Source organism: Apium graveolens, chromosome 8 (assembly GCF_009905375.1).
Source record: "Apium graveolens cultivar Ventura chromosome 8, ASM990537v1, whole genome shotgun sequence".
NCBI classification, from domain to species: Eukaryota; Viridiplantae; Streptophyta; class Magnoliopsida; order Apiales; family Apiaceae; genus Apium; species Apium graveolens.
The window spans coordinates 30,816,734-30,888,822 of NC_133654.1; the positions used below are offsets into that span (position 1 = coordinate 30,816,734).

Genomic DNA, 72,089 nt, shown 5'->3' on the forward strand with positions numbered 1-72,089 from the left:
TATTATGCTAATTTACAAGTTGGGGAGATTGTTAGATATATTTGTGATGTCATGTCTAATAATGATTTGTGTTTAGTTTTCAGATCTTACTTAACAGGACAAATCAGTACTTAACTGGAAATCAGTACTTATACTGAAGTCAGGACTTAAGATATCAGAACTTAAGTTGTCAGAAATTAAGTTATCAGGAGATAATATCAGGACTAAAGGAGACGTTCAGATAAGGAAGGTGGCTGATTGAAAGGAAAGAAGATCAAGACAAGCATAAGAAGAGATATGCATGGAGAAGAATTCTATGAAGAATAGAATACTTGAAAGAAAAGATAACTGATTGATATATATTAGGAATCAGAATTATATTCGATATCAATTAGAAGATTATTTTGTAACTGTGTAGTATATAAATACAGACATAGGGTTTATACTAGATGTATTATCTTATTCGAGGATATTATTCTTTGTAACCCTAGCAGCTCTCGTGATAAATTGTTCATCACTGAGAGAGAACAGTTCTTTGTAACAGAGTTTATTGTGTTGAATAAAATCTGTGTTCTGTTACTTGAGTTCTTATATTCGATTTGATTGTAGTAAACACTGTATTCAACCCCCCTTCTACAGTGTGTGTGACCTAATATTCTATAACTTGTTGTCCTTCATTCTGAACAACTTGAGCAGTGTCAAAGGTTGTTTTAGATTCTTCAATTATTTTTCTTCTTTTCAGAATTTGAACAGTTTCATCTTCAACAAGATTATTATCAGTTACTTGAACCATTTTGCACACTAGTTTCATCAAAACTTGAGGAATTTTCATCTCCAATGACTTGGTTGGTGCATCAACTTTTCCTTTCCCTTTGTTTTTGGGATCGCTTCCAGTCTGTGATCTAGTCTTGAACTTTGAAATTTCAGAATTTGACTTTTCCTTGATCACAATGCCTTTTTCCTTAGGCCTTGGAGGTTTCTTTGCATCAGAAGCTTTAGACTTAAGATTTGTCTTCTCAGTTGCAAATCTAGCTTCTTCCTCCTTGAGAGCTTCTAAATCCATTCCTGGATTGTGTTTCAGGAATAATCTTCTTGCTATCTCTTTATCAAGTGTTTGAATTTTAGGATCTTTGTAATAAACAGTAGTATACTTCCCTTTTAGCTTCAGAGTTTGCATAAACTTCTGAGAGTCTTTTGATCTTGACTGAATCAGAATATCAGAACTTGACATCAGACTTTGTTTATCAGTACTTGACTTCAAACTTTGAGCATTCACAGCATCAGAACTTGACTTGTTCTGTATAGAAGATTTTTCTTGAATTTTTCTTTAACCTCTGCTCTTTTCAGAGTTTCCCTGGTCATCACCTATATCATCCTTCTTCTTCAGTACTTGAGTAGGTGAGCATTTGGACTTAACTACCTTCTCCCCCTTTTTGGCATCATCAGGAAGTAAGAGAGAGAGAGAAGAAGTTCTACTGAAGATTGGATTTCATCCAATTGAGCTTTCTGAGAAGCTTGATTAACCAGAACCTCAGCAATTTGGGCCTGTTGTTCCTCTTGAACCTTCTCAATGGCTTCAATTTTCGCAAGAGTAGGTCTGACATACATATTCTTGTCAAGCTTGAGCTGTAGATCTAGCTTATTAGCTTGTTCCTTGAGTGTATCAACCTTAGCATGAGTAATAGAATGTTGACCATGAAGACTTCTTGTACTCATAGCTGTAACCTTGAGTTGAGTCTTGAAATCAGAATTTGATAATAACTCATCAGCTTTTGATACATGCTCTGTCAGAATTTTGGTTCATGGAATAAAATCTGATTCATTTCACTTCTTGGTCCACTCAACTCCCATGTGAGTTTCTTCCCAAGGTACAGGAGCATCCTGTCTAACAAATTTCTTTACCAAAGCTTCCTTTCCCAGAATAGGAACTGGAGTTTCAACAAACATACTGTCTCTAGAGCTTGAGGAAGTTTCATCATTTTCTGATAATACAAGAGTGTGTGATGCAACTGGAGATTCAAGAATAACATCATCTAAATTCTGATCATCAGAATTTATCTCCAGAGCTGGTCTCTTTGATGTAGATGGTATCTCAGCATCTAAGGTTGGAGATTTGATTGTAGATGGCTGAGCTTCAGTAGTTGGAGCTTTCAGATAAAGAACATGAGGTATATTCAAATTGTGAATATCTATCACAGAATTGTCAGTCTGTTCTTTAACATCATCTGTAGCTTTTATTGGAGAGTCAGGAGGTGTTACCACTGTATCAGTAGCAGTGTCTGTGGCTTGAGCTGAAGAAATCAGAGTTTCAATAATGATTGGTTCTTGTGAGATCAGAGATTCCTGATCCCCTCCCTCTACTTTTTCATTATCTTCTGATGAAGATTTAGCCAAATACCTCCTAGCCTTCATTTTCTTCAATCTCCTTGCCAAAGAAGGAGTTGCTGTTGCAGCATCAGAATTTACAAATTCCCTTGTCAAAGTATCAGAACTTTGAGCTGCTGTTTCTTTCTGAGAAGTAACATTCTTAGCTTCATTTATCACAGGTTCTGATGCAGGAACCTGTGCTTCAATTATTTCATCCTCACAACAACAAAATTTATTATTGACCATAATTGTAATCAAAACATTCATCACAGGATAAAGTTAAAAATAGATGAAGTAAAGATTAAAAAATTACAATTAAACATGCACAGTCACATAATATGAGAAACAGAGACTGAATCTTGCAATTAAAGGAAATTTCATTAATATATCAGATGAGTACATTTCATAAAATTTATCGATTACATGCAAAAATTACAAGATAGTCCTATGCTAAGATTCTTAACATCAACAGCCTTAGTCCTAGTCTAAGAAGCCCTAACGACTAGTTCCTTCTGTTATTGACAAAGAGCACTGCAAGACGGATGATCCCTTCTTGCTGACGGAGAGCTTCTCTCTTTTCTTCTTTCAATCGATCAAGATGGCGATGGTAGTCCATCCAAAAGAACAAGAGGTCTATATGAACCTCTTGTGGAACGGAGTTCCAGAGTTTTTCAGGAATGGCAGTGACATGCCACTCCTGTTGCCAGTCATCACAACTCAACTCGATATTGAAAGTTTCATAGTTCATGAACAAGTTAAAATGAACCATTTTTGTTTATGAAAAAGAAAAATGATGATGAGTTTGTGAGAAAATGGAAGATGATTTGGCTGGGATGAATAGTCGGTTTAAATAACCAATAGAATACCAAGGGAAGCGAGGACTGGTTAAAGATTAAGAGTAAAAATAATGATGCCTCGTCTCCCTAGACCGATGTGTAATAATAACAGTCAGTAAAAAGTTAAAGCAAGAGTTAATGAGCATGTAAAAATAAACAATAATTACTGTGCACATGCAGTTTTTCAAGACCAACACGTTAACCACTAACCCATAATGATTATGACTGTTTTTATTTAACCCAAATATATTCTGATTTAAATATGACTGTTTCAACTTTTACCACAAATAAGTCAAGTAAAGAAAAATGTCACGTAAGCATCAAGAATTTCATCAGGATTTAATATCAGAACTTAACTTATATCAGATTTTACCAGTCATCAGAATTTGGCTTCTGTACTCAAAAAGTGAATATCTTTTTCTCTGATTCTTCATACAAATACTGACTTGTTTTCTTCAGATTTTAATCATCAGAACTTCCATCAGAACTCGTCCTCAGAATTTGTACAAATGACACTTAACTGTTTGTCAAAAATAACTTAATCACCACAGTAATTTTCATCATTCATATGGAGTGAAAGTGTGCATTCAGCAAAATATCATATAAAGATTAAAGTCTGATAAACTTCAGTACATCTTAAAAATAAGGCATAACTAAGAGAAGTGCTTAAAATCTGCCATCAATCATGAAGTCTATTATAGAACAAATTTATGCATGAGTCCACCTCAACTGTTTGTGCTCATTTTATGCATCTTTTGAAATTCCTTTTTACAGTGGCTTCTCAGTGTAAGTGAGTCACGACTGCTTATCAGAATTTATGCTGTTGTCAGAATATTTCTCCAGTAATCAGAGAATGTGAAAAGTCAACAAGAAAATTTATTTGCTTTTTCTAATGCATATTACTTAATACCAGCAATGCACTTGGGTCTTCCCTTCCACATTTTTACTCTAGATCTCAAAGGAGTACCTGACTTTTATTCTTTCATTTTCTTTTTTTTCTTTTCTTTTGATAAGTGAGGCTTATCAGCATGTAGTTCATCCTTAAGATTTACTGACATCAGAATTTGATAGATAAGAAACAAGATTCTAGTTTGTGACTTAGTAATAAGATACACAAAGTAAACTTAACTAAGCTCAATATCAGAATTTGCTTGTGTTAATGAGTTTCCACATGAACAACTAATCCATACATGGGATTTCTAGTATGTTAGAGACTACTAGGTCAGCATCTAGCACAATTATCCTCATTGGATTGAATAGTCACAGAACATTCAAAACACTTATCAGAGTATATAGATCCACATCAGATAACAATCAGCATTTAAAGAATTTTCAAATTAAGCACAGATTACATAGAGATAATACAATCAGTAAATACTGATCATAAAGTCTGATGCATGAGAACAAAAACTAAGCAGATGTTGAGAAAGAACCTGAAACCATTCCAAGTTCATTTACCAATCTTATAAAAGTAGCTTCACATAGTGGTTTTGTGAAGATATCTGCTAGCTGTTGATCTGTTGGAACAAAATGCAATTCCACTGTACCTTCATCCACATGTTCCCTTATGAAACGGTACCTGATGCTGATGTGCTTTGTCATTGAATGTTGAACTGGATTACCTGTCATAGCAATAGCACTTTAATTATCACAATAAATAGGGATTTTAGAAAATTCTAACCCATAATCCAGTAACTAATTCTTCATCCAAAGAATCAGTGCGCAACAGCTTCCTGCAGCAACATATTCTGCTTCTGCAGTTGATGTGGAAATTGACTTATGTTTCTTGCTAAACCAAGAAACCAATCTGCCTCCAAGAAATTGGCAGCTTCCACTAGTGCTTTTCCTGTCTATTTTGCATCCTGTAAAATCTGCATCTGAGTAACCTGTTAGCTTAAAATCTGATTCCCTAGGATACCACAATCCTAAATCAGCTGTACCCTTGAGGTACTTGAAAATTCTATTCACATCTATTAAGTGAGATTCTCTTGGATCAGCCTGAAATCTTGCACAAAGACAGGTAGCATACATGATATCAGGTCTACTTGCAGTTAGATAATGTAAAAAGCCAATCGTACCTCTGTAGTTAGTAATATCTACTGATTTACCAGTATCCTTATCTAACTTGGTTGCAGTGGCCATGGGAGTGGATGTTGTTGAACTATCTTGCATTCCAAACTTCTTCAGTAAATTTCTGGTGTACTTGGATTGACAGATAAAAGTGCCTTCTTCATTTTGCTTGACTTGAAGGCCCATAAAATAGCTGAGTTCTCCCATCATACTCATTTGATATCTTGACTGCATTAGCTTTGCAAACCTCTCACAGAGTTTGGCATTTGTAGAACCAAATATGATATCATCAACATATATCTGTACCAAAAGTAGGTCCTAACCATGGTTGAGGTAGAATAAAGTCTTTTCAATTGTGCCTCTGTGAAATCCACTTTCCAGAAGGAATTGAGCTAAAGTCTCATACCATGCTCTTGGAGCTTGCTTAAGGCCATAAAGTGCTTTATCTAGCCTGTAGACATGATTGGGAAATTTAGTATCTACAAAGCCTGGAGGTTGTTCAACATATACCTCCTCTTCCAATTCTCCATTGAGAAAAGCACTTTTCACATCCATTTGAAAGACTTTGAACTTTTTGTGAGCAGCATAAGCCAAAAAGATCCTTATGGCTTCTAATCTAGCAACTGGTGTAAATGTTTCATCATAATCAATACCCTCCTGTTGAGAGTAGACTTTAGCAACCAGCCTTGCTTTATTCCTTGTAATTATGCCATCACTGTCAGTTTTGTTTCTGAACACCCATTTTGTGCCCACAACACATCTGTTCTTTGGTCTTGACACTAGGGTCCAGACTTTATTTCTTTCAAATTCATTTAACTCTTCCTGCATTGCTTGCACCCAATCAGCATCTTGAAAAGCTTCTTCCACTTTCTTTGGTTCTGTCTGAAATAGAAAGGAATGATAGAGACATTCATTTGAAGTTGCAGTTCTAGTTCTGACACCTGCTTCAGGATCTCCAATGATTAAATCAGGTGTGTGTGCTTTAGTCCACTTCCTTGCAGATGAAAGTTAATCTCTAGAACTGGATCCTCCCCCATGATCCATGCTGTCTCCATCAGCATTTTCTGATGCTCCTCCTGTAGTTATGCTCTCTGATACTTCAGAATTTGAGTTTGATTTTTCAGGAGTTGAAGAATCAAAGCTTCCAAATTTATCAGTACTTGGCTCATCAGAACTAGATGAATCAGAACTTGAAGAGCCAGTGACAGGTTCTGATGCTTCTCGAGAGTCTTGAGATGTGGTAGGATCTTCAGCTTGCTCCCCTTGGACATGCGCATTTTCCTTTGGAGTTGTTACCACAGTTTCAATGAAATCAGAACTTAAACCATCAGAACTTACAGAAACAGGATTTAATTCATCAAAATCAGAATTTAAATCTTCATTCTCAAATCTCAGCTGATCATGATCATTGAAATCTTCAAGTCCAGTAATCTTCTTATCATCAAAAGAGACATTGATAGATTCCATGACAATCCTTGTTCTTAAATTGTAGACTCTGAAGGCTTTTCTGGAAAGTGGATATCCAACAAAAATTCCTTCATAAGCTTTTAGATCAAATTTTGACAGCTACTCAGGATGAGTCTTAAGAACAAAACACTTGCAACCAAATACATGAAAGTATTTCAGATTTCGCTTCTTTTTCTTCACCATCTCATATGGTGTTTTTCCATGCTTGTTTATGAGTGTAACATTCTGTGTAAAACAAGCAGTCTGCACAGCTTCAGCCCAAAAATAGGTTGGCAGCTTTGCTTCATCAAGCATTGTTCGTGCAGCTTTAATAAGAGTCCTGTTCTTTCTTTCTACAACTCCATTTTGCTGTGGAGTTCCAGGTGTAGAAAATTCTTGTTTGATTCCATGCTCTTTGCAGAACTCTTCCATGATTGAATTCTTGAACTCAGTGCCATTATCACTCTTTATTATTTAAACAGAATCTTTGATCAATTTATCCAGCTGTCTGACATGATCAGTTAGAGTAAATGCAGTTTCATTCTTCTTGTGCAAGAAGTACACCCAAGTGTACCTTGTGAACTCATCCACTATAACCATAGCATATTTCTTCTTTGTAATAGACATGACAGTGACTGGACCAAATAGATCAACATGCAGTAAGTGATAAGACTCAAGAATTGATGACTCAGTTTTGCTCTTGAAAGAAGATTTTCTTTGTTTTGCCTTTTTTAACATGAATCACAAAGGCCATCGGGAGCAAAAACTGACTTTGGCAGTCCTCTCACGAGATCTTTCTTTACAAGCTCATTTATATTGTTGAAATTTAAATGAGAGAGTTTTTTGTGCCAATTCCAGCTTTCTTCAATTGATGCTCTTTCAGAACAGACAGATTGCAGAACCATCAGTACTTGTTGAAAGTCTGGCTTCATAAATGTTACCATGCCTGTTACCTTTCAGAACCACTTTGCCTGTAGAATTGCTTATAACTTCACAGTGTTCTTCAAAGAAATCCACATGATAACCTCTGTTATAGATTTGACTTATACTCAACAGATTGTGTTTAAGTCCTGAGACAAGAGCTACTGTTTCAATGATGACATTCCCAAGATTGATCTTGCCATATCCCAGAGTTTTTCCCATGTTGCCATCTCCATAAGATACTCCTGGGCCAGCTTTCTCCACAAAGTCTGATAGCAGGACTTTATTTCCAGTCATATGTCCTGAACATCCAACGTCCAGAACTAGGATGTTCTTCCTGTTGCCCTGCAATCACAAAGACCACTAATGGTTAGTTTTAAGGACCCAGACTTGCTTGGATCATTTGGCCTTTTTAAGTTTGTTAGCATTTGCAGCGGATTTAATATCAAAGTTTATGCTAACATTTTTCTTATCAAATTTTACAGTATCAGACTTTGCATCATACTTTATACTAGAAGGAATTAAAGTAACTTTCTTCAAAGAAGGTTTTATCTGATAATAATCATAGTACAAACTATGATATTCCTTACAAGTATAAATGGAATGCCATATACTACCACAATGAAAACAAGGATTTTATGGCTTAAATCTAACAGAATGACTCTTAACTCCTGATTTAGGAGGTAAAGAGTTTATATTCTTATTCTTCCTGCAAAAAGAAGTAAGATGGTTAGAGTTTCCACAGTTATAACATTTCTTTCTAAGAGCATTAGGAACAAGCATATAATTATTACTTTTATTCACACCTTCCTTTCCATTCCTATTTTTCCTAGCTTCTTTTACCTTGTTCATACTGCTAATCTCTTTCAGCTTATGTTTAAGCTGCTTCTTTATCATTAAGCCTATGTAGACTTCAGCTGGTTTATCCTGTTCTAATTTGTCAGAAGTTGACTTCTCCTTAACTTCTGTCACAGATTCTTTCATCTTTTCAGAATCAGACTTTACAGTTTTAGCTACAAACTTAACAGGATTTACCTTTGGCTTAACAGTTTGTTTAACAACAATTGGCTCAATTTGTTCAGTTCCTTTTTCACTTTTGTCATCTCCATAACCTAAGCCCTCTTTCCAGTTTTAACTACTTAGCAAATTCTGAGTTGTTCTGCCAGAGTTAGTCCAAGTCCTGATAATTTCTCTTTCCTTTTCTAACTCAGTTTTTAGAGATTTATTCATTTTTAGCACTTCATCTCTAACATAAAAGGCATCATCTCTTTCTTTCTGAGTTTGATGGAACATGACTAACTCTTTTTCTAAATAATCATTCCCCTTTCTAAAAGCAATATTTTCAGAAGTTAATCTTTCACATGTTAAAGTTTGATCTCTGTAACTAATAAACATGGTTTTAAGATATGATCTCAACTCAGTAATATTATCAGTATGAAAAGCATAAGTTGTTTGAGGTACCTTTAACTCAGCAGCATCAGAACTGCTATCAGCATTTGCCATCAAGGCATAGTTCACCTCATCTTCAGAATCTGAAGTGTCTGTCCAGCTTTTCTTCTTTGTGACAAGAACCTTGACTTTGTCACTCTTTCCTTTCTTACAATCAGGAGATATGTGGCCTTTCTCACCACAGTTGTAGCATTTGACATTCGAGTAATCTCCTCTGTTAGACTTTCCTACTTTGCCTTCAGATTTTCTGAATCCCTTCTTATCAGAACTTCCACTTTTCCTGGAAAACTTCTTTCCCCTTCTAAATTTCCTGTAGGCAATCTTTGTGACACCCTTCACCATAAGAGCACACAGTTTCATCATCTCTTCATCAGCATCTACTTCAGGTAGACTTTCAGTTTCTGAATCATCATTATCAGTACTTGATGATTCTGAATCAGACTTTATGATGAGAGCCTTTCCTTTGCCTTTCTTTGAGACAGTCACTTTGGATGATTCTTCCTCATCCTTAAGAGCAACCGTCCTTGACTTTCTCCCATGTCTCTTGTTTCTTTGATCCATCTCAAGTTTATGAGTCTTGAGCATACCATAAATTTCATCAAGAGCATAGTTGTCTCTTATAGTAGTTGACTTCAAATCCCAACTTTCAAGAAGAGCTAAAAGTGTAATATCCGGGATATATCGTGAAATTATTTTGCTATTATATAATTATTATGTGTGTTCAATATCTATTCTGTGAGCTAATTGTTAAGTGTTATATGTACTTGAATATTCAAAAATAATATTAATTGAGTATTTTAATTTTTATATATCCAAAATAAAATATAGATAATTGTCATATCTTCCTAATTATTTTTATGTTGGTTTATGGATTTATAAGAATCATATGAAATTTCTAAAATCTTTTTCCGGGTAATTAAAATCTATTTTATAAAAACGGGAACCAATCGACGTCAACCGTTGTTACGTTTTTGGAACCCGAAACTCTTTCGAGAACTCTTTCCTAACCTAATTGTAATATTCCGAGCATATTCCATGTTTCGACTTTTTCGATCCGGCGTACGGTTTGTCCTGCGCGGGTCCCGGCGCAACATTTTCGATACAATATTCGTTTCGGTAACTCAATAAAACCCGTATTTTCGATAAACGGGAGCTTTTTATTAAACTATCACAATTATCACTTCGTAATACGTGTAACCAGGCGCTGAGACCAAGACCGCAGTACAAATTGTACTGATTTGGATAATTATCCCGAAAACCGATACCATTTGGATCAGTTTTTACAAATAAACGTACCATTTTATATCCGGAATGATCCAACGGGATACTAATTTTCCGTAATTATAAATAGCCTTTTACCGTATTTTATTTCATATCAAAATCATTTGCAGATAGTTAATTATATAATTTTCAGAGAAAAACCCAAATTTCCTAAAACTGTTCTAAGAATCAAACAGCAAAACGAAGGCGTTACCGATCTCTGTTTTCAAAGCTTGAGTAACCAAAATGAAGGATTTAAAGTGTTCTATCAGATTCTGAGTTTTGTTTCACTGCAGAAATCAAGGTTATTTTTCTAAAAATTTATTTATTTTCGAATTTATTTTATTAAAAATATGAATTTTTGTTCGGATGATTGTTTGTATGATTTGATGATTGCATGTTGTAGAGCTTGTTTTCTTGATGATTTTCATATGTCATACGTCTGATTTGGAGTTCAATAACATGCTCAAAAGTGGGTTTAATTTTCGAATTTCAAAATTAGGGTTTATAACCCGTATGAATGTTCTTAATTGAAATTTGGGGGTTTCTTATTCTGTGATAGATTGATGTTGTGTTATAGTGGGTTGTGTTCTCTGTGAAATTTGCAATCTAGTCGTATAAGTTTCATGAACCAACGAGGTTTGTAGAGAATGGAGTTGTGTTTTGAAGTTTTCCGATGTTCGCCGGAAACTGGAAAACTTCACGGCCAAATTCCGGCCAACTCAGGGATTGTTAGGATGAATTGATTGCATGTTTGTGTTCCTGGTGTTGTGTAGATGTGATCTGGAGGTGTTGGTGGGGTGAGGACGCCGGGAACGTGTTCTCCGGCGAACCCGACTGTTTTCCGGCGAAGGGCTGGAAAATTACAGTTTAGTACCCCAACTTTTGAAAACGATGCAGTTAGGTCCCTGAAGTTTCCAGACTTTGCAAATTTAGGATTCCTGTTTATAAAATGTTTAAAAATCATATTTCCTATTTATTTTTATTATAAGAATTCATTTTTAAATTCTGAAAATTCTAAAAATTATTATTTTAATTCTGAAAATTATTTTTAATTCACAAATAAATCTAAATTAATTAGTTAATTAATTTCAGTTAATTTATAATTGATTAATTGGTCAATTAATTCAAAAATTAATTGATTAATTGATTTAATTAATTATTAATTGATTTTAATTAATTATTTAATTAGATTTAATTATTTAAAAATGATTTAAAAATTCTGAAAAATAGTTTCGAGCTTTAAAATATTATTCTAAATTATTTCCAAGGCTCGATAATTATTCTAAAATTATTTCGGAGCCAGAATTGGCCAACCGAACCCTGTTTATTAACCCGAAATTGATCCAACGACCCGTTTTAATTCCGAAAAATGTTTTAAAAATCATTTTAAATACCAGAAAGCCTATTTATGACCCGAGACTTCTTTATAAATGATATATCATTGATTACGTGATGTATTATGTGCTATATGTGACTTATTAATTGACTATCGGTCTATATATTCGGTGTTTACTTGATTATTGCATAACTTTCAATCCGTTAATCGGATTTGGGTAAAACGAAGGGTAGATAGAAGTATGTGTTGAATAGAAATCCATGAGTAAATTATTGATAGATGCTTATGATATGTGAGCAGAAGAGGCAAGACGTAAGAAAGGGAAACAGATAGTTGAAGAGTAAGACGGTTGTGATTGGAAACGAGTGCAGTGTAGTAAGCTAATATCAGGCAAGTGTTCTGAACTTTCTCGAGATATTGTAGTACTTGATAATCCTGTGATATTGCAAGTGCTTTGAAGCACAGAAACCTAAATCCTGATTCCAGTTATTGTTCTTGAGCCATAAACCTTATTCTTTCTAGACCATTGATTGTTGTATACCCAAACACGAACCTCAAGTATACGATACTACTCCACAAATACATGCAAACAAAATCCCAAACACTGAACTGAATTACTTGTACATTCAATCATTATATCCTATGCTTTGAAAGCTCAAATCCTTGAAACCTTGAAATGTTGATTCCTTTGTTATCCAATTTTTTTTCATTACCCAGCATCCAAGCTTTTAAATTGCCTTATTGATCCTTACAAGGATTGAAACCCTTTCATTGTTAAACATTTATTGTTGTTAATGATTTCGGTTATTGTTTATTATTGCATATTCTGTTATTATGTTAGAATTGGATTGTTTTTATAAAATTGTGGACCAGATTCGTGGTCAGACCATATAATGGTCAAGTTAGGCCTATGTGTGCCTTGGATCCAGTAGTTAGAGCAATGCTGTGTACCTTGCTCGGGGTTAGTGCGTGACTGATCAGCAGCCTAACCTTGGTTTTTAAATTAAAAGTATAATATCCAATTCTAAATCATAATCCATTGTTCACTTGATATCATAACCATATTCACCTGATGATCATTATTCTCAGTTTTTTCATTGTGACTTGCTGAGGTAGTTAGCTCATTTGTGCGATGTTGTTTATATTCTTTCCAGTTAAAAAGGAACCAGTTGGTAAAGAGGATCCCCAGTCCAGCGCGAGAGCTAGGGGTTCAGGTTGAGAAAGCGGAGCTAGTAGGCTTCTTTTAGAATAATTTAAGTTTGTAAAAGTTTGTAATAATGTTTAATACTCAGTTTGAGTTTGAAATAGTTGGGATTTGAACGGTTTGTAATATATTAGTGTGTTTGGCTTGTGTGCATACTTTAACCTGTTACGGTCCGTGGTGGTTGGTAAGTAGGGTCATTGCATATATTATTATTATCATTATTATTGTTATAAGCAGGTTATAATTAAGGTGTGTGTGTGGACCCCAAATTTCTGACCCGGGTTCGGAGGGCGCCACAAAAAGGAATTTAAGATTTGAATCTTCAAGATCGTATTCCTTATCCACCAGTGACAGATCATTCAAGAGTTTGACAAATCTGTCATATAAACCAGTTAATGACTCATCAGGTTTTGAGTCAAAGTGCTCATACTCTTGAGTGAGTATAGTCCTCCTGTTCTTCTTGATTGCATCAGTTCCCTGGCATCTTGTTTCCAAGGCATCCCATATCTCCTTTGCAGTCTTGCAGTGAATTACCCTGTTTGACATGACATTATCAATGGCACTATGTAGCAAATGCCTTACCTTTGCATCCTTGGCAATAGATGAGATATCTTCAGTTGTATACTCACTTTTCTCCTTTGGTACGGTCTTTGTTGGCTGACCTGCAACTACAACAGAGAGCTTGGTTGGCTTATGTGGTCCTTCATTAATTCTGTCAAGGTATTCTGGATCTGTGGCTTCCAGAAACATAGCCATCTTCACTTTCCATATGGGATACTCAGAAGGTCTCAGTATGGGATCCCTAATAGTCTCATATCGACTGTGGGTTTGAGTCTTTGGAGTTTCTTCAGTTTTGGCGGGCTTGGTTGGATTTTCTGCTTCTTCAGACATGATTGTTTTGGATCTTTTACTGTATGTGTGTTAATAGATAGGCTCTGATACCACTTGTTAGGTCACACAATACTGTAGAAGGGGGTTGAATACAGTGTCGAATACAATCAAATCGATTTAGAGCACAAGTAACAGAAAACAGATGTATTCGATATAATAAACTCTGTTACAATGGAACTGTTCTCTCTCAGTGATGAACAAATATCATGAGAGCTGCTAGGTTAAAATGTATGATCTTCTCGATAATGATAACACATATAGTGTAAACCTATGTCTGTGTTTATATAGTACACAGTTACAAGATAACTTCTAATTGATATGGAATATAATTATCTCTCCTAAAATATATAAATCAGATATCTTATATAATTCTTCTAGTCCTCTAACTCTTTCCTTGCATATCTTCTTATGTATTAGTCTCGATCTTCTTTCCTGTAAATCAGCTTCCTTCCTTAACTGTAAGTCCTCCCATACTTAAGTTCTGATATGACCTTAAGTCCTGATATGACATTAAGTCCTGACTTCCAGTAAGTACTGATTCCAGTAAGAACTGATATTTCTGATTTGTTAAGATAGAAAACTAAACATGAAACATATTAGACATGACATCTCAAATATATCCAACAATACATTTGGACACTTGAATCTCCGGACTTATTTTGCATAGCTTGGTTAAAAATTTCTTATTTCATGAAACAAGCGCTCTTCACTCTTTAGGAACATTAATAATGTAAAGAATACTTTTTTTGCACCAAAAAATCTTCCTTTATCTATCTGAGTTACCCCAACATAAATCCAGCTGACACATTAAGGATCTCTTCTAAAGTTCATTTTATGATGAAGATCATGAAGAACCAACTAAAAACCTTCAACGCAAAAGAATTGAAATATTAGTAATTGATTGATGATCAGATAACTTGGGAGGTGTACGATGTCAGGTCACATAGTGGATACACAGAAAGACCTATAAAGTCACTTGCCCATGTAATATTTTAATATTTTAATTTTTAATTTATTTTCATTTTTGTTTACATAAAAATCTGTATTTGCCCCGTAAACGTTATTAAAAAAAGTGGTAGACGAGATCCCCTTGAGGAAGATCTTGAATCAGAACAAATTACAAATGAAGTTCATTATCGAACAAGTTTATTCAAAACTATGATTGATGCACAAATTGTTGAGTTAAATTTTCTATTCAACGAGGTAAGTACAAAGTTACTTTTATGTATGTCTTGTTTCAGTCCATCGGATTAATTTTCTTCCTTTGATAATAACAAGCTCATTTAATTTTCCAAGTTCCATCTAACTAATTTTTCTCTATTTGATCTCATAATACTAGAAAATCAGCTTCTCAGTTATATTTGAGGTGAATGGTATTAATGGAATTGCTCAGAAAATGGTTGAAACAAAAAAAGATTTAGTATATCCGTTGGTGTTTAATATGGTGAAGTTGGCTTTAACTTTTCCGGTTGCCACCACTATCGTTGAGAGAGTCTTTTCAGCAATGAAGACAGTCAAACAATCATTACGAAACTGAATGGGAGATCGTTGGCTGAATGGTTATTTATTCACTTACAATGAGAAGGAAATATTTGAAGAGGAATTATCAAACAATTTCAAGAAATGAAGATTAGAAGAGTCTCGTTGTGATTATTGTATATTTAAGATACGAACCATATATTTTTCTTACTGAACTAGTACATTTGATTTCAATGTTAACATTTTTGTTCAAATTTTTTGTGCCCCCTAGTACAAAACTTCCTGGGTCCGCCACTTCAAGCATGCATGATAAAGAGTACACTATTAGCTGGAGTATATGGCATCTGCATCTTTCGCCTACTGTTTTGCAAGCCACTGCACTTTAACATCTTTGTGATACATCAAAATAGTTTATTGATGAAGAAAGTTCCTACTTCAAGAATAGAAAATTATACCTTAGGTTGTGGTTTACAATCGAGTAATGAAATATTTTGAAGGCAATCGTTATATGTGATATAAAAAATTTGTTTTATGATCTAAGCGTATCACAATTTCTTCCGAACATTAAGATTATCAAATAGTAAGCAAGGCTCCTGAATTGCTTAGATAGTGGTGTTATATTACGCTTTGTTCCCAACTCTAAGAAAAAACTATTTACTTTTCTTTCCCGATTATCCAAAAAATGGGAAGAAAATTTTGAGAACGAAAATAAAGTAAACTTCTTACCAAATTTTCAGATTCATTTTCATTTCATCATGAAGTTGTTGATGATGAACAACGATGGCTCTCCGTTGACAAGCGGAGTCTTGTGTTCTTGGTGGGGTCCATCTTCAAGTTCCTTGTAGCGTCCATTTTCAAGTTCCTTGAAGTGTCAACATTCAGTTTTGTTGAAGCGACCAGCTTTATGTTTCTTGAAGCATCCATCTTCGTCAAAGATGTAGCTGTTGTCGCGGGAGTTTCCGCCATTATTAGACATCTTTTCCTCCTAAGGTTTGATTTGATTCAAGCCCATCCTTCTAACTCCAATTTGTTAACGGATAAATTTGGTTAAAAAAGATTTGAACTTTGCGGCCGGAATCAAGATTTGTGATGGTGGTTATTTTCTGTAAAAATTGTCGAAGTATGATGGTGCTGATGCATTGGGGGCTGAGATTGCAAGGGTATTTGGTGGTGGCGTATAAAACTCTCGTTTTCAACCCCTTACAATGTGTCTACGTACCTTTTTATATAGAGGATCAATACCTGCGTATAGTTTTTGGAGAATAAGAAATCAATATGGACTTGGTTTCTCATTTCGAGGCCCAATAGGAGCTGTCGAACCAACTTCCTATTATAACTCGAATATATATTTGCTTTAGGAGTGCCCAGCGACGCGGCCTAGTCACAAAGGCCCAGGGCTCGATTATAATTTTGGAACTTCACAGATAAAAATACTCATCGGCCGGTGGATATCCTCTCCGCTATTGCTATTTTCATCAATCGTAATCTCAGGTATAGTCATGACTTACCACAAATGCTCAAGCGCATCTTTCCCCCCAATGAGGATAACCCACCAGACTACAAGATAAGTGATCCCTACCATATAAGTGCAAAATGTGAGATAACCCCAAAATCTCACGATGAGGACAACCCGTCAAATGCAAAGACAAGGTTCACGAAGCATACACTAATTTTTAACCACCATTCGACTACGAGGACAACTCGCAAGACTACATAACGGCGCCTTCAATACGTTTTCCATCATTCCCCTACGAAAAAACTCGCAAGACTACAGAATGACATGTTCTATATATTTTTCGAGAAAACGGGCTCCCGGAGGCCCCTCCGTATCCTCAGGGCATGCCCCGAGAAATTGGAAGCACTTTGGAGGCTCCTCCGGACTTCTATGGCGCGCCCTATGGAGTGTGGAGCTCCTCTTGAGGTTCCTCCTCAAGACTTGTATAATTTTTTCTATTCTCTTTCCATTTTAGTGGTGGGAGCAACCTCTCTAATGACTTCTTATCGTTATTCAATTCGCATTATAGAGCGGCCACCCCTTTGCGGCCATATAGCGTGGGGTATGGCTGTAATTCGGGCCGAGCGAGCCGAGTTTCGAGCCGGACATAATTCGAGCCGAGATTAATCGAGTCGGGTTGAGCCGACTCGTTTAGTTAAACGAGCCTAAACCTCTGCCCGAACTCGACTCGTTTAATTTCACGAGTCGAGTCGAGCCGGCTCGTTTAGCTAAAGGAGCCGGTTTTAACAAGTCGGGCGAGTCGGCTCGTTTAATTTTACACTTAATCGAGTCTAAACCTCTACCCGAACTCGGATCGTTTAATTTCACGAGTCGAGCCGAGCCGGCTAGAGTCGAGTCGAGCTGGCTAGAGTCGAGCCGAGCCGGCTAGAGTCGAGCCGAGCCGGCTCGAGTAATTAAACGAGCCGGAACCTCTGGCCGAACTCGGCTCGTTAAACTAAACGAGCCGAGCCGGGCCCACTTAAAGGAGTTCGAGCCGGGCGAGCTCGCAAACTGCCCGACTCGAATTACAGCCCTAGCGTGGGGCGCGTCCTAGGGGGTCCGGGTATATTATCCCGGAACCCGGATCAGTCCTTGTTCTTTGATAGTTGTACTCACTCTTCCTTAACTTCAGAATATTTTATATGAACTTCTTCTTCAATACTAATTCTTTGTTATTAAATTTCTATCGCAACGACCATCGTAGAATCCTTGATGTAGCGACTGCCGTACACTTTTCTTGTTTCGGTCGTCATAAACCTTCGTTGTAGTGACCGTCGTGAACACTTGCATGAAACCTCCTAAATTTTCGTTGATGTTCGTCGCAAATGGCCATCCCACACGACCAGTATCGTGTAAGGTCCGCCCGGGGCTCTGGTGATGTCGAAGAATATTCAAATATACTCCCTCCGTCCCAATTTATCTGTCTTGTTTGACTTTTGATGGTTAAATTGACTCAACTTTGACCGTAAATAATTTTTTATTATTATTATTTTGAAAAATTGAAAAATACATATTAAAGTAGATTAGACCGCAAAAATATCAAATAAGACGGATAAATTGAGACGGAGAGAGTATTATAATCTCAAAGTTGAATAGATTCGAAATTGATAAGCCGAACCTCCCGAATCCGCATTTTAAAATCGATGTTAGAGAGAATTTTGGTTGACCCCGGTCATGGTTCGTAGAATGTTCTAGAATAGTAATTTAAAAACTTTATCAATTTTCCGCGTTTTCCGTTTGTTCTTTCTACATCTACACACACGCATAACTCCACTCGCAAAGACAGCAGTTATGGAAACTGAAATGGGTGCTGGTAACTTTGGTTTTGCATTCGACAACCCTAAATTTTCCGATCGGGTTTTATCCATCGAAATCGTACCCGACCCAGTTGAACCCCTACCCAATGGCACTCTCGTTATCAAACAACAAAATGGTACCACTGTTCTTGTTTTGTTTATATTTTTTTTTGTTAATATTTTGTTATGTCTAATGTAAATATTGCGATATTTATGTATACTTTGTGTTAGAGATTGTTCCGGGGTTGTCGTTCTTTTATGTAATAAAATTGTCAATTATTACTATGCTGTTAGTTCTTACAAATTTACAATGGATGTTTCCCATGTGGATTATTATGATTTCGGGTCTTTTTTACTCTTATACTGAGTTTGAAAGAGTGCAGGTGTACGCAGTGTGTGTGGCTGTGTATGCTTAATTTTGGAAATTTTTGGCTCCCTAAATATAATAAAAAAATTGTTACTCCAACGGTGGTACCTATATTAGCTATCTGTAATTTAGAAAGTAATATTTATTCAACATTATATAGGTAAGGAGTTGGGGTGGGGGGTAGAGTAGAAATATGTTGTCTTATGGTGAACTGATGATGATGTGGCATTAATGGTATGACTAGTTAAACATTGACAAGGACTTTGAACTCCAACAATGTTGTTCCTTATTTCATATTATATTATTAAAAGTACTTTTCATACACTATATAATAGAGAGAAATAAATTGTTTTAATTTTTATTATTAAATGAAAGTAGCACATGCTAAGAAGAAGGGGGAGGTTAGCTATTTATAAGTAATGCTATTATTAAGTAATGGAAGAAGGATCTTAGTGAAATAAGGAACCATTAGGATTCAGTTGGTGCATATTTTGTAGCAGCCTTATTCCGTAGATTAAATCTTTGGATGACAAATAGCTTATCTCTTGGAGTTGCTCTAAACCCCTTAAAATATGTACGGCTACACAAATATAGGTAATACTTGAGTTGTCTAACCTAATATTTAGAAGATATTACATATATGTACTTAATAAAAACTATTTTTTAGCCCCCACTATAACAAAAATTTTAAATAAATATATTAGCTATAATTTTTTCTTCTATTTTAGTCCCTGTTTCTAAAATTTTCTGGCTCCGTAGCTGGGTGGTGGTAGGCTTGAGCTTAGGTCTTGGTACCGAACTAAGAGTTTATGAAAACCTTTTGGTCAACACTGTCTCCAGATCCATTTGACTCCTTAGCCACCATTTCACATAAAAAATATGAGCCCATCAGGAATTTCATATACTCTACCAACCTCAACTAATTAGCTGCTCACAGCAGGGTTACCTTTGCTTCTAATTCATCTATTCTGGAATTGGTTTGAGATTGATTTTTTCTAGCAGATTCATGGAATTGTTTCACTATACAATGGAGTTGCTCACATTTACCTCCATGGTTATAAAAGTTTTCTTATGTTTCTGAATGATATTCTTGTAAGCTCTGCCAATGTTGTCATGATATATATTTAGAGTTCTAGATCATTGAAACTACTTGTGGTGGAAGAAGGAAGAAAAAAATTTAAAGAAATAAGAGGAGAAAACAAATAATTGTTTTATTCATTTCCATAAGTGACTGTAACTACTGATACATTTAGGATCCTGGCAATCCCAATTGTAACTCAGTGTGGCCTTCATTTCACACTACGACTAATGGAACTGGTAAACTAATATTATAATACTCCCTCTGTTTTTTATTATACGACGCTTGACTTTTTGCACACACTTCAATGTGTTTTGATTGGGTAGTTATTCTCATTATTTTTATTTTTTTTCTTTTTTAAATAGAAGTAAACAAAAAATACTATAATTTGCAAACAGATTTTTTTTGAAATAATATTTCTAACTACTTGGTCAATACACATTGAGATGTGTGCAAAAAGTCAAACGTCATATAATAAAAAATAGAGGGAGTACAACTTATAATTAACGACATCTTTGGACTAACTGGCATCGTTAAAAGAAACTCACAAAACGGCACCACACTCATTATTTTAAAATCCCCCCGCCTAGAAAAGCAAACCCTAATTCTCAATTCCATACAATCGTGACAACATTGACTATTATACTAGTTTGTATATCACTAGAGCTTTATGAAATTTGAGCTTTGTGTTTATGTGTAGGGTGTGTACACTTGTATGGCTTATGTGAAGTTTCATCCACACTTAATGTAGGCATTGTCATAGTTTGATTTTATTTAGGTTTATTTATTACTGATCAGATAATTAATGAGCTCTACCAGGTGACTGCACCAGCATGCTTGGCGAAGAACCAGCTATCAAGTGTAGTACGACGGATGCCAAAGATGGTATAGCTTCTGAAAACCAAGACAAGGACGGCAATTCAATGATTAAGGAATCATTTTCAGGTTGTTTATTAAGGTTTAGGAGTGGTACATATATCACTCTCTAGTAGTAGTACTGGTAACTTTAATATGGGATTTTAGTTTTTAAAAACACAGTGCCCTACCTAAATGGTGTCTAATTAAAAAGGTATTGATCATAGATCAGCTGTGTTCATTCACAGTGCTTGTCAATCGCATCGTTATTAGTACGTTAAGAAATCACTTGCTCTAAATTGTAGTCTCAAGTCTAAAATGTTTTTTGTTTGGAAGTCTTATATCTATTGACACATCTTGATGCCTCTATAGAAGAAGAAGCTACTTGGAGCAAGGACTTTTCTGCTGTCAGTCGAGTGAAGACTATACACATCAGTTCTGCAGTACTGGCAATAAAGAGTCCATATTTCTACAAGGTCAAAGTCGTCAAGCTGTCATATGCTGCTTTGTACTTGAGCTTATTAGTAACTTTTGCATTTGAACTTTTGCATTGCAGTTATTTTCAAATGGGATGAGAGAATCAGAGCGAGTTGCAAAACTGCAGATTCATACCTCTGGTAAAAATGACAGTGACAGCTTTTATTTCATTCCTAGCTGCTATTATACTAAAAGTTATATCATTTCATGGAGCCAGAAACATGTTATAAATTTAATGTGACATGTAAGCTTGATACTTTGCTTCTATTAATTCCAGATTTAGATGTATTGCGTATGGGAAATTATGAAGGACTTGGAAAAAGATAAGAAAAGAGAAAAGTTGCATGGTTGGCATTACCTTTTCCCTGAAGAGAATTAACATATACCCAAAATAAAATCCAATTTGATAGAGCCTCAATAAGGTACACGTATTTCGAGGCTCAGCGAGAAGGATGTCTAGGCTGTCTAATTGATAGTACTAAGGTAATAAAAATACTAATATAGATGTTACAAATAATTAGCATGAATTTGGGAGAACAAATAAATATCTTTTATATTTGGCAAGTACTGAATGTGACAGAATATATTGTCAAGAGAGGAGTTGAGAGAGGCTGGCAGAAATTAGTTTTTAATTAGCTACTTAACCTATAGGGAGAGTACCAGGTCTCTCGAATACCTTGGCATTTATCTTTCTGATTTTGTATTCAATAAAACACACTCAAATCTCTCATATTTTAAGGCCATTGTTAATATTGTTGCTGGCGTATATCACAGTTATTAAATAGAGGTAATTTAACTTGAAGGTAAAATGTATCACATCTCAAGTATTTCAAAGAAAAAAGAAAAAAAGGATCACTTCTAAAGACCTTGACAGGAAGATTTAATCTCTAGATATTAGAAGTGTCCTGTAAAGTTCATCTATGACCAACTTAAAAGTTCCTACTTGATATACATTTTTCAATGTAATGAAGTTTCTATCTAAATTTCTTTCTAATGAATGAGGTTGTTGTCAGCTCACCTTACATATTTATGAGGACATGGGGCTTGACTGCCAAGCACAAAGCGCCCGAACTCTACCGTTCTCTTTCTAAAGAATTAAGACTGTCAGCTGACAATTGACGACGACGGACGGTGGAATTCCCATTAGACATTGTCATGACACACATATATATGTGTATAAGCACACATGTATGCATATGCACATAGACAGACAGATATGATCATATACATATCAGTGCTCATTTATCATCTGCGCCATATAGCGTCAAACCCTCATTGGCTACCTGAACGTCATTTGGTATGCCGCATGAGCTATGCTTGGTGCCACGAAGTCCAGTAAACAACTTGTTTGTCTATTATTGAGAAATAAAATCTGTCAAACTTATTTTTATAAGAATGTCCAATTACTAATCTCTGTGTTATTAATTTTAGTGTCACCGTATTGTTTTTCCTTCTATGGTGTTTCCAGATATACTGATTTATTAAAATATGAGCTTATCCCTTATTTTACTCTATTCTTTTAATTCTTTTAATACAGAGGAAGCTGCCCTTATGGAGCTTCTGAATTTTATGTACAAAAATTCTTTGTCAACGGCAACGCTTTATAGTTTGCTGGATGTACTGATAGCCGCAGACAAATATGATGTTCCATCATGTATGGAGTATTGCAGCCAGCAACTAAGCAAGCTTCCCATGAACTGTGACCTGGCTCTTAGCTATATGGATCTTCCCGCAAGTGTTTTGCAAGCTGTTGCACTTCAGGAGCTTACAGATTCAGCGAAGAAGTATATTGCTGTTCAGTTCAGAGACGTAAAGAAGTGAGAGCTCTAAATTTCAGCTTTGTTATTTTTGTTATTGCGAGTTGGATCTTCGTTGTTTTCAGAGTTTTTCTAGAAAGAATCATGCTTGTTAGGTCAATATTTGCTATAAGTTTTATGCTGCAAACTTGCCAAAAATGGCAGCTGATAAAACTTTGTGCAATATTTTCCAGATTCGAAAACCTGGTGTTAAACTTGTCGTTAGCTGGAATAGAGGCTATCCTATCAAGTGATGATATTCAGGTATGTTCTGAAGATGTTGTTTACGATCTTATACTGAAGTGGGCTGAAGTTCACTACCCACAACTGGAGGAAAGAAGGGGAGTACTGGAGACACGCCTTCGTCACCTCATTCGGTTCCCATACATGACTAGCCAAAAATTAAAAGAAGTTTCAACATGCACCTATTTTAGTCCTGAAGGTGCATCTGAAATTGTTCTTGAGGCTCTGTTTTTTAAGAATGAGACACCACACAGACGGCATCAACTTGCTCTGGGCCCGCATGCTGCAGACCAAAAGATTGATAACCCAGGTCAACGTTTTGTGGGACGGGCGTACACTTGTCGGCCAGTCAGGGCAGTTGTAATTGAGCATCCTCGTGATCATTGTGTTGCATATCTGGACCTAACGCGGGAGGAATGTGTGCGTTTATATCCTGCAGGGGTTACTAGCTCAGAAGATTTTCATCTTGGTGAGCATGGTTTTTACCTTTTGGCTTACTGCAACATGGATGTGCAAAATGTATCAGAGCGCTTTGGCCTCTTCTTGGGAATGCGAGGAAATGGATCTGCCAGTTTGAAGATGGACTATGAACTTGCAGCTTGGTCAAGGAGTCAAGGAGTGTACAGGACTGAGGATAAAGGCAGCGACACATTGACAGAAGGACAATATGTTGGAAGTAGGAATCTGTTCAACACAACGTGGAACGCCTTCATTGCTGACGATAGTCCCTTCTTCATCAATGGCAAATTGCACCTGAGGGTTACAGTTTACCTTGGGATGAATAAAGGTCCAGATTATCACTATTTCAGTTAATAATGCCCAAATTGCCCCTTTAGGGTAGAAAGGCCCAAAATTTCACCTCATAATGTCATATAATGTTCCGTTTTTTAATACATACAAAACGGAACATCATCTTCCGTTTTGCCTCTTATTTTTTTAATAAAGTAGCAACCTGACTTCAAGTCACGTTTTGTATTTCCTTTATTTTATGTTTTGTTTTCTTATTTTAAGCTTGTTTTGATGTATTATTTAGAGTTCCGGAAACATCATTTAATGTTACGTTTTTCAATATTTATATTTATTTAATATTTTTAAAATTTATAAATCATAATTTAACAATTTTTAACATTTAGGATTCACCAATTCCCTTTTGGGTTTTAGAAATATTTAAAAAGAAATTAATAAATGTTACACCGATTTAGGGTTTCCTAAATTCTAGCGCCTAAACCCTAATTTAATATAGGGTTTAGGCTAAATCCTAATTTAATCTAGGGTTTAGGGCCTACCCTAGGAACCATAAATATTAATTTTAAATTAAATAATTATAAAATTAACAGTTTTTTAACATTTAGGGTTCACTAATTCCCTTTTGGGTTTTAGAAACATTTAAAAAAAATTAAAAAATCTTACACCGATCCCTATGAACCATAAATATTAATTTTAAATTAAATAATTATAAAATTTAAGGATGTAACTTAATTTAATAATTTTTAACATTTTAGTGTTCAAAAATTCCCTTTTGGGTTTTAGAAAATAATTTAAAATATTTTTTATTAATTTATGATTTAATAATTTACAAGATATAGTGTTTTGTTTATATTTTTTTTAAAAAAAGGTAAAAACGTTACTTTATGTGTTGCTACAAAACACTGCTTTATCTAACGTTTTGCCCTATAAAAAAATCAAAGTGCTAAAACGGTACACGAAGTTCCGTTTTCCCATATAAAAAAAATTAAAGTGCTAAAACGGCAGACGAAGTTTCGTTTTACCTTTAAATAAAAAAATCAAAACGGAACACGGTGTTCCGTTAAGAAGTGACATATAGGGCCATTTTTTTCGAAATCTTTTTCAAAAATGATAATTTGAACAATGTTCTATGTCAAATTGACATATAAGGCCACCACCCCATGGGATTTAATACATTTAGATTTAAGGTTGTGTGTATCTCCTTAAAAATATAGTTGTATAAATATTACCACTGCATCGTTATTTTCAATTTCCGGACCACTGCATCACTAGGGCTACATTCATTAACAACATAAGCCTGCCAGAGGCATCCTTTGAGCCTGTCGGACCCGTGGATATGTCACTGCTTGTGGCGGTTCACTAATGATGACCAAAAAAGAGGAGTGTTAGGTCTTTCAATATCTTAAGCAACGAGCGTCTCCAAAAAAACTCAACTCGTATCTTAGATTCAACAATAAAGAGTAAGGCTTAAATTAGAGCTCCAGGAAATTATTAGATTTTCTTACAATTTTAAGTATATCTTATTTATGTAAGTCTCATCTGTATGATGAGTTTTCTCTCTGTCTCATCTATTGGTAAGTTTTAAATCTTTTTCTTTTCGCTGTTTTCTTTTCAAATACGGTGTTCTGTGTCAATCTATTATTCATGGCGAGCTCTGGAAATGCTGAAAACTTGGAAGAGGCATATTCAAAGCTCTCGTTGGAAAATGGAGATGAGGATTTTGGCCTGGTGTTGGAGGATGTTCCGAAGAACGGCGTGAAGCAAGATTATAACAGGTGTTTGGTGGGTAGATTCTTAACAAATAGGAAGGTGAATTTTATGGCAATGTAAGATACCTTGGCGTCAATATGGAGACCGGTTCAGGGGGTGTTCATGGAGGAGACGGATCAACCAAATATTTTCCTATTTAAATTCTTTCATGATCTTGATATGCAGAGAGTTCTGAATAATGGTCCTTGGACTTTTAATCAACAAGTCCTTCTTATTAAAAGGTTAAATGTGGATGAACAACTAAAGGACATTAAGCTATCGGAACTCTACATATGGGTCTAAATTTATGATGTCCCGCTTGGTTTCAAGTCAGAATATGTGCTGAAATCCATAGGTAATTATGTGGGGAGATTTCTGGAATCAGATTCTAAGAACTTTGAAAGGATGGGTAGAAATTATTTAAGGATTATGGTGGCTATTGATGTGATGAAACCGTTAAAAAGCAAGATGCGAATTAAAAAAGCTGGAGGCGATTGGATGTGGTTCCAGTTTAAGTATGAGAGATTGCCTTCATTCTGTTTTTTCTGTGGGTTAATAGGACATACTGAGAAGTTTTGTGAGGCGTTGTTTGATAATCCTCAGGGTACAGAAATCAGAAACTACGACGGGTCCTTACGTGCAACAATGCGTAAACAGAGTATAAGTGCAGAAAGTATGTGGTTAAGGGGAGCTGACGGTGCGTTTGTAAATCCGGTGAAGTCAAACGAGAAAGAGGTGGAGGGGGAATCAAGTCAGGCTGTTGGAAAATCCCATGATCGTAGGAGTATGCAGCGAGATGCTAGGGAGAAAGAAACAAGGGTAGTTGCATCTACTATAAATCATGAGAAAATAGTGGAAAATTTAAATGCTAGAGAAGATAATCCCGTTATTGATGGGATAATAGTATCCAAACAGAAAAGACAGCGGGTGGGAGAGGGGAAGGATAGGACGGGCATTATTTCAAATTTTGAAGTTGGGCTCGAAAATGGGCTGGATACTATAATGAGTGAAGATGAACAAGACCAAAAAAACTTGGCATTGGCGGGACCTGTCACCCAGGCCCGCCCGCCACAATGAGTACGTTATTTTGAAACTGTAGAGGCTTGGGCAATCCTCGTACAGTTCAGGTTTTATTGGACCTTGTCCAATTAAAGAAGCCCATGTTTGTTTTCTTAATGGAGACTATGGTGAATCAAGATAGAATTGAAGGTATTCTAGCTAAGATGAGGTATGAGGGTCTGTTTACGGTAGCTGGAACGGGACATGGAGGGGGGCTAGCTCTTCTTTGGAGACATGTAGCTAATATTAAGATAGAGTCATCATCTCAAAATTTTATTGATGCAGAGGTCAAGATAGATGATATTAATAAGTGGAGACTTACTTGTATCTACGGTTTTCCGGAGAGGTCGAGGAGAAGAGATTCGTGGGATTTATTAAAGTCATTAGCAGCAATATCATCTCTGCCATGGGTTATCCTGGGAGATTTTCATGATTTACTTCGTGAGGAAGAGAAGAAGGGGCGCCATAAACATCCAACTTGGCTGTTGAATGTTTTTAGGGAGACTGTGTGTGGAATCTCGGATTTGCCTATGGAAGGGTATCCATATACGTGGGAAAGAAGTCGCGGTACGGAAAGATGGGTGCAAGAAAAACTGGACCGGGTGTTTGTGAATGAGGGATGTAAATCGCTTTTTCCTACAAATAAGGTTTATAATCTGATAGCACCATCTTCTGATCATTCTGCCATTTTTCTTCAAGTAAGTGTTTGGCGACCAGTTGCTAGAAATTACAAATTTCGTTTTGAAAACTGTTGGTTAAGAGAATCAAGATGCAGTGATATTGTTGCTGAAAGTTGGAGGAGAACGGAGGGGTTGAATATGGAGCAGAGAATTGAGGTATGTGGGTTTGAGTTAAAAAAGTGGGGGGATACTTTAGTAAAAGATTTTCAGAAGAGACTTCAGAGAGTGAGAGAGACACTGGAACGGTTTAGAGGCCTTTATGATGCTTACTCGGTGCAATGTTTGAGAGAGGCGGAGACAGAGTATGCCAAAATTCTTGTTCAAAAAGAAGATTTCTGGAAGCAAAGGGTTAAGCAGTTTTGGTTGAAAGAGGGTGATAGCAATTCTAAGTATTTCCATTCGTATGCTTCAGCAAGAAAGAAGAAAAATCACATTAATCAACTGAAGAATAGTGAAGGGAGTTGGGTGAACTGGGCTTCAGGGCTAGGCAATGTTATAGAAGACTATTATAGTGATCTGTTTGCTTCTAGAGGAGTGAGGGCTGACGAGGTGTTGGACTGTATTGGAGAACGAGTTACTGGGCTCAGAATGAGGAGTTAATTCGTGATTTCAATGAGGAGGAGGTAAAACAAGCAATTTTTGCTATGCACCCGGATAAAAGTCCAGGACCGGATGGAATGAATCCCGGGTTTTATCAGAAATTCTGGAGTATAATTGGTAAAGACGTGGCTAAGGAGTGTATCCGAGTGTTAAATGAAGGTATAATTCCGGGGAGTCTTAACGATACAGTAGTGGTTCTAATCCCAAAGAAAGCGAATCCAGAAACGATGGCTGACCTCAGGCCCATCTCGTTGTGTAATGTAATGATGAAAATAATCACGAAGATGTTAGCAAATCGTTTAAAGGTGGTTTTACCAAGCATTATATCTGAAACTCAAAGTGCTTTTGTTCCTGGGCGTTTGATCACGGATAATGTAATTGCAGCTTTTGAGGTGAATCATTGGATGCATAGGAAGACTAAGGGTAAAACAGGATACGCGGCTCTTAAGATTGATATGAGTAAAGCATACGATAGAGTGGAATGGGAGTTTGTTTTGGGTGTAATGGAAAAATTGGATTTTGATGCGAAGTGGAAAAGATGGATTTAGCTTTGTATGTCAACAGTTTCTTATAAATTCACAGTTTCGGGGAATGAGATAGGTCCGGTGACTCCAAGTCGAGGTCTACGACAAGGGGACCCTATATCGCCTTATCTTTTTCTTCTTTGTGCTGAGGGCCTATCTGCGATGATCTGTAGAAAACAAGTGATGGGGGCTATTCATGGATGCAAAATTGCTAATGGGGCGCCTATTATCACTCATTTATTTTTCGCAGATGACTGCTATCTTTTCTTTCGAGCAACTGTGAGTGAAGCGGAGAATATTAGAGAGTGCCTTGTGTTATATGAGAGAGCTTCCGGACAGCAAATTAATTTTCAGAAGTCAGCAATCTCTTTTAGTCGGAACAATGTGGACTCGATTGTATCAGAGGTTTGTCAAGTTTTTCAGGTGCAAGTTCGTAATGATGACATGTATCTTGGGCTCCCAAAAATGGTTTCAAGCAACAGATGGGAAACGTTTAGATATGTGAAAGAGAAGATATGGAATAGACTTCAAAGCTGGAAAGGAACAACTGTTTCTAGAGGAGGGAAGGAAATTATGATTAAGTCAGTAGTGCAATCGATTCCATCGTATGTTGCAAGTGTGTTTCTTCTTCCAAAAAAGTTATGTGAGGACATAGAGATTCTAATGAACAGGTTTTGGGGGTTGTCGAATGTAGAGAAGAATAAGGGGATTAGGTGGATGGCATGGAATAAAATGTGTTATCCAAAGAAATTTGGGGGGATGAGATTTAAACGCATTTAGGAGTTTAATGTGGCTATGCTAGGTAAGCAGGCTTGGAGAATTCTTACGCAACCTCACTCGTTTATTTCAAGACTATTGAAGTCTCGATATTTCCCAAAGTGTAGGTTTGAAGAGGCCATTTTAGGAAATAATCCGAGCTATGTTTGGCGTAGTATAATGGCAGCTCATCATCTTATTTGTGGTGGGAGTGTGAAAAGAATAGGAAGGGGGGAAACAGTAAATATTTGGAAGGATCCGTGGCTACCTAGTTGGAACCAAACAAAGATCACAACTCCGGTCGTTCAAGGGTTGGAGGAAGCCAATGTGAGTGGTCTTTTGAAGCTTGATCAACTGAGTGGGATTTGGAGATTCTTAGAGACTTGTTCAATGAGCAAGATGTGGTTCAAATCCAAAAAATCCCGCTGAATTGTTCCAGGGAGGAAGATTCTTGGATGTGGATTGATGAGGAGAAAGGGAATTACTCAGTTAAGAGTGGCTATCGTAGACTTTGTCAAAATGAGTATGGTCTGCCTAACTCGGAGTTTGAGTTTAACTGGCTTAAAATTTGGAACTTGAATGTTCCTCCGAAGGTGAAAATCTTTGTGTGGAGAATGCTGCAGAACTGTCTTTCAACATTGGAAAATCTCAGGAGTCGTTTTGTTGAAGTTTATCCTATCTGCTCAGTGTGTCATAATCATTTGGAAAGCGCTGAGCATGCTCTGTTTTATTGCTCTTTTGCTCAGAGTTGCTGGAACAGAGTGAAGGTGGATGTTGCTTCAAGTCCAGACCTGTCGGTTAGAAATATAATGAAGGAGTTTTTTAAGACTAAGTCTTCTAAGGAGATGGAAATCATATGTTCAGTAGTATGGCAGATTTGGGATCACAGGAATAATGTAGTATGGAATAAAAAATTCAAAACTCCGTCGATGGTGGTTAATGAAGCAAGTGTGTATCTATTTCAATGACAAAGGGCTCAGAGTAATCAGGTTATTCATAAGAAGTTAAATGACAGGGAAGGGGTTTTAGTGTGGAAGAAGCCAGTGTTGGGTTGGTTTTCGTGCAATATAGATGCTGCAGTGTTTGAAAAGGAAGGCAGGAGCTCATTTGGCTGTGTGTTAAGGAATGATCAAGGACAGTTCATAGCTGCTTATGGAGGTTTCTGGACTGGTATTGTGGACCCGAAGATTGCTGAAGCGTTGGCGTTCAAAGAAGCACTTTCTTGGTTGAAGAGGAGGAGGCTTTCAGACGTGCATATAGAGCTTGATTCATTAGCAGTTGTTCAAGCTTTTGAGAGTAAATTGATGGATTCCTCTTACCTGGGAGCTATTATTGAAGATTGTCATTTTATAGTCAAGGACTTAGGGTCCTATCCAGTGTATTTTGTTAGACGTTCAGCCAATACAGTGGCTCATGTTTTGGCTAGTGGCTCATGTTTTGGCTAGAGAGACTGGTTCTATGTGTGAATGGAAGGAATGGTGTGATGTACCATCCTTTCTCGTAGATGTGTTACATTCTGATTTATTTTAAGCTCGTTTTGTTTGGTTTAAAAAAAAAGTATATCTTATTTATTCTTAATTTTAAGAGCCATTATCTGATTTTAATTTAATATTTAGTAAAACATTCTCCTTTTCTTTTCATTTTATTTCATTATATTTTTATGATCTTAAGATATTTTAATAATATAAAATTGAATTAGTAGCAGATAAAAATAATATTATTGAATATAAAGGTAGAAAATTTACATTATACTGTATTTAAAAGTGATTTAAGAGTCTGTTACCAGTAGAGAATAAAATGTTAGAGGAGTGTCAATGATTCGCGACATTTATGTATCATTTTAAATTTTTACGTTTTCAGTTTATTATCTCCATATGAATGAATATAGAAAGTAGTGATGGATAGTGATATGAGTGGTGGCAACTTTGGTTTTGCATTCGACAACCCCAAGTTTTCGGATCGGGTTTTATCCATCGAAATCATACCCGACCCACTCGAAGCTCAACCCAATGGCGCTCTTGTTATCATACAACAAAATGGTACTACACTCGTATTATTATTAATCAATCCGTGTTATGTCATTTGTTTTATTAATGTTTTCTTGTTAATGTTTTATTATGATTTTTTTTTAAGTTTGTAAAAGTGGAGACGTGTGTAATCATGTGTTGTTGTGTATGCTTATAAAGCATTATGTGATTTTGGTTTGGTACTTCTGAGAAGAGGTTGCAAATGGGACTCATGGTTCGTTCTTGGTTAGGTTAGAATGGGCCAGGGTTTCAAATGTCTACTCTGTCAAGTCACGAATTAAATTTTTAGGCTTTTGGATAATCAAAATACTTGTGTAGAAAGAAATAATTTAAAGAATCAACATTGTGTTCGCGAGTTTTTTGGTGACGAAATAAAAGGGAAAGGAATTGAATTTAGGTTTCTCCATCGATTTCCTATTGTTTGGAGATCTTGGTTTTCCAAAAAAATAAAAAACTGTTCAGCAGGAACTATTGGTTGCATAAAAATACTATTTATCGCTGAAAATTTCTGTTTAGTGTTTATTAGCAGACAGGAAGATCAGAAGAAAAGTGGAGAAGTGTAGGCATGAGTAGAAGGAAAAAATGTAAATTTGTGAGGAAAAAAGAGAGGTTGCTACTGCCTTAACAGAAAATTATGTGTTCATCTCTATGTTATATATTTGAGGCTAAGAGTTTATTTACAATAAAACTCGATTGTTTATGGACCTTAGTCATGTCTTCCCCACATATAATTAGACTTGACTTTTGAAATAATATTCAATTACTGAACTGCGTCTCTTTGTTGGGTCTCTTTGTTGGGTTGCAGCTTGCAATTCATCATAAATCCCCCTTTTGCCGTTTGCGGGGGAATCCATTGGGGAGTGGGTTTATAATGGTCATACATAACTTCCTGTCATTTTCCTTCAACAGTTACGTTCTTTTTAAATTAGTCATGCATTGGCATAGGAACAAAATGAGCCTTTCTTCAAAGCAATGACTCCATATTTCTTTCCTCACGAATATCTTGTAATGGCACTTAAGGCCAATAAACCAGCTCAAAGCCTTTACAGTTGATGGTTGAGTGCATTGGACCATAGCTTCTTTATATCAGCTACATACACTTGTTTGAGATGCCATATGCTCCAATACTTTGCTGATTAAGCGGCATACTCAAACTTATTTCTTATAAAGAGTTTTATGTTTCCATAACACTCAAAGACTAATGCAACATGTTTCTCATGGTCCTTCAAATCTATTATATATATAATAGAGCAAATAGGGGTTAAGTGAGACCATTTATTCCAAATTACTAATTTACCCCTCAATAATAAATACAAATAATTGTCAAATTTAATACCATATATTAATTACACTTAAGTCATTATTACTTCTTATTAATAAATATAAATAATTGCCATATTTAATAACATATATTAATTACACCTAACTTAATAGTATTAATAATTTTATATATGTTACCATTTATAATTGAATATTAACAACCTATAATTAGATATCTAAAATTTAATAGTATTTGCATGTATATATACTAAATTCTTATTTTTTTTGAAGACTCTATATAAAATAAATTTATTTTCAGTCAATTAATTTAACATGTTAGCTAATCTGAAAATGACAATGTTAGTGTATCAAGTATTAAACCCAAGAAATATAATAGATATTCTCTTTGTATATGAATAATAAGTGGGTTATGAGGGAGTTTATAATAAAGTTGAGATTCTTATTATATGGCCAAATCAAATATAAACTAAGACTGGTTTGAAAATTTTGAATATATATAATAAAATATTAAAATATCAAGTTCATTACGGTTACATTAATATTTTACAATGGTAAGGTGAATCATTTTTCTTACATTAATCAATTTAAAGTCTTTTCAGAGGTATAAATAAAAGAGTTATAATATTACTGCAGTGTTATTGCAGTGTTATAGAAAGCGACAATTTCGCCGATAAATTGCTAGAAGGCAACCAAACAATATTATAGAGCAAAATCGGATCATATAACATTTTTGCCATTTTCGATCAAAATCGGCAATTTTCCGGTCAAAATTTGACGAATCAAACACACGATTTGAGGCTATGAAGAGAAGAAAAGGGAAAAAAAATATACTCAGCATCGATTTGGTGAAGAATGACGATTTTAATTTTTAAATGAAGAAATCAGACGGCTGCCGAATAGAAACTGAAAAGATAAGGGAAGAAGAAGAGAGATGTGTAAAGATGATTAAGACTCTTATTATTTTAATAAATAATGCACACAAAATAATGTTATAACTTAGTATGGATGTACAAATGCAATTTTACACATCTCAAATATAATTATTTTACTTATATATTTTAAAAAGAATATAAAAATATGTTCGATAAATTCTCGATTTTTGACGGTAGTTCAACCGATGTAGTCCATTTTTCAATTTCCATAACCATTGATTACTGACCTATCTATTAATATATTTATCATAAAAAAATGATGTATATTGAAAAATGTATTTATATTATTAATTGTACAATATTATATTTAATATTGATGAGCGAGCGGCTCCGTCCGACGGCGTTCCTGGACCTTCTGTGCGTGGGTGAGGTGTAGCTGCTGGTTGGGCGTCTGCAAAACAACACCGGAAGCTCCCACGGCGCCTCCGGTGTAAGAATAAGAACAGGGCTTTGAAGAAGATGAAGATGTGTATATGTAATGTAGAGGCTGCTGCTGTGTGTGTATGGATATGTATATATGATGGCTGCTGTGTGTTTATGAATATATGAGAGAGTGTGAGTGTGCAAGAGTGAATATTTTCCAACCCCTAAACCCTTCAGCCTTGGGGGTATATATAGCCCCAAGGTAGGGTTTAGGGGTAGTTACCTCTAAATCTGGGCCGTTGGATTTTGGGAGCGGAGGACGCCTGGCTTGGGGGGATTGCTTACACGTGTCCAGGGGAGGACCACCTTCAGAGTGTCCTAACGGCCTCTGACACGTGCCGTGCTTGTCTGGTGTGTTGGTTGTTGATAGCCGTCGAAGTCACGTGCCCACATACCCTTGCTTGGCGGGTTGTGGGATGTGCATGTATTTGCTAGGAACCCCCCTCATGGTGGCTTGAGTCCTGATCCGGATCCGGGTAGGCATTAGGTCTGGGTTCTGGGTTGGATCCGGATCCGGGTCATGGGATGGGCCTGGGTCTGGTCTCTCCATTTGATTGTACTGGGAGAGGGGGGTCTCGGTACATCGATTGAGCCTGGTACCCTTTAGATCTAGGTTAAATCCTAGCCGGGTCTCTTATACCCTATCAAATATGTCGGCTTGCATATTCAATCATTACATTTTCTAATATGGAAAGTAAGAATTACCTCATATTCATTGTATTTTGTATCACTAATTGGACCATGTAAACAAATATAGTAACTCTTTAATTAACTTCGCAATATTTCATTCATTGTAATTATTTTCATGAGATATGTGTGCCATCATTTGTATAATATTTTGATCGTATATTTCGATTTCATTGTTGCATATTCAACTCATTTTGAGAAAAAACATGTTAAGTACGACATCGATCTCAATTTCATAAAAAGAGATATTTAGTTAATCGATCTATCATGAAATTACATGAATATATCGTCGATAATTACAATCAAAATAATATCAATTCACGCATTAGAGAACATGCTCATGCATTGCACGGACTATAGAGCTAGTTAGTAGTGTATATGAGGATGTCATTAGAAAAAACAAGTACAAACTTTCTCATAGAATTACCAAACACATCATTCATAAGAGCCTGAAAGGAAGCAAGTGCATTGATAAGGTTAGAGGGCACTACCATAAATTTATAATGTCCCTCATGGATTTTGAGAGTTGAAGCCAATTTTTTTGAACATTGCTAGGGTGTACCTTGATCTGGGGGTCCTAACTCCATATTTCAATTGGGAGTATAAGCCCTTTAGGCTTTAACTTTCCAGCAGCCCATTCTATAATGAAAATTGGATATTTGTTCTTCACAGTCAATGTATTAGAGCTCTATACTCCACACAGTCTCCAACTCAGGTTATTTTTCTTCACTAAGGAGACAGACAAGACATGTGAAGCAAAAGGAGATGTGATGTGTCTAACTATCTCACCGGCTAGCATCTCTTTAATTATGTCGAACTATCCCACTGGCTAGCATCTCTTTAACAGTTTAACTATCTTCTCAATCTCATTCGTCTGTAAATAAGGGCATCTACAGGGGTTTGATGTTACAGGGTTGCTTCCTTCCTTGAGGGGAACGAAATGATCATGACCTCTTGGTGGCGGTAGCTCTTTGGGCTCATTAAACAGGTCTTATAAAAATTAACAGTTTTTAAGACCTTTAGTCAACACTTCATTTCCAGATTCATTTGATACCTTACCCACCACTTGATTTAAAAATATGAACCCATCAAGAACTTCATTAATTCTCCATTCTCAACCTCAACTCATTAGCTTCCGAAGAGCAGGGTCGCCTGTGCTCCTAACTCATCTATTGTGGAATTAGTTTGGAGCTGGTTTTTTTCAGCAGATTCATGGAAATGTTCCACCATACAATGGAGTTGCTCAAGTTTACCTTCCATTGTTGAATAGTTCTCAATCTCATGTATGATATTCGTGTCTTCCATTGGTCCAAAAATTGAGCTCTAATACCAAATTGTCATGATTTCTTTTTGGGGGTTTGGATAATTAAAACTACTTCCGGAGGAAGGGGGAAGAAAGAAAATTAAAGAACTAAAGGAAGAAAAGCAGTAACATTTTATTCATATCCATAATAACTCCCAATAGTAACTCGTACTTTGGCCTTCATTCCACACTACGACTTAATACTACTGGTAGACTCATATATATAATACTATTGGTAATAAGTGGCATATTTGGACTAATGATATCAGTAAATGCTACTCACAGAAGGGCACGATACTCAGTCGCGACACATCGATTATTAAACTGGTTTGTATCACTAGAGCTTTATAAAACATGAGCTTTGTGTTTGAGAGAGAGAGAGAGCGTGTGTGTGTGTACACATGTATGCCTTATTGTGAACTTTCATGGACACTTAATGCAGGCCTCGTCATAGTTTGATTTTATTTAGTTTTATTTATTACTGATCGGATAACTTCTGAGCTGTACCAGATGACGGCACAGGCATGCATGGTGAAGTATATGCTGTTCAGTGTAGTCTTCAGGATGCGGATGATAGTATAGCCTCGAAAAACCAAGACACAGATGGCGATTTAATGATTAAGGGATCATCTTCAGGTTGTCTACTAAGGTTTGATAGGAGTGGTCCATATACTATGTTTTATCTGTAGTAGTTGTATAATTTAAGCTCAAATGTGGAATTTTAGTTATTAAAAACCAAAGTACCCTTCCCTTAATAGTATTGTATTCATAAAGTTGACACGTGATGCCTTTATAGGGGAAGAAGCTACATTGAGCAGAGATTTTTCAACTGTTCATCGAGTGAAGACTATACACATTAATTCTGCAATATTAGCTATAAAGAGTCCATATTTCTACAAGGTCAAATTCGTCAATCAGTCATATGCTGCTTTTAACTTGAGCTCATTAGTAATTTTTGCATTTGAACTCTTGGATTGCAGTTATTTTCAAATGGGATGAGAGAATCAGAACGAGTTGCAAAACTGCAGATTCATGATTCTGGTAAAAATGACAGTGACGGGTTATTTCATTTCTCAATTTACATTTTTCAGTGCAAGGAAGTTTCTATCTACATACCTGATAGGCTAATCTGCATTTGAGTGTACAGGGAACTCTTTGTAATAATCAATTCTGATTATTGAACTCTGATTTCCATTCCAACCCTGAGTTGGAGTTATTTTATACATATGGTTAATACCTAATAGCCTATAGCACCTCGGTTCATGCAACTGACATATTTTATAAATTTAGTAATGTACTATACCTGAAAAGTTATCATCTTTAACGTGTATGTGCTGCTGCCTGACTGCATATTTATGTAGCTAAAAGTAATGTTGGGGGGATGCATTGCTTGGGCTGTGCATGGGTGCCTGGGATGTGCCTTTTGGACAAGATTTCCACAGTCAACACCTTGTTTGTCTATAATCTATATATGATTGAGTAATAACGTTCATTAATCTTATGTTTATGATAATGATAAATAGTTCATCATTATGCTATATCCCTTTCTTGGCATCAGCAAGTCACAACCTATTTCTCTTTCTTACTAATTTATAGTGCCACCATAATTGTTTTACCGTCTATGTTGTTGGTTGAGAGATTGTTTACGAGATATGAGCTTAGCCCTTATCTTATTCTTTTCTTCTTTATACAGAGGAAGCTTCGCTGATGGAGCTTCTGAATTTTATGTATAAAAATTCATTGTCAACTACAACACTTTCTAGTTTGCTGGATATACTGGTGGCCGCAGACAAATATGATGTTGAGTCCTGTATGCAGTACTGCAGCCAGCAACTAAGCAAACTTCCTATGGATTGTGACCTGGCTTTTAGCTATATAGATCTTCCGGCTAGTGTTTTGCAAGCTGTTGCTCTTCAGCAGCTTACTAATTCAGCCAAGCAGTTTATTGCTGGTCAGTTCAGACATTTAGAGAAGTGAGAGCTCTAGATTTCAGCTTTGTCAAGTTTTATTATTGCTCGTTGAATCTTTGATGACTTCAGAGTGTATCATGCTTGTTACCTAAAGGCTTGCTACGAGTTTTAGGCCGCAGAATTATCAAAATATGGGAACTAATATTTTTTTGCAATATTTACCAGATGTGAAACTCAGGTGTTAAATCTGTCATTAGCTGGAATAGAGGCTATCCTATCAAGTGATGATATTCAGGTATGGTCCGAAGATGTTGTTTACAATCTTGTGCTGAAGTGGGCTGAAGTTCACTACCCACAACTGGAGGAAAGAAGGGAAGTACTGGAGACACGCCTTCGTCACCTGATCCGGTTCCCTTACATGACAAGCCTAAAATTAAAAGAAGTTACAACAAGCACCTATCTCAGTCCTGAAGTTGCATCTGAAATTGTTCTTGAGGCCTTGTTTTTTAAGAATGAGACACAATGCGGACGGCATCAACTTGCGATGGCCAGACATGTTGCTGGCGAAAACGTCGGAAACCCAAATCAACGTTTTGTGGAACGGGCATACATGTGTCGGCCAATCAAAGCGGTTGTAATGGAGCTTCCTCGACATCACTGTGTTGTCCATCTGGATGTAACACGGAAGGAATGCGCGAGTTTATATCCTTCTGGGCATAGCGACTCAGAAACCTTTTATCTTGGCAAACATGGTTTTTACGTGTCAGCTTACTGCGCCAGGGAGCCGAACTATGAATCACTGCGGTTTGGCCTCTTCTTGGGCATGCGAGGAAATGAATCTGACAGTTTTAAAATGGACTTTGAATTTGCCTATTGGTCAAAGAAAGAAGAGAAATACAGGATCGAGTATAACGAAAGGAACACATTAACAGCAGAACATATTGTAGGAACTTGGGACCTGTTCAAAACATCGTGGATATCCTTCATTGCTGACGAAAGTCCCTACTTCATAAATGACAAATTACATCTTAGGGTTATGGTTTACAATCGGCTATGACGCATTTATATTTTTAGGTTGTGTGTCTGTGAGACTGTGAACTAAGCAAATCCTTGCAATGTTGGTGAACTTGTTATATAAACTCAACGTTCACATTTCTTTACTGAGCATTCGTATTAAGTTCTTAGTTGGAATAGTCCCTATGCATGTTAAATACATATTCACGATTTAGCGGTGAATTTAATGTACTTAGGTTACAATTCATTTACTTATCCAGGTGACCTGAAATCTGGCGATACCTACCATGATGGCCCTCACCCAGGGCTCATAATAATCATCTAGTTTAGAGTGTTTTTTGAATACAACATTTGTGACAAAACTTATTTATGCAAATTTACTGTGTAAACAACTCAAATGCTTCTTTACTCGATCAGAATCAAGAATGTGCCTATTTGAAAACATTGGTTAATGTGTTGAGCGTGGTGTTCGTAATGAAAGTTTTAAGCTTAATAATTAAATGTGTAGAAATGGGGTATGAATAGAGATGCACAAAAAGTTCGGATCCGAAAATCTGGCCCGGCCCGATCCGGTTAAAGCCCGGCCCGATTAAAGCCCGACCCGGTCCCGTCCGGGTTTCGGGCCTCGATGGACCTTATATTTTTAGGCAAAGCCCGGCCCGGCCCGGTTATAAGCCCGGGCTTCGGCCCGGCCCGATCCGATTAAAAGTCCGAAAAAGCCCGGTTATAACCTGATTATTCTAATATATTTATTTATATATTTATAAATTCACATTTACTATAAATATAAATAATACTTTAAACACATATATATATATATTTACATATTTGTGATTAATAATATTATTTATATACTTTGTTGCATAAATAATGAAAGAAGATATAATAAGTACACTATATATATTTGGATATCATTGTTATCATAACAACGATAAAACATATTGTACTATAAACATGTTTATTTTTTACCGAACTTAAATGTTTTCAATGAAGTAATGTTTTCATAATATATTCCATGTAAACTAATATATTTTTACGATGATCTAGTTGCTAACATATGTATTCTTCGGAATCTCTAATAATACTCGATCCAATTTAAATTAGAAAAAAGTCCGGTCCGATCCGATCCGGCCCGAAAAAAGCCCGGTTAGGACCGTCTCGAGGGCCCAAACGGGCTCTGACATTTTCCGAAAACCCGGCCCGGTCAAAACCCGGACTTTTTAAGGCCCGGTCAAAACCCGGCCCGGTGGGCCTTTTGTGCATCTCTAGGTATGAAGGTGTGAGGGGAATTGGTTCATGGGTTGTTTGTAAAAAATGAGCTAGACCTTGATATCCTAATGGTTAATGCATTGTTTACATTAAACAATCAATGGAAATTGTTAATGATACCATCTTATAATTGACTTTTTTTGATGGTAAACAAAAAAGTTTCGAGACTTTCAGACGGTACTATCATATTATTGAATGTCTCCAAGAAATACCATTTTTGTCAACAAATTTGGTCAAACGTTAAGTCATTAAGAAATGATACAAAGGTACTTGAAATCACTTAATATGCCGTTATATTAAAAAATAGTATAATAATATTATAATAACAAGAATTAAAATTTGTTAAATATTAAGATATTGAAATTAGATTATAATAAGCTTAGAATTTGGATCGGTTTTGAAAAACGGATACTAGTGAGCTTAGAGTTAGGATTTTATAATATTATATATGATATTCTTATTTTTCGTCTTTATTATTAAAATTTGTAAGAGTTCCCGAATGCACAAATAAGCAATAGTGTAAAATTCGTAACAAATTTATTTTAAATCATAATTTATTAGTTCGAGATTGTTCAGAAAACTCTTTTCATCCCTTATCATTTTCGTATTTTGTGGTTTTAAAAAAAAATTATTTAAAGGATCCAAAAGGACAAATATATACTAGAAAAATTTAGTAAATGTCACTTTTTGTTAAGTTAAAAAAATGTTATATTTGATGTAACAGAGATAAGTAATTATAAGTAATTGAACATTAACAACTGTAAGCGAATGCTATTAATGTCATGAAGTTGTAATTATTTTCCAATTTCGATTATTTTTATGGTCATTTTTTAATGAGTTAACATTTGACCAACATTTGACCAACGTTTGTTGACATAAATGGTATTTCTCGGAAATAGTTAATAATAAGATGGTACTGTCTAGAAGTTGAATTTTTTTTTGTGTACCATTGAGAAAAACCAATTATAAGATGATACCATTGAGAATTTCTCAACAACCAATCATAAATCACTAAAAAGTCCAACAAAAACAAAATATTAGTATAAGGCTAGTGAATATAAGTAACACTAGCCTAAAACTCACTGTTGTTTTAAATATTTGTTTTTTTATAATTTTTATTTTAATATTATACTTATTATAGTTGTTAAAAGAGTAAGTAATATGTTGTTTTTTAGCCCAATATTATTATACCGACCAACGAATTATTTTTTTAATTTAATTTTTTTTTATCTCGGTTCAATAACATAATTGCTACACAGTTAGGAGTATCTATTATTTTATTTTAACTCGAACAATTTTAAACGATAATATTATATAAGATAATTATGTCAAAATAATAAATTAATTAAGTGAGGATAATTAATTACTTTCAGCAAGTACCGACTATCAAGTTTTTAATATCTAGTATAAACTCGTGCGATGCATGTTTGTTTAAATAATTATTGTTTTAATGCCAATATTTTATTAATTATATTTGTTAAAACTGTAAGTATCTCTGAATAAGTAAAACGGAATTTATTTTTCTATATATTATAATACCAATTTTTATAATAATTAGGTTTTAGAAAAAGATAATTTAATAAACTCACTAAAAAATATAGGTTCAATTCTCATTCGTAACAATTTTCTATCAAGGTTGGAGAACTATTCCCGAGCAAAATATATTTATTTCAATCTTCGTTGATTTAGTTTCTCATAGTCGTGAAAATAATATTTATCTTATTCATGATAAAAAATCCTTTTTTCCCGTCCATTCTTTTGTAATATTATAGAAGATGATTATGTTAAAATAATAAATTAGTTAAGTTGGGCGATTATGTAATTCAGCGAGTACGGACGAACTGTGTAATGCACGAAACTCTTTTTTTTTTTTTTAATATTATATGCCTTTGAAAAAAATTATTTAAATTGAAATCTTAAATTTGCTCATTTTAATTTTTTAAATGATATGGTTGCATGATAAATATATTAATACATGTATATGTTCATAATTGTTTTAAAGAGATTTTTGAAAAAAAAAATAATGATACTTATTTAAAAATATAGATTTATTGATATTTATACGTGTTTTTTACAAAAAAAATGATAATATTTTTATTAAAAGTTAGGTTTTAGTTTTTGGCATCAGTATGAATTTAAATTTAAATTGTAAAAGACTCGACTTTTATATCAAATATAATAATACAAAATTTAATTTGAATTAGAATTAAATTGGTAGATAAAGTTGACTTCAATATCAATTAGAATTTGAATGACCGACCGACCAACCAAAATTTTAATGTTTTGTTTATTATAATATACTTGCCTAAAACTCGTGTGTTGCATGGTTGTTTTAACTAATTATTATTTTATTATATATAAAACTTGTGTCTCATGCCATGCCTAGAAAAAAATAATCTACATTTGAAAAAGTCCGATTTGCTGGGATGGTTTGCTTTGATTTGACGAATCTTACTCTAATATTGGGAAAAGGGTGTTCTAATATAGAATATTAAAAAAATTAATTTAAATAAAATTGAGTAAGGATAATTAAGTAAACACAGAAAGAAAGTACCAGACCGACTATCAACCAAACTTTCATTTTTTTTTGTCTTTAATATAATAATAAAAAACTTAGCAAAAGGACCAACAATTAAATTTTTAATATTTCGTATTCAATATAATAATATAGGTAGATACACATACTGTAACACCCCCAAATCCGGGGTCGGGGATCCGGGTTGTCACGAGTTCCATTTCCCTTAACAACACCCAATCTTAATAAATAATCAACTACTCTGTACTGTGACCCCACAATAAATACACACACCACAAGTTATAGTCTCAGAGATGAATATCCAAAAATAATCACAAGTCGTTTTATTCCACAATTATATGCCAATACACCTTAAACAGGTTTCTGAATAAATTTACATTTCTTTGCCATTATTACAATTCATAAATATACATAATCTGATACATCAAAAGTTGAAAGCCTAGCCTATTGGTAGTTCCTACCTCAGCTATGGCGGCATCAGTGCTTCTAGAAAACTGCGGAACGTCTCCTAACCTCTTGCGAATCGGGAGCTTGGTCCGGTTCATCTTGTCTATCTGATGTTGTGTGATGAAAGAAGAAAGCAAGGGTGAGCAGCAAGCCCACCAAAATAATATGTATAATGATTAACAATATATGAGCCTTCTCATAGTACTCATGAAAGTCTTGGTCAAAAGAAATGAACCAAGTTGATATCTTAATGCGATGAAGTCGTAAAATATTCAGTATATATATATATACATATATACTTTTCAAAATATTGGAAGTCCTCTTCCATGCACAATATACACAAAGTCCCAGTGTATAACTGTATAAAAAAAAATATCGTTGCAAGGTGATCTCATATATCTAACCTTGTCTCAACGTTTTTCTGAAAATCTTTGTCATTCATAAGACAATTATTAATTAGATATAAGTTTAAAAGATGAAGTTATAAGATACCCCAATATACTTATATCTTTCCCAAATACTACTTGAACTACCACCGTTCAAGTTATAATTAACTTCAAAAGTTCATCACATAGATGAGACTATAAGGCAAGATTTGAATAGATTAAATCTTTAAAATATTATCAAAATAAAATGAAGTTACGAGATACTTCATTTGATGTAAACATCATTTTGAAAACTTGACCCTGCCAACACTCAACAATCGCCCAACCGTAGCCTTTCTATCGAAGTGCTCTGGGTAGTGTTGCAGAAATTATCCAATTGGATGATGAACTCATTACGGGAGTTTGCCGCGCCAGGAAGACCACTTACGATGATCAGTCGTAGTAGTACAACCCCACCATTTTCTACATGTAGAGGAAAACCTGTCGGATTTACTTGTCAACCGAACACTGAACTCCTAAGGAATGGACCGCCTTAGCGGAACTTCCAGGCCATTTGGGCCAATATAATAAGGCTGGGCCGGCGCTACTCGGCCACTTACGCCACTCCTAGTTCAGATGAAATCCATGACTCTGAAACGTAAAGCTTGTCCCCACTTTCCCCAAGTAGAAACTTGTTGATACGGCTCCACCAAGAAGTCGTATCTATTTGGAAAGGAGAACTCACCGATATTTCCCAGGCGATGCCTGTTAATGGATTAACTTGTTCCAAGAATTTTACTTCCCGAGTGTTGGGTAAGTAATCAATTCATTTATCAAAACAGCAACCTTGTTGCGAATATAAAACACACCACAGAGCCGGATCCCTCAGGTTTTGAGCGAGTATTTAAATCCCCTTTGAAAGGAGGATCTTAAAAAAAATGAGTTTTGGGATCCGCTCTAACTTTTAAAAAAATCATTTTGAAGACTCGCAAAATATTTTTAAGAATGTTTGGAGTGAAGCTGATTTAATGAAGTAAATCAGTCCCCAGAATATTTAGAAAATGTCTGAATATTATTATTTAAATAATATTCCCATAAAGAATAATCTTTATAAAATAATTGAAGTAGAAGTATTAAAACTTATACTTGAAATGAATAGCAAATAATCAAAGATATACTTATACGAAAGTAATATCTTTATTTGAATAATCAAAAGTAAGTTTGATTATCGACACCTTATTCTTTAATACAATAAAGAATATTATTAAGTAATAAGCGGAGTCATAATACCTCGAATGAATACTATAAATAATATTCATAAAATAAAGGAGTCATACATCCTCAAATGAATATCCAAGTAATATTCAATAATAATATAAACTGAGTCATAAGCCCTCGAATGAATATTCAAATAATATTCAAATAATAAAATAAACTGAGTCATAAGCCCTCGAATGAATACTCAAATTAATATTCAATTAAGTAAAATAAAGGTATCGAATAAACCTTATTCGATCCATAGTTTTAAAAACTATATCCATATATATATAAATATATATATATATAATATACTCGGGAACATCGACTCCCGGTTTAGAAATATGTTCACCTTTTATCCCCTATACTAAGGGTATACGCAACTACTTGCTTATTTCTAGCATAGGTATTATACAACTATAAGCATTGAAATCAACAGATAGATAACCAGATTACGAAACAGACATGCATATATACCATATCAGCATGCTCCAATATATCGCAAAATTTGCTAATAACAATCATGCACTATCACAAGATAATGCATATACATATATTTACATCACAACAACAGTATATCGGGTAGAAAACTTGCCTGAGCGACTGGGGGTTACGAATGGCTCGGGACGAGTCTGGTAACCTATAAACAACAAGTAAGTTGGAATTAAACCAAAGTCACTTGTAAATCTATACTCTAACCAACTCAGACTCTAACGCTCGTTTTGCGCTTACTGATTCTCTTAAGTCACTCGAGTACCCTCGGCTCCACCATTTTTAATAATTTAACCTTTACGAGTTTTAAGGCGATTCCTTCGCGAGTGTCTTACCAACTGCCTAACACACTTACCATAAATGTTTCATGCATTAATTAACCCTTTTTGGTCTTTAACCTATGTTTCAAAGTAAGGCGAGGGGAAAAGTTTCGTTCGCGAAATGCCGTTACTTGAAACGGTCGTTTCTCCTAAACCGTGCATCGGAATCGAACGAACTACATATAAAAACGAAGCTTGTAACATGAGCTATCTAAATATGGAAGTGGTCATAATCTAGCAGGGGGTTCTCGGGTCCTAATGTTATGCACAAAAACAGTCCAAAGAAAATCGGACGTTACGACGGCTATGTTTACGCGATTACCAATGTTTAAACTACTCCAATTAACCACCAACCAACTCATAACCATCAATACAACAAAACTTCACCTAAACCATACCACATCAGTCCATAATCTCCAAGGTTTTCAACTCAAACAACCACAATCACGACCTATGAACAATAATCAAGCTTCAATTACCAAAAACACTTCCAAATCAAACCAAACTACTAATAATCACAATCCATGCTTCTCATTTCACAACACCAACCATTAAACTTACTAACAAATAAAGTAAAGGCTAGGGTTTGAAGTTTATACCTTCCTTGGGAGGTGTTAAGTTGCTAGGAAGCCTTAGGGATCCTCCTACAAGCTTGATCATGATTATTTGGACGAGACTTGTGAACAAGAGTTGTAGGCCATCTCAATACCTTTCCAATGAGCTATAGAACACAATATTTGAGTGAGAAATGAAGGAGATACAGCAGTTTTAGTGTTCTGGTTCTGTTTTGGCCGAGAGCATGAAGAACAATGCCTTGGTTTCTTTTTGATTTTGATGAAAAATGATTTGCTTGGCTTGGTTGGTTTGATTTTTGTGTTTGTTTTAGTAAATTACCTAGTTGCCCTTGATTTTGTGTGGTTAAAAAGCCACCACATCTCCTTCCTTCCCATGTCATGCTTGTGTCATCCTCATGATGTCATCCTCCCCTCCTTGTCCTCTTCTCATTGGTTGGGTGACATCATCCTCTCTAATCCCTTTGATTAACTTCCTAATTGTTTGCCTAATGACCGCTGATCTGTTATACGGTTCGCTTAACTTTCGTTTTCGTTTATCGTTTGAAGGATCATACCCGGGATCTTATTACTTAGGTTCCCTTAACCTTTCTCAATATATTATATTCCTTTTATGATCCTCTCCTATAATCCTTTAATTTAAATCTTTTTATCCTGTTACCTTTTTCTCAAATCTTTCTGTATCTAGTGTATTTCCGGGAAAAATCAAAGTGTTCGGATTTGGATTCTGACGATCTTTACATACACTTATATCCCATATAAAGTACTAATAAAATCTCAGAATATCCATATCAGAACCCCTACATAGTGTGGCATGAAAAGTTTTCTCATTCAGCAAAAACACTATTCATAAGGGTTTCAAAAATTTCCCAAAAATTGGGGTTATTACAGTCTCCCCTCCTTAAAAGGATTCCGTCCCGGAATCAGATAGAAAATGAATAGGGATACTCTCTTAGCATTGCACTTTCTAACTCTCGAGTAAATTTTCCCACATTGTGGTTCTACCATCAAACTCTTACTAGTTTGATAACCCTTCTCCTAAGCACTCGTTCCTTTTTACTCTATACCCTTCCTGGTTGCTCCATATAGGTTACGTCTGGTTGCATGTCTATGCGCTCATATGCCCCTATTTGTCTGGAATCCGAATTACACTTCCTTAACATTGATACGTGGAACATGTTATGAACTTGCTACAGGTTCGGGGGTAGGGCTAGCTCATATGCTAACTTCCCAAACGTCTTAATATATCCAAGGGTCCAACAAATTGTAGACTTAGCTTTCCTTTCTTTCCGAACCTCATCAATCCTTTTTCAAGGGTTTCCGAGGGGATACCTATAACATTACTAGGCCCCCTATTTCATACTCTTTGTCCTTTTTGAGTCAAATCAACATACCTCTTATGTCCATCTTGGGTTACTACCAGCCGTCCTCTGATTAGATCTATTATATCCCTGGTCCTTTGGACTACTGCGGGTCCGAGCATCTTGCGCTCTACAACTTCATCCTAACATAAGGGAGATCGACATTATCTTCCCTCAAGGATCTCATAAGGTGACACCTCGATAATGACATATGATCTATTGTCGTGATATAACTAAATCCGCGTTAAGTGATCATTCTAATTTTTTTTTTCAAGTCTATTGCACAGACTCTCATTATAGCGTTTAGCATTAGAGCTTTTGCTTCTCAATATCCATTCTTTTCGAGTTCGTAATCGCTACTACCTTTCGTTCCTAATATTATACTGGTTATACTTTTGCTCGTTAGCGTTCTATAACCTTTTAATAACCACGTCAACCTTAGTATTACGAATGTGTTCCCATTCTGAATACCACCATAACTTTACTACTCCTTTTTCAGCTGTTTCTATTTTCGAAAGCTTAATCCTTCATATAGAAGTAAAAGAATTTATTGAGAGATCACTATGATCATGAACACTTGTTATCTCGCATAGTTAGTACAGAAGGTGGCCAGCCTTTAGTACTTGACAAGCAATTAAATAATAGTTGGTATCCTACTAAGCTTCTATCACACAGATAGACAGTCATTCGGCAATACCTCCCCTTCTGGAAGGGTTGTTCTTCTCAACTTACATGAAATGAAAAGAAGAGAAAAGAACGAACTGAAGAGAATTGTATATATAAAAAAAATATACTGCCACAAAATATCTGGCTTGGAACCTACCTCTGAACTATAGAGGTTTGTCATAGGAGAACAAAACATATACGTATTTATATCAGCATCAAGTATTATAGCATCGTATTTCCCATGCCTAAATATTTCTATTCCGTCCATCATTCTATGGACCCATGCTCTTCCTCGAGCTTATACACAATCACCTTTGAAACTCCCTCGATTTCGAAAATCGAACTTGGGATCTCATTTTAAGTTACCGATGTTCTATCCTTAATTCCACCTTTAAAAGGTACCTGCATCCTTCCATGGATAAATCAAGTCATATATCCCTGATAAGGGTGTCTTATTCAATCATTCCCACCTCGATAGTCTATACCTAACTTCATAATAGCATCCTTATTCAAATTGAGGTCAATCCATATGGCCTCCAAAAGATAACAATGGTCATCCACTTTTTTTTCTTGATTTGGTAATGATAACATGGATGTTCTGGAAGATATTGGTCATGTTCAACGTGAACTTCTTCTTAATAATTCCTTATTTACTTTTGTTGTTTATCTCAACAGTCATCTCAATGTTGGGATATCTTTCATATCTGGCGTCTCCCTTTCTGGGTATCATGCCACCGGTCTTACACTTTACCTTCTTGAAGGTCACTTCCTTCACCCAATTTTCTTAATTTCTTACTTTCTTGTCTCCTCAGTCTATCCGCGTCTCATTATTTATCCTTCGAATTATCTCAAGGTTTCCTCGAATCTTCCCAACTTACAGGGGATAAAATATATGTATCTCTTATACCTTCAACCATCAATTTAACTCATGGTGAATCACTCTCATCCGGACGATTACCTACTTTTCTATTTCTATTTCTACGAGTCTTTAGGGTTTCCTCATACCCAACTCCCTTATCATTCCTCAAACTCTCTTGCCTTTATATTCCTTTCTCTTATCGTTATTTCATGAACCAACACAACATAAGCATTGATTTCAAACATCCCGTCATTCTGGATTCGTGTCTTCAGAACGAATCTTGATAACTTTTACAACTTAGATTCATAATTCATCATACTCGTCTGCCTTTGTTCTGGCTCTTAAGCTTTTACACTATCTCCATAACCTTGGGAAGTACTTTCCTGAAAACAATTGACTGAACTTAAATCAGTTTATTATAATCTCTTGCTCCGTGCCTTCCTTGGCCTTTCACCAGCGGGTGGTCTCTCTCTTAGGAGGGTAAGTGACAAAACAGTCTTTTGTGGTTCGTCAATCATTTAGAATCTCAAATGATTCATCTATTTCCTTTAGCCAGGCTCTTGCCTCGACTGGGTCAGCTTGTTCCTTGGAACTCTGAGAGCTTAGCGACTTAAAGGTCATGAAAGAATTTCCCACCGCACTGTCTCCTCAGGGTGGTGGTTGGGGATAATAGTCTAAGTTCTCTTTAGACAGGTCCATGAATTGCCGTATAGGGGTACCATCTCGGGTCTCCTGTCCTTACTCGACTTTTGTTTCCTCAGTCTAAATATTTCTTCCTACTCCCCATAATTGGGGTCATCTTACATAATTTAAATCCTCATTTTCCACTTCATCATGTTATGGGTTCCTTTTGTCTTGGTGGCAACCTCCCTGACTATCACGTTCAGGGTTTGCTCTAACTCTTATTCCTCAAACTAGCTTTCATCTAAGATTTCATCTTTAAGCTCTTAAACCTTTGGAACCCAAATTCTATAGGAATACCTCATTATTCCCTTATCATCACTCTCGGTATTAATCTCATACCTATTTGTTGGCTCTCTGCCTTCATTCATCACTTTTACTGGCACAATATGTTCTTTTCCAATACTTCGGGCTGTATTGCTATCTCAAACAGCTTTTCGGTACCGGCTCCGGTTACCTTCACTACTATTTCCATTTTCTCAAAATCTCTTATAAACTCTCCAAAAGACATTATCATCTTGAGTCTCTCCTTTTTACTAAGGGCATCAGCCACCATATTGGCTTTCCCCGAATGATAAAGAATCTCCCAATCATAATTCTTGATTAGCTCTAACCGCCTCCTCTGGCGTATGTTGAGCTCTTTCTACGTAAGAATGTACTAGAGCTCCTATGGTTTGTGAATCTCACACTTCTCTCCATACAAGTAGTGCCTCAAATCTTTAGGGCAAAACTATTGCCACGAGCCCAAGCTCATGGGTGGGGATATCGAATTTTAAATTCCCTTAATTGTCTTGACGCAGACGCGATTATCTTGCTGTGCTATATAAGAAGCACCCTAATTTCTTATACGAAGCGTCACTTACAAATCACAAAATCTCATTTTCCATCCGGCAACGCCAACATAGGGAACGTCACCAACCTTTGCTTCGGTTCTTAAAAGTTGTTCTCGCATTTCTCTGTCCATTCGAACTTCTCAGTCTTACGAGTAAGCCGCGTTAAAGGGGCTACTATCTTTACAAACTTGAACGAACCTCTGGTAGTGACCGGCCAATCCTACCTCTGGTAGTCGACCCAACCAGGGTCATCAATTCATCAGTGGTCCTTTATCCAATCTCGTCAGGATCCTCCATGGGATCCTCCTCAGCAACTATCCCTTCTAGGACAACATCCTCAACCGCTACATCCTCAATATCAACATCATCCGGTCCTGCGTTAGGACGCTCTATTGGATCAACAATCTGATCTCCAATTAGTAATAAAACATCATCGCGTTGATGTTCCTCAACTTCAGGGTTCGGAGTCCCGCTACCATATACGATAACGAACTACGCTTCTATCGCTACATTTATAAGGGTTCCCATAAGGGTTTTAACTGTCAGTACTACGTTAGGTAGTCCGACTATGAACTTGGCAAGAGTTCTTATTATCTTAGTGAACTTATTATCTTAACGTCCCATCATCTCTGAGGTTTATAACGCTTGGCTCTGATACCATTTCTGTAACACCCCCAAATCCGGGGTCGGGGATCCGGGTTGTCACGAGTTCCATTTCCCTTAACAACACCCAATCTTAATAAATAATCAACTACTCTGTACTGTGACCCCACAATAAATACACACACCACAAGTTATAGTCTCAGAGATGAATATCCAAAAATAATCACAAGTTGTTTTATTCCACAATTATATGCCAATACACCTTAAACAGGTTTCTGAATAAATTTACATTTCTTTGCCATTATTACAATTCATAAATATACATAATCTGATACATCAAAAGTTGAAAGCCTAGCCTATTGGTAGTTCCTACCTCAGCTATGGCGGCATCAGTGCTTCTAGAAAACTGCGGAACGTCTCCTAACCTCTTGCGAATCGGGAGCTTGGTCCGGTTCATCTTGTCTATCTGATGTTGTGTGATGAAAGAAGAAAGCAAGGGTGAGCAGCAAGCCCACCAAAATAATATGTATAATGATTAACAATATATGAGCCTTCTCATAGTACTCATGAAAGTCTTGGTCAAAAGAAATGAACCAAGTTGATATCTTAATGCGATGAAGTCGCAAAATATTCAGTATATATATATATACATATATACTTTTCAAAATATTGGAAGTCCTCTTCCATGCACAATATACACAAAGTCCCAGTGTATAACTGTATAAAAAAAAATATCGTTGCAAGGTGATCTCATATATCTAACCTTGTCTCAACGTTTTTCTGAAAATCTTTGTCATTCATAAGACAATTATTAATTAGATATAAGTTTAAAAGATGAAGTTATAAGATACCCCAATATACTTATATCTTTCCCAAATACTACTTGAACTACCACCGTTCAAGTTATAATTAACTTCAAAAGTTCATCACATAGATGAGACTATAAGGCAAGATTTGAATAGATTAAATCTTTAAAATATTATCAAAATAAAATGAAGTTACGAGATACTTCATTTGATGTAAACATCATTTTGAAAACTTGACCCTGCCAACACTCAACAATCGCCCAACCGTAGCCTTTCTATCGAAGTGCTCTGGGTAGTGTTGCAGAAATTATCCAATTGGATGATGAACTCATTACGGGAGTTTGCCGCGCCAGGAAGACCACTTACGATGATCAGTCGTAGTAGTACAACCCCACCATTTTCTACATGTAGAGGAGAACCTGTCGGATTTACTTGTCAACCGAACACTGAACTCCTAAGGAATGGACCGCCTTAGCGGAACTTCCAGGCCATTTGGGCCAATATAATAAGGCTGGGCCGGCGCTACTCGGCCACTTACGCCACTCCTAGTTCAGATGAAATCCATGACTCTGAAACGTAAAGCTTGTCCCCACTTTCCCCAAGTAGAAACTTGTTGATACGGCTCCACCAAGAAGTCGTATCTATTTGGAAAGGAGAACTCACCGATATTTCCCAGGCGATGCCTGTTAATGGATTAACTTGTTCCAAGAATTTTACTTCCCGAGTGTTGGGTAAGTAATCAATTCATTTATCAAAACAGCAACCTTGTTGCGAATATAAAACACACCACAGAGCCGGATCCCTCAGGTTTTGAGCGAGTATTTAAATCCCCTTTGAAAGGAGGATCTTAAAAAAAATGAGTTTTGGGATCCGCTCTAACTTTTAAAAAAATCATTTTGAAGACTCGCAAAACATTTTTAAGAATGTTTGGAGTGAAGCTGATTTAATGAAGTAAATCAGTCCCCAGAATATTTAGAAAATGTCTGAATATTATTATTTAAATAATATTCCCATAAAGAATAATCTTTATAAAATAATTGAAGTAGAAGTATTAAAACTTATACTTGAAATGAATAGCAAATAATCAAAGATATACTTATACGAAAGTAATATCTTTATTTGAATAATCAAAAGTAAGTTTGATTATCGACACCTTATTCTTTAATACAATAAAGAATATTATTAAGTAATAAGCGGAGTCATAATACCTCGAATGAATACTATAAATAATATTCATAAAATAAAGGAGTCATACATCCTCAAATGAATATCCAAGTAATATTCAATAATAATATAAACTGAGTCATAAGCCCTCGAATGAATATTCAAATAATATTCAAATAATAAAATAAACTGAGTCATAAGCCCTCGAATGAATACTCAGATTAATATTCAATTAAGTAAAATAAAGGTATCGAATAAACCTTATTCGATCCATAGTTTTAAAAACTATATCCATATATATATATATATATATATAATATACTCGGGAACATCGACTCCCGGTTTAGAAATATGTTCACCTTTTATCCCCTATACTAAGGGTATACGCAACTACTTGCTTATTTCTAGCATAGGTATTATACAACTATAAGCATTGAAATCAACAGATAGATAACCAGATTACGAAACAGACATGCATATATACCATATCAGCATGCTCCAATATATCGCAAAATTTGCTAATAACAATCATGCACTATCACAAGATAATGCATATACATATATTTACATCACAACAACAGTATATCGGGTAGAAAACTTGCCTGAGCGACTGGGGGTTACGAATGGCTCGGGACGAGTCTGGTAACCTATAAACAACAAGTAAGTTGGAATTAAACCAAAGTCACTTGTAAATCTATACTCTAACCAACTCAGACTCTAACGCTCGTTTTGCGCTTACTGATTCTCTTAAGTCACTCGAGTACCCTCGGCTCCACCATTTTTAATAATTTAACCTTTACGAGTTTTAAGGCGATTCCTTCGCGAGTGTCTTACCAACTTCCTAACACACTTACCATAAATGTTTCATGCATTAATTAACCCTTTTTGGTCTTTAACCTATGTTTCAAAGTAAGGCGAGGGGAAAAGTTTCGTTCGCGAAATGCCGTTACTTGAAACGGTCGTTTCTCCTAAACCGTGCATCGGAATCGAACGAACTACATATAAAAATGAAGCTCGTAACATGAGCTATCTAAACATGGCAGTGGTCATAATCTAGCAGGGGGTTCTCGGGTCCTAATGTTATGCACAAAAATAGTCCAAAGAAAATCGGACGTTACGACGGCTATGTTTACGCGATTACCAATGTTTAAACTACTCCAATTAACCACCAACCAACTCATAACCATCAATACAACAAAACTTCACCTAAACCATACCACATCAGTCCATAATCTCCAAGGTTTTCAACTCAAACAACCACAATCACGACCTATGAACTATAATCAAGCTTCAATTACCAAAAACACTTCCAAATCAAACCAAACTACTAATAATCACAATCCATGCTTCTCATTTCACAACACCAACCATTAAACTTACTAACAAATAAAGTAAAGGCTAGGGTTTGAAGTTTATACCTTCCTTGGGAGGTGTTAAGTTGCTAGGAAGCCTTAGGGAGCCTCCTACAAGCTTGATCATGATTATTTGGACGAGACTTGTGAACAAGAGTTGTAGGCCATCTCAATACCTTTCCAATGAGCTATAGAACACAATATTTGAGTGAGAAATGAAGGAGATACAGCAGTTTTAGTGTTCTGGTTCTGTTTTGGTCGAGAGCATGAAGAACAATGCCTTGGTTTCTTTTTGATTTTGATGAAAAATGATTTGCTTGGCTTGGTTGGTTTGATTTTTGTGTTTGTTTTAGTAAATTACCTAGTTGCCCTTGATTTTGTGTGGTTAAAAAGCCACCACATCTCCTTCTTTCCCATGTCATGCTTGTGTCATCCTCATGATGTCATCCTCCCCTCCTTGTCCTCTTCTCATTGGTTGGGTGACATCATCCTCTCTAATCCCTTTGATTAACTTCCTAATTGTTTGCCTAATGATCGCTGATCTGTTATACGGTTCGCTTAACTTTCGTTTTCGTTTATCGTTTGAAGGATCATACCCGGGATCTTATTACTTAGGTTCCCTTAACCTTTCTCAATATATTATATTCCTTTTATGATCCTCTCCTATAATCCTTTAATTTAAATCTTTTTATCCTGTTACCTTTTTCTCAAATCTTTCCGTATCTAGTGTATTTCCGGGAAAAATCAAAGTGTTCGGATTTGGATTCTGACGATCTTTACATACACTTATATCCCATATAAAGTACTAATAAAATCTCAGAATATCCATATCAGAACCCCTACATAGTGTGGCATGAAAAGTTTTCTCATTCAGCAAAAACACTATTCATAAGGGTTTCAAAAATTTCCCAAAAATTGGGGTTATTACACATACACACACACATTATGTTATTAATAATTTTGAAATAAGAAATATTTTATATAAAATAATTTTATTGACTAAAATTTATAATTTTTATTGGTATTTATAGATATATATACAAATGACATTTATATTTTACTTAAAAGATAAATTCTAACCTGGTGCGAATTATTATTAGTTTAATTTTAGTTTTTTCTTAACCCGGATCAATTGTACACAATATTCTGTTTTTGCCTAAAACTCATTATGCTTATCAAATCCAACTAATTATATTCAGTTTTAATTTAATTTGTTTAAGCTAAAATATATGATATAATTTTAGACCGGATAAAAGTATATATTATTTTGTTTTAGTCCGTCTAATATTTTTTTGCTTTTAATTTTATTTTATATTTGATAAATTGTATAAACCTTTTTTAGTCTTGGTGAATAGTTTATATTTATATTGTTTTGATCTATCCTGACACTATTATAAAAAGTGATAAATTATCTATATTTTCAATATAATAAAAAAAAACATGGATATATATATAAGAAAACCAGTAATTATATAAGCCCGTTATATCAATCAAATCTAAGTAATTATATTTAGTTATTTTGAATTTTATTTTACTCCGGGTTGAATATTGTTTTGTTTACCTCAGATGAGTAATATATTATTTTTTCGTCCGTGTCATTATATCGAACAACGAATTATTTTCAATTTTAGTTTTGTTTCAGTTCGGTTAAATAACATGATTTTTTTTAACTGCGTCAACAATATTTATTATCTTCTTTTAGCATGATGCAGTAAATTCAATGAACTACATATATTTTTTTATTTGTTATTTTAGCTTGAATCAATAGTATAATTTTGTTTGAATATGGATGAATAGTGTATATTATTTTCTTTTATCCTGCGTCACTATACCCACCAACGGACTATCTTTTATTTTAGACGGTTGAGTAGTATATTTTTTTGGTCCTAGTGAATAGCATATTTTTTATTTTCCCGAGAATATTATAAATATTTAATTTTATTTATATTTATATAATTACTTTATTAAATATTAATTTAATAATAAGACAGTTAATAATTTTTCTTATAAAAAATTAGAATCACAATTACTCAAATAATTACATAATATATCAACATAATTGCCTACTACTATGTTCAATCGGAGACCTCTGATGGTTATGGGATGGGTATGGTTATGGGATGGTTATATAAAGTCATGTGAAATTCGGCGGAGTGAAGACTCCATGGTATTGTGGTATTGATTGTCGAGTTAAGTTAGCAACATGAATAGATGAATAGAAGAGTAATCACGTTGCTTTTAATTTTTTTTTTTTATTTTTATGAAAATAATTTATACATATATATATATAAGTAGTTAAGGTAATCCGGTAATTTTAACGTGTACAAAAAAACAGGTACCGTACCAAAAACTTTCAATGTTTCGTATTTTATATAATAGTAATAGATATAATCACAATTACTCAAATAATTAAATAATATATCAACATAATTGCCTACTACTATGTTCAATCGGAGACTTCTAATGGTTATCGGATGGGTATATGAAGTCATGTGAAATTCCGCGAAGTGGAGACTCCATGGTATTGTGGTATTGATTGTCGAGTTAAGTTAGCAATATGAATAGAAGAGTAGTCAGGTTGCTTTTAAATTTTTTTATATTTATGAAAATAATTTATATATATATATATGTAAGTAGTTAAGGGTAATCCGGTAATTTTAACGTGTACCAAAAAAAAGGTACCGTACCAAAACTTTCAATATTTCGTCTTTTTTATAAGAGTAATAGATATGTAATAAAAAGGATATGTCAGCTCCAGGTACATATGAATCCCGATGAAGAAAATATTTCGAAGCCCGTAAAATTATGATCATTAGTCCAGAAAGCAGAGCCTTATAATAAACTAATACGGAAATTGAAAACACAGAGGATTTGAAAATAAATCTCAAAACCGAGTGATGACATGAACGCCAAAACAGAGAACCACATATTTACGCACGGAGGAATAACGCCAAAGCATAGAACTACATATTTATGCAATAGAGGATTAACATTAAAACATTCCTCGAGCTCTGATACTAACTATTAACGTACATCCTACAAAGATCTAAATAACAGATTCATGCTCCTCACTGCCAGCTCATTAATCTGCCACCTGATTCCATGACTAACTTATTAAGTATATAGATATATACCCTTATGTATGATTATATACAAATAGATATATAATAGAGTTTAACTTGAGGAGTAAGTTTGTACAATAAAGTTTTACAACATTGCTTGATTCAACAATTGAGTTTTATTTCATCTTCTACATTACTTGATAATCTATTATAGTGTTTATATTACATCAAATTATATGGTATCAGAGTTTCAAAATGTAATGAAGATTCATATATGAAGTTTTCAATCTTGTTTCCGCTTGTTCCGTTGGTTTATCGTATTGCTTCCTTCGTCAGTCTTCATCTTCTTCATCAATCTGTAATCCTCTGAAATTCAGGTGTTTTCATATCTGAAATTGTTATTTTTAGCATCGTAACCTCTTAATTGATTCCTGTAAATGATTGATTTAGAGATTGTTTCTTAAATTAAATAGAGAATTTCTTGATTGAATCATTCATTCTAATTCATTACAATATTTTATAACAAACTCGATATCCATGGCTGCTACTCAGAACACAACTCAAAATGTTGTTGATTCTTCTAGTGTCTATTATGTTCACCCTTCAGATGCTAATGTAAATCAGTTAGTCTCTGTGAAATTTAATGGAAATGGATATAACAATTGGAAAGGAAGTATGATGCTTATGCTCTTTGCTAAAAATAAACTGAGTTTCGTTAATGGAACTATTTTTGTACCTGTGCCTGGTACTGATGAGTATAAGGCATGGGAGAGATGTAATAATCTTGTCATTTCTTGGATCATGTATAATCTTGATGAAATGATTGCTCGAAACATGTTACTTTTGAAGTCTGTCAGGGATATATGGAAGGACTTAGAGGATAGGTTCGGATCTGCATCAATAACTGTTATGGATATGTTGTGAACTTGATGATTGCATTAACAAAACACCTTAGTAGATTTTACTTAGTGAAAAATGTAGCACTCGACGGATAAGAAATATAGTCCCGACGGATGAGTCAATATAGTCCCGACGGATGATGATTTATTATCCATCGAGTGAGTAGCTTGTGTAATAATGAGTCTGTAGCACATTTCTGTATACACCTTGTTTAGATTCTTTAGTAGCACTCAAGTCATGTTGACTTTAATTAGATATGCATAATAGGTTGATTAACTGTACATAGATGATGTCTTGCAATTCTGCATAAATGAAGTGAAGTTAAGTGCTAGATAGCTACCTGACGGATAAACAACAATGCCACTCGACGGATGATTAACAAGGCAACCCGATGGATGATCATGTACCCGACGGATAATCAATTCAAACATCTGTTGACAGTGACAACACAGTCACATGTGTCGAGTGTATGCAAAAGGAATGTGGAAGCCTATTCAACTGGGTTTTAGAGAACAAAGAAGCATTGCCATTTCCATGCTATTATGAAGATATTCAAAGATGCTGGAATAAAGTAATGAAGGAGCAGAGTATTAGACTTGATAGGTTTTATTTTATTATCTTGTCTTATTACTTTGTAATCTTGGTGATATATAAACCAAGAAGTAGCAAATAAAACAACAAGAACACTAAGCAGAAAATTCTTAGAGAAACATTTGTAAGCTGTATTCTTAGCATTTCTCTGTAAAACTTAGTTGTTCATATTTGTAAGCAGCTGTGAGCTAATCTTGCTATACAGAGTTCTCTGATATAATATATATCTCTGGTGGATACATTCAAATCCACCAGAAAGTTTTTAAAGACTTGTGTTTTTAATTACTTGTGTTTTGATTCATTCCAAGTTATTATTCCGCACTTTACAAATCAATTCACACATATATATATTTTAAGTTAGAACACTTTTAAACCAAGAAAAAGTTTCAAGAATTCCATTCAACCCCCCTTCTGTAATTCTTGTTGTATTGTTATGGATTAACAATTGGTATCAAAACAAGCTCTTGAAGAACAAAGAGTTTAAAGATCACAACAAAACAACAAGATGAACAAGAAGGATGTTGGAGTCAGGATTCCTTTTCTGGATAAAGATAATTACTATCATTGGAAGGTAAAAATGCATCTCCATTTACTTTCTCAAGATGAGGCCTATGTGGATTGCATAGAGAGAGGTCCTCATGTGTCAATGAGAGCTGCAACTGAAAACGAGCCATCTGTCCCCAAGCCAAGACATTAATGGTCTGATCCTGATATTGAACAAGTCAGGAAAGATAAGAAGGCCATGAATATCCTGTTCAATGGAGTTGATGGTGACATGTTTGACAACATCATCAATTGCAAAAATGCCAAGGAAGTTTGGGACACTATACAGATTATCTGTGATGGCACTGAACAAGTTAGAGAAAACAAGATACAACTACTAATTCAGCAATATGAGCACTTTCATAGTGAAGATAGTGAGTCTTTCACTGACATTTTTAGTAGATTTCAAAAACTACTAAATGCTCTGAAGTTGCATGGAAGGGTCTATCAGACAAAAGACTCCAATCTTAAGTTCTTTAGATCTCTTCCAAAGGAATGGAAACCTATGACAGTCTCATTAAGAAACTCTCGAGATTACAAGGAGTTTACTTTGGAGAGACTGTATGGCATCCTGAAAACTTATGAACTTAAAATAGAGCAAGATGAGAGAATGGAGAGAGGAAAGAAGAAAGGAGGATCCATTGTACTAGTTGCTGAGTTAGAAAAAGAGAAGGAGATGAAGATGGAAGCTGTTGAATCAACTTCAAAGGTCTGTGAAAACAAGGGCAAGGGGGTGATAGCAGAAAATGAAGATTCTTTGAGCCAAGATGACGTGGAAGATATTGATGAACATCTAGCATTTATTTCCAGAAGATTTATCAAGCTCAAGTTCAAGAAGAACTTTGGAGAAGCTAAGCCAAATAGAAACATGGTGGATAAATCAAAATTCAAGTGTTTCAAATGTGGCTTGGCAGGGCACTTTTCCAGTGAGTGTAGAAAGTCAGATTCCAGCAAAAAGAAGTTTGAGCCTGTGGATTATAAACAGAAATATTTTGAGTTACTCAAACAAAAGGAAAGGGCTTTCATTACACAAGAAAATGACTGGGCAGCAGATGGTCTGGATGAGGATGTCAGTTATGTCAATCTAGCCCTAATGGCCAAGTCTGATGATACAGAGACAAGTTCTTCAAGTAATTAGGTAATCACCACTAACCTTGCACATTTATCTAAAGTTGAGTGTAATGATGCAATAAATGACATGCCTACACAATTATATCATTTGCGTGTTACACTTAAGTCTCTTACTAAGGAAAACGCTAAAATCAAAGAAAACAATTTGTTTTTAAGTGAGAGGAATAATGTGATAGAGTCTCAGTTCATTGAATTTGAAAAACTGAGAATTGAGTGTAAAATTGCTAAGGATGAATTAACTGAGTCTTTGAAGAAAGAAGAGATCTTGAAGAAGCAGCTTGAACGAGAACAGAAGGTGATTAAGGCATGGAAAACATCTAGAGATGTTCATGCTCAAATCACCAAAGTTCAAGGTATTGAGTCCTTTTGTGATGAAGCTTGGAAGAAGAATAAGGAGAAGCTGGAATCCAACTTGGTTGAGGGATTTCTAACAGATGTGGACTCGACAGATGATGAGAGTCATCCGTCGAATAACCAAAAGAATTATCCGTCGAGTGATATAAATCCTCATCCGTTGGCTGTGAGCAAACCTGTGAGTAAAACCAAACTTGCCAAGTTAAATGAAAAGTATGGATCAGTTTCCAAAAACTTCATTTCAGGAGAATCTAGTCAAGTGAAAAAGGAGAAAAAGGTTAATGTTGGTCATATGACTGTCAAGCAATTGAGTGACAGACTGGAAAAGATTGAGGTTAAAACAGAGGCTAAAAAGAAAAATAATAGAAATGGTAAAGTAGGAATTAGCAAGCATAACAACTACACACCTGATAAATATGCTCCAAGAAAAATGTATGTCAAGTGTGGTAGTGTAAATCATTTGTCTGTTAATTGCAAAATTGCCATGCCTACTTCCATATCTGTGCCACCTCATTTTCCCAACATAAATGCCTTTCCTTCTATGCCTATGAATGTTATGTCTACACTGAATATGAATGCATAGTTTGCTAATATGCCATTTGCACCTAATCCTTATTATGCTGCATTTAGTATGCCACAAATGCCATTTAGCATGCCTTACTGGAATAACATGTTTACTAATAGCATGCCATTTCCTGTTAATCAAAATATGCATGATAATTCTGCTGTAATGATTGGTTTCAAAGGTCCAACTCAAATGACTAAGGATGAATCTGATATCCCCAAGTCAAATGAGATCAAACCTAAGAAACAGAAAAAGAAAGCTAACAAGGCAGGACCCAAGGAAACTTGGGTACCAAAATCAACTTGATTTGATTTTGATGTGTGTAGGGAAACAGAAAGAATCTATGTTACTTGGATAGTGGATGTTCAAGATACATGACTGGTGATTCTACCCTGCTCACAGAGTTCAAGGGGAGAGCTGGCCCAAGTATTACCTTTGGAGATGACAGCAAGGGTTATACTGTGGGATATGGCTTGATTTCAAAAGATAATGTCATCATTGAGGAGGTTGCCTTAGTGGATGGTCTCAAGCACAATTTGTTGTGTATCAGCTAGCTTTGTGATAAAGGCAACTCAGTAACCTTTAACTCAGAAGCCTGTGTTGTGACAAACAAGAGAAGCAACAAAGTGGTTCTCACTGGTGTGAGAAAAGGGAATGTGTACCTAGCTGACTTCAACTCATCAAATGCAGAATATGTTATTTGTCTTCTCAGCAAAGCAAGTCAGGATGAAAGTTGGTTATGGCACAAGAAGCTATCCCATTTAAAGTTCAAGGCCATGAATGAACTAGTAAAGAAAGAACTGGTTAGAGGTATTCCTCAAGTGGAGTTTTCTAAGGATGGACTGTGTGATGCTTGCCAGAAAGGAAAGCAGATCAAAGCATCATTCCGAAAGAAGCTTGATTCAACAATTGAAGAACCTTTGCAACTGCTACAAATGAATTTGTTTAGACCAGTCAATGTGTTGTCTATCTCAAAGAAAAGATTTTGCCTAGTAATTGTAGATGATTTCTCAAAGTTCTCTTGGACATATTTCCTAAAGTCTAAAGATGAGGCTAGTGAAATCATCATCAATCACATAAGGCAAGTCAATAATCATCCCGATTTCAAAGTTAGAAGAATCAAGAGTGACAATGGAACTGAGTTCAAGAATTCTGTCATGAGAGCATTTTGTGAAGAAAATGGGATTTTGCATGAGTTTTCAGCAGCAAGAACTTCACAACAAAATGGAGTAGTAGAAAGGAAGAACATATCACTTATTGAAGCTGCAAGGACAATGCTTGAAGAATCTAAATTACCAACATATTTCTGGGCTGAAGCTGTAAATACTGCAGGCTACACTCAGAATATTTCTCTGGTTAATCAAGCAAAATGTATGACTCCCTATCAATTGTTCAAGAACAAGAAGCCAACTCTAAACTTTCTACATGTCTTTGGCTGCAAATGTTATATCTTAAGAAATCAAACTGATCAGAATGGGAAGTTTGATGCTAAAGAAGATGAAGGAATTTTTGTTGGATATGCTGTTGGTAAAGCATATAGAGTCTACAATCTAAGAACCAACATTGTTGTGGAATCAATACATGTTGTGTTTGATGATAAAAAGATTGAAGGACTACAAGATGGAGATTACCATGAGAGCCTCAAATTTGACAATGTGGAGATGGTTAGTGATGACAGTGATGATGAAAGTGATCAAGAAACAGTATCAAAGGATAATGCAGAAAAATCCACTATCAATGAAGCACAAAATTCAACATCTGTCGAGTTGCAAAATGCTTCATCCGTCGGGAGACAATCTGCTCTATCCGTCGGGAGACAACCAGTTTCATCCGTCGGTACTCAAAATTCACCATCCGTCGGGTCATCAAAAGAAGCTGGAAGTCAGAATAGATCGCTTACAGAAAGTTCCCCTTTCTCAAATCAAAGATCCATTAACTCAGGGGGAGTTTTTTACAATCAAAACTCAATCACACATCAAGACAACAATGAGGCCTCTTCATCTAGAGCTAATCTACCTTAACAAAGGAAATGGACAAAGGATCACCCATTTGAGCTCATCATTGGTGATGTATCTTCTAGAGTTCAAACAAGAAGAGCAACTCAAGAAGAATGTCTATATAACAGCTTTCTTTCTAAGGAAGAACCAATAAAGGTAGAAGAAGCTTTGTTGGATCCTGATTGGATTTTAGCTATGCAGGAGGAGCTAAACTAATTTGAGAGGAATAAGATATGGAAGTTGGTGCCCAAGCCTAAAGGAAAGAATCCAATAGACACCAAATGGGTATTCAGAAATAAGATGGATGAAAATGGCATATTTGTCAGGAACAAAGCTAGATTGGTTGCTAAGGGCTATTGTCAACAAGAAGGAATAGATTTTGATGAAACATTTGCTCCTGTTGCAAGACTTGAAGCCATCAGAATCTTCTTAGCCTATGCAGCCCATGCCAATTTTAATGTCTATAAAATGGATGTCAAAAGTGCATTTCTGAATGAAGATTTGGAGGAGGAAGCCTATGTGAGTCAGCCTCCTGGTTTTGAAGATCCAAATTTTTCAGAATATGTTTACTATCTTTTGAAAGCACTTTATGGACTGAAGTAAGCACCTAGAGCGTGGTATGACACTTTGTCAAAGTTTCTTTTAGAGAATCACTTCACTAGAGGTACTATAGACAAAACTCTTTTCTTTAGAAATGTTAATGGCTCTAGTATACTTGTTCAAATTTATGTAGATGACATTATTTTTGGCTCTACAGATGAAAAACTTTGCAAAAAGTTTGCCAAATTGATGCAAAGTAAGTATGAAATAAGTATGATGGGAGAACTAACTTACTTTCTTGGTTTGCATTTTAAGCAAGTTAGTGATGAAATATTCATTAGTCAAACTAAATACATTTATGATCTTTTGAAGAAGTTTGATCTAATGGATTGCACATCTGTAAAAACTCCCATGGCCACTGCAACTAAGCTTGAATTAAACACTACTGAAAAGTATGTGGATATTTCAAGTTATAGGGGCATGGTTGGCTCACTTCTTTACTTAACAACTAGTAGGCCAGATATAATGTTTGCTACATATTTGTGTGCTAGATTTCAGGCTGATCCTATAGAATCTCATTTAGTAGCTATTAAGAGAATTTTCTGATATCTCAAGGGAATACTAAAACTTTGCATTTGGTACCCTAGAGATTCTGGTTTTGATCTAACTGGTTATTCAGATGCAGATTATGCAGGTTGTAGAATTGATAGAAAAAGTACAATAGGAACCTGTCAATTTCTAGGAAACAAGCTTGTGTCTTGGTTCAGTAAAAAGCAAAATTCAGTTTCTACTTCTACAGCTGAAGCTGGATATATTGCTGCTGGCAGTTGCTATGCACATATTTTGTGGATGAAAAACCAATTGCTAGACTATGGTTTGCAAGTTGAAAGAATTCCCATTTTCTGTGATAACACAAGTGCAATGGTCATCACTGAAAATCCAGTACAGCATTCAAGGACAAACATCAAGTATCACTTCATAAGGGAACATGTAATGAATGGTACTGTGGAACTACATTTTGTTCCAAGTGAAAAGCAGCTTGTAGATATATTTACCAAGCCACTGGATGAATCCACCTTTTCAAGGTTGGTAAGTGAGTTAGGTATGCTAAATTATTCTTAAATCTTTTCAGATAATTTGCAAGTTGTAATGCAGCCAGAAACTTAATTGATTTTTCAGTCTTGGATTAAATTTTGGCTAAGTCAAAATTTACATCTCGACGGATGATCATTATCCTTCGAGTTTGATCATCCGTCGGTATACATTTTGTTAATAAAATCAATTATTTTTCTGGAATATTTTATGACTCGACGGATCACTGATTTATCCCCATCCGTCGAATTGTCTTATTTTTAGCCGTTGATTCCCTGAACATTATCCATCGAGTATACTTACAGTTTGCAAGTATAACACGACGGATAATTGAAGGAATTTTTACAATTTATTTCTAAACGGCTATTTTGGGCAATTCTTATTGCTTACTTTATTTTACTTTATTATTTTTGACAGTTATTTTTGAGATAGTATAAAAGCATAATTCATTTTCATTGCTTTTCTTTTATCACTCTCAAATCATCTGCTCTAAATTCTCTCTTTCTCAAAAGCAATTATCATCTCTATCTCTGCAATTTCCACTCTCTAACAATGGCACCAGTTGTCAAGATCATGTCACAAACTGGATTTATCTATGAGAAGAACAACTTCACGGCTCTAGTAAACAAGGGGATTCAACAGTCTGGTGACTACCACAAAATGATGGATTTTGTGAAGAACTGCAAACTCAACCATGTCATGCTAGAATCACCCACCATCTTCTGTGAGGTTGTTGAAGAAATATGGTCAACTGCTGTGTACAACTCAACTGATAAGACCATCACACTCACTATTAAAGGTATGTCAATAGGATCATCTGGAATATGCTGCAGCATACCGAACTGTCTCAAGATTCTGTCTGGCATGACATACTCGACAATCTCGAAGCAAATAAGTGGAATACGACCGAGACTCATATACGAAGCATCCATCAGATCGACATCATAGTGCTTTTTAGATTAGTCCACCACATTAAAGAATAATCGATAAGGCTCCCATGTCACCTAACTCATCTCAAATCGGTCAAAATCCCCCCGGTACTGACCTATAAGCAAAACAATAAGGAAATATATGAAACTGGATAGTTCAAAAGCATGCAAATGTTTGGTCGAAGGAGAGTTCAAATAGTAAATATGCAAAAAAGAACAGTACCTGTATGGTGGTGAGGGTTCTCCCTCCGATCAGGGTTCGGCTCAGCCCATGCCAAAGCCATCGGCCAAACAAGCTCCACCCCGGGTGTAATCTTAGGAGCACCAGGTAACAACCTCTCGTGTGCCCACAATATCAATAGCATCGTGCATCCATTAAGTGCAATTGTACTCTTATGAGCAGCCTTGGTCAAACCTCTAAACAAATAGCTCAATACAGCAGCTCCCCATGCATACGATTTAATCCGAGGTAAATCCTGGATGAGCTGCAAGTACCTGCGACACAAGAAATATATAGTAAGTTAGAATACATGGCATGATATGCAAAAATAATGTGACATTAATGTCAAATTAGAACTAAGATGCTATAAACTACAATTTAAGAACTAAAATGCATCAATTACAAGAATTATAGTGTCAAATTGGAAATAAATGAGAATACAGGGCTTCATATGCAAAATCAAGCAAAAAGGACAAGTGAAGGACTAAGATGCTATAAACTACAATTTTATCTTTGCAAGAAGGTTTGATGGAGGAATGCCGGGAAAACTGAAATGCAACAAATACAAGTAAATACCTCGGATGCATGATATATCGAATCGATGAAGGATACAATATGCCCCCAATGATGTAGAAAAGATAAGCTTGTGTGTAAACCACAAGATCCTATTCTAGCCCCCCTCTGATAGCTCCTCATATCGTTCCCTTAATTTGTAAAGCTTGACCCCGTCCTTGTACATATCTCTACGCCCCACCTCATCCAATCTTGCATCCTGTCATTCCCTCATCCAATACGCCTTTGGAGCGTCAAGCTCCCTATGAGTAACTGGACGACCCTTAACATGGAGGCCCATAATCATGTATACATCCTCGAGGGTGATGGTCAACTCACCAAATGGAAAATGAAAGGTGTTAGTCTCTGGCCTCCACCTGCAATTACATTTATATACAAACATCACAAACATTGCCATGACGATTAAAATAAATGAGAAAACTAATTAAAAATTAGTACATTTCCACTAAGGCCGTTATCAAACGAATATCGTTCTGAGAAACTGAACAATTGTTTGTGAAAGCCGAGAAACCCCATAGCCTCAGCAACTCACGCTGGGGATCAGAAAGTATCCATTGGTGATAATTAGCTCTGTACTGCCGTACATCCAGCCTATCCTGCACACCTCTCGCCCATATGACAGTACTAATATGATCATCCTGCATCGTCACGAGTGATCTAACAATAGGCCCACACTCATTCTCTGTAGTAACTGTAAAGTGCACAATAAAAAATTCAAACCCCAATCACATTATAATCAACAAAATCATCATAATTTCAATCAAATCATCATAATTTTGAATTAAACCCTATCTTCGAATTAAATCCTAATTAATTCGTATTAAACCTAATTAAAGTGATACTGGTTCGAAGCAATTAAAGTGACAATTAAGCAAACGATTGATTCCGATAAATGATGAACAAATTTCGATGACAAAATCAAAACTCGAACTCGCAATATAGAAAAATAAAAATTGCTTTCGAATTAAATCGAGACTCACACCGCGAGCTCTGTATCTACTCAGTTTGAGAATTAAAATATTATGTCATGTTTACACACACCTCAAACTGAATGCTTCTAAAGTAAATCTATAAACTGATCGTAAAAACGAGAGATGCGATCGCAAAATATCATACTTTGATCAAAGTGTAATAAGAAAAGTATCAACGCTCAATCATCATCAAACCACTAATATCGATATTACAAAACTACGAGATAGAGATACAAAACCTAATTTAACAGCTAACAGAAGCAATAAAATCGATAATTGCAGAAGTTCGAATCATGCAACTCTAGTTCGAAGCAATCAAATCGATAATTACATAAATTTCACAAAAATTCGAATTTCCGAACAAAATCAAACAAGAAACGAATCAAATCCCAATGTAATCATTGTGTGTGTATGTCGTGTGTGTAGTAACCATACACATTGTTTCATTGTGGTGGTTATGTGTATGTAACTGTGTGTTTATCTGTGTGTGTGTATACGTGTATGTATACATGTGTGTGTATATACGTGTGTTTACCTGAATTAGGTCTTGTTATGTTGCAATCGCCTGAAATCACCACCAATCACTTGAAATCGCATGAGTTAGCTGAATTAGGTTTTTGTTATTATGAAATTAGGGATTTCAGGAAGAAACGGTTTAAACCCGGGTCTCGTCTGCCGCAATGGCTCATTGCGGAAGCCGCAATGGGTCATTGCGGCAGCGGGGCCAATTCTGTAATTTCACGAATTTTAAGTAATAGTTTGTTAAAATAAATAATTTATTAATAGAAATATATAAATACAAAATAAAAATATAACAACCAAAAATAAAAAAATTAGGAATTTAAACATCAATTAAAATTATTTATATATTTAATATCTATAATTTTACAATTATTTCAAAATAAAACAAAAAAAATTCCAGCAATGAAGCAAAACAGTGTCCGCAATGAAGCATTGTGCAGTCCGTATTGAGTCAAAGCTGCAATACTCCCGCAATGTAACAATATGGCAGGTGGTTATTATATTATTAATATAATAATATATATTTATATTTTATAAACAATTCAGTTATTAATTCGATTTTTAGGTTAACCGCGGTTAATAACCCAATTACCGAAAAATTGAATTTTGCAAATTATTTTACCGAAAATCGAACCGAAATATGAAGTTTGGTTAACCGAACCGAAAATATTTTGGTTATTCGGTATGATTCTCGGTTAACCGAACCGAATGCACACCCCTGCACTTAATTGGTGATATCAAGAAGGAAAAAGAGTAGCTGCTTCCTCATGACTTAATTAGGACTATTTCATATAAATTGGATTCTTATTCAATGAATTTCGCTGTTTTATTATAGCAAGCAAGGAAATATAAATTTTAAAAAAGGGAGGCATAGGAATCTGATTTATAAGTTGATTGTATCAATAGAAAATGAATTAAATTCAAGAAAATAACACCTGAACGATCAGAGCAATTGAGAAGAAGCATTTTAGTTTGGCGTGAACATGCAATATCAATTCGAAAAAATTTGATAATACCGAAGGGTTTTAATATAATTTGGAATTTTAAGGCTGAATGTGCAAGCTGCACTCTATGGATCATAACTTAATTGAGCTCTGAAAATTACACAACTTGTTTTGGTGAGTTTTGTTGAGAAACTAATAACAGAAAAGTCGAGTGATCAGTGTGATTTCATTATGACAAGGGGAGTTGAGTTGGACAAATTAACTTATAGCTGCTAGAGATATTCTAAAGGATGTGATTACGAAATCAAGAGACATGGCTTATGCATTATGCTTGCTTCATAATTAAGAACTTCTTAACTACTACTACTACTACGTACATAAACCAACACTTCAAGTACTTATTCTATTTCAAGCCATAATAACTAAACTTCAGACAAACAGACAGTACTACCTAGACCCAGCCCCAAGCATCTCCACTCGATCCCATGTTTACTCCTCATCATCGTCGTCACTGCTGCTCTTCTCATCCTCCTCTTCACCAACCTCCTCATCATCTTCACCAGCCTCCGCCTCCTCCTCATCAGCCTCCTCCTCTTCATCTTTTCTTTTTATTCGAAAGAAATCACCTTCATCATCATCATCATCATCATCAGAGATCTGATCAAACGGATTAAAGTAATCAACCACCAGCTCACCTAGGTAATCAGCACCAGCACCTTCCTCATCATCAGCATAAGCACCTTCCTCTTCATCAGCATCACCACCTTCCTCATCATCAGCAGCACCTTCCTCATCCTCATCACCATCATTATCAGCACGTTCACCTTCATCAATTACCTGATTCTCATCAACTTCCTTTTCATCTGTTCCAAGGACCCACTTGTGAAAACAATCTGTGATTAATACAAATAATCAAACAAGTGTGTGCGTGAGTAAACGAAATCAAACGGAGGAAGAAAAGATATAAACAGAAGAGAGATCCTCGAGTCCAGTTGAAACTGTCTCCTTAAAGCTATTTCGCCTCTCACCGTATGTGCGAGTCGCTAGCCTCCCAGGATAAAACGAGGTAGCGGCGGCGTTACGGATAACGAGCACCTTCAGCGAGCTTGAACGGGCACGAAACTATCACCGAGAGAGAGAGATTTGTGTTTAGAGGCGAATATGTTTTTGGTGTGTCTAACCCTAACGCCTTAGAGGTGTTTATATAGGTGTAGATAGACTTGTGCGCTACTCTTTTTCATAATTAAATATCATTAATTATGGAATCAGTGTAATACTTGCAAGCTACTCTATTCCATAAATAATCTGAAACAGAATCAGATTAAATATATCAAGACATACACCATATCAATTAATCTGAAACAAAATCAAATTAATTTATGCCATAATATTTGAGCCAAATTCTAATGGAAAATAATAATTTCCATTATTAAGAGAATATCATCATATCTCACACATCTTTTAGTCATAATGCTCAAAAATATGACTTACCAATATGGGACTTATACCCATATTTTCCAACAATCCCCCACATGGGTGAGATTGGTGATCTTAGTAGCACACACCAGACAGACAGACAGACAGACACGGAGTTTGACTTGGTGATAGTTTCTTCGATCAGATATAGCATACGATAGGTAGAGAATGCTCCTTGAACCTTCGCTCGAGTAAGCATACCGACTTTACTGGTAGACAGTAGACGTGCTTGTCCTTGAACTGTTCGACCGTTTATGTAAACGATGATATACTTATCACTATATCGTTTCTGACTCGTTCAGCTCTCATGAGTATGTCCATTTTGGCCATGGAACATCGTCCTGGTTCTGCAGAAGTTTCTAAAGAATTGTGCCTCGCAATTCTCCTTTGAAGCGGCCCCACTTCTCTCCCACATAGGTGATCTTTATCTTATAGAGTAACCCGCGTTTACTCAACTGAATTCCATGCGTTCACTCCTGAGCTCCATGTATTCATCAAAGATCATTAAAGGCTCAAAGCTTAACCTCGTACCTTACGGGTCTCACTGTTTCCTCATCATAGGAACAGGCCAGAGGTTACCCCCACAGTGATTTGGTCATCATGATTTAGTTGTCCCATTGAACCAAGTTCTTGGGATCTCCAGTCAGCAATGGTTGGGTGTCCACCATGATGCCGTTAAGCAATAGGCTTAAGGCCCATCCCTCTCGATGATTTCTCAACCACTTCTCTTGATAACCCTTTGGTTAGTGGATCCGCGATATTATCCTTTGATGGTATATAGTCAATAGTGATAATTCCGGTTGAGATCAATTGTCTAATGGAACTGTGTCGTCGTCGTATATGACGAGACTTTCCATTATACATCGTGCTCTGTGCTCTGCCAATAGCGGATTGACTATCACAGTGAATCCCTATTGCAGTTACAGGCTTTGGCCATCTTGGAATATCCTCCAGAAACTGACGTAGATATTCAGCCTCTTCGACGCATTTATCTAGTGCCACAAACTCAGCTTCCATCGTGGAATGAGTTATCACCGTTTGTTTTGAGGATTTCCA

General features: G+C 35.5%; 5 protein-coding genes across 5 annotated transcripts; 4 read left to right on the forward strand and 1 right to left on the reverse strand.

Moving 5' to 3' along the window:
• Window positions 1–18,352: 18,352 nt before the first annotated feature.
• LOC141678990 (BTB/POZ domain-containing protein At2g46260-like) lies at window positions 18,353–24,429 on the forward strand. The gene is made up of 6 exons (XM_074485461.1): window positions 18,353–18,669; window positions 20,797–20,922; window positions 21,205–21,308; window positions 21,389–21,449; window positions 22,847–23,126; window positions 23,300–24,429. The coding sequence occupies exons 1-6, from the start codon at window positions 18,528–18,530 to the stop codon at window positions 24,159–24,161; spliced, it is 1,575 nt and encodes a 524-aa protein (XP_074341562.1). The 5' UTR covers window positions 18,353–18,527; the 3' UTR covers window positions 24,162–24,429.
• Window positions 24,430–27,019: 2,590 nt separating this feature from the next.
• Window positions 27,020–28,183, forward strand: LOC141679451 (uncharacterized). The gene has a single exon (XM_074485952.1). The coding sequence runs from the start codon at window positions 27,020–27,022 to the stop codon at window positions 28,181–28,183; it is 1,164 nt and encodes a 387-aa protein (XP_074342053.1).
• Window positions 28,184–31,227: 3,044 nt separating this feature from the next.
• On the forward strand, window positions 31,228–39,210 carry LOC141678623 (BTB/POZ domain-containing protein At2g46260-like). The gene is made up of 6 exons (XM_074484969.1): window positions 31,228–31,502; window positions 36,627–36,752; window positions 36,913–37,016; window positions 37,097–37,157; window positions 37,810–38,089; window positions 38,252–39,210. The coding sequence occupies exons 1-6, from the start codon at window positions 31,361–31,363 to the stop codon at window positions 39,081–39,083; spliced, it is 1,545 nt and encodes a 514-aa protein (XP_074341070.1). The 5' UTR covers window positions 31,228–31,360; the 3' UTR covers window positions 39,084–39,210.
• Window positions 39,211–58,222: 19,012 nt separating this feature from the next.
• Window positions 58,223–58,609, forward strand: LOC141679452 (uncharacterized). The gene has a single exon (XM_074485953.1). The coding sequence runs from the start codon at window positions 58,223–58,225 to the stop codon at window positions 58,607–58,609; it is 387 nt and encodes a 128-aa protein (XP_074342054.1).
• Window positions 58,610–66,402: 7,793 nt separating this feature from the next.
• LOC141679454 (protein MAINTENANCE OF MERISTEMS-like) lies at window positions 66,403–67,764 on the reverse strand. Its single transcript, XM_074485954.1, has 4 exons — window positions 67,559–67,764; window positions 67,342–67,476; window positions 66,551–66,822; window positions 66,403–66,443 (listed from the first exon to the last, which is right to left on the reverse strand). The coding sequence occupies exons 1-4, from the start codon at window positions 67,762–67,764 to the stop codon at window positions 66,403–66,405; spliced, it is 654 nt and encodes a 217-aa protein (XP_074342055.1).
• Window positions 67,765–72,089: the final 4,325 nt, after the last annotated feature.

What these genes read in the sequence shown, in the direction of transcription:
- LOC141678990 (XM_074485461.1), top strand. Translation starts at nt 18,528, where the DNA reads ATGGAAACTGAAATGGGTGCTGGTAACTTTGGTTTTGCATTCGACAAC. An exon ending in GATTAAGGAATCATTTTCAG is followed by an intron (nt 20,923 to 21,204) that starts GTTGTTTATTAA and finishes ATGCCTCTATAG; the next exon opens with AAGAAGAAGCTACTTGGAGC. An exon ending in ACTGCAGATTCATACCTCTG is followed by an intron (nt 21,450 to 22,846) that starts GTAAAAATGACA and finishes CTTTTAATACAG; the next exon opens with AGGAAGCTGCCCTTATGGAG.
- LOC141679451 (XM_074485952.1), top strand. Translation starts at nt 27,020, where the DNA reads ATGGAGACTATGGTGAATCAAGATAGAATTGAAGGTATTCTAGCTAAG.
- LOC141678623 (XM_074484969.1), top strand. Translation starts at nt 31,361, where the DNA reads ATGGATAGTGATATGAGTGGTGGCAACTTTGGTTTTGCATTCGACAAC. An exon ending in GATTAAGGGATCATCTTCAG is followed by an intron (nt 36,753 to 36,912) that starts GTTGTCTACTAA and finishes ATGCCTTTATAG; the next exon opens with GGGAAGAAGCTACATTGAGC. An exon ending in CAGTTCAGACATTTAGAGAA is followed by an intron (nt 38,090 to 38,251) that starts GTGAGAGCTCTA and finishes AATATTTACCAG; the next exon opens with ATGTGAAACTCAGGTGTTAA.
- LOC141679452 (XM_074485953.1), top strand. Translation starts at nt 58,223, where the DNA reads ATGGCTGCTACTCAGAACACAACTCAAAATGTTGTTGATTCTTCTAGT.
- LOC141679454 (XM_074485954.1), bottom strand. Translation starts at nt 67,764, where the DNA reads ATGCAGGATGATCATATTAGTACTGTCATATGGGCGAGAGGTGTGCAG. An exon ending in ATAACGGCCTTAGTGGAAAT is followed by an intron (nt 67,477 to 67,558) that starts GTACTAATTTTT and finishes ATGTAATTGCAG; the next exon opens with GTGGAGGCCAGAGACTAACA. An exon ending in GAGCTTGACGCTCCAAAGGC is followed by an intron (nt 66,823 to 67,341) that starts GTATTGGATGAG and finishes CTTGTGTCGCAG; the next exon opens with GTACTTGCAGCTCATCCAGG.